Source organism: Lemur catta, chromosome 7 (assembly GCF_020740605.2).
Source record: "Lemur catta isolate mLemCat1 chromosome 7, mLemCat1.pri, whole genome shotgun sequence".
NCBI lineage: Eukaryota > Metazoa > Chordata > Mammalia > Primates > Lemuridae > Lemur > Lemur catta.
The window spans coordinates 104647633-104714352 of record NC_059134.1 but is presented as its reverse complement, the minus strand read 5'-3'; the positions used below and the strand labels follow the sequence as shown (position 1 = coordinate 104714352).

The following is a 66720-nucleotide window of genomic DNA, read 5'->3' as shown; positions in this document are numbered from 1 at the left end:
AGGCCCAATTCCCTAGCCCTTTGTCTACCAAACCACCTCTAAACACCCTAGCCCCCAAATTCTTGGGGAGATGGATTCGAGAAATTACTTCTCACTCAGCTCCCTGTGGTCTTAAACTCTTTCTTGGCTGGGAGCAGTGGCTCACTCCTGTAATCCTAGCACTCTGGGAGGCTTGGGCTCAGGAGTTTGAAACCAGCCTGAGCAAGAGCAAGACCCTGTCTCTACTAAAACTAGAAAAAGTAGCCAGGCGTCATGCACGCACCTGTAGCCCCAGCTACTTGGGAGGCTGAGGCAGGAGGCTCACTTGAGCCCAAGAGTTTGAGGTTGCAGTGAGCTGTGATGATGCCACTGCACTCTACTCAGGGGCAACAGAGTGAGACTGTCTCAAAAACAAACAAACGAACAAAAAACTCTTTCTTCATTGCAAACCCTGCTATCTCGGTGTATTGGCGAGATGCTTCCTTCACTGCCTTTTTCTCTTCTAACATCCACCTTGTCTTATGTAAAATGCAGATTTCATGGGCCCCACCAGGATGTAGCCATTTACCTTCCCCCCTCACTTTTTTTCTGTAAGGCTTCCCTTAAATACTGAAGTTCCCAAATTCCTCTTCAGAAAAACAGTCGCAGATCTGTGGTTTGTGCTTTTCCTGGGTGTGTCCTCAAACTCTGGCTTTGAGATCTTTGCCTCAGTCACTTATTTTGGGTTGTCAACATTGTCTGTCATTGTCCACTTCATCACCAGGAGAGCAGGAGGGGACAGCAACCTGGGCCCATTCCCTCCACCCCAGGCCTTGGTCCCCACCCTGACCCAGCTCCTTGGCCCCATGGCCCTGGGCCCCGCCAAGCTGGGCCTGTGTGCACGGTGAGGGGCAGGGCTTTGGGCAGCCTTCTGCGGGGAGGGGGCTCCAGAGTCCCTCCCGCAGTGCTTCCTCAGCTCCTGCTGTTCGGCTTATGGCGTCCTTGCAGGCTTCCAGGAAAGCGGGCCAGGTGCTGGCCAGTGGCCTTGTGGGGTTGGTGTAGAGGTGAGGGTCGTTCTACGTGGACCACGCTGTTACTTTAGGCTGCAGTCTGAAGGACTGTGAGGGTCAGTAGTGTCTGAAGCTGTTCCCACCCTCCCCAGAGCACAGACCATAGCCTGGAAAAGGCGGGCTGCCACCCACTGGCCCTGCTCCAGCGCTGACGCTGACGGAGGATGAAAGCCTTCTGGGGCTTGGAGCTCCTCCGGGAGCTTTGGAGAGGATTACTCTGAGCACTAAACCACTAAATGAGCTCACACAGGCTATCAAGTTTGGCTGCGATGCCACAAATGGCGTGGACAAGTCCCCAAAGCCCAGAAATCCAGCCTCCACGCACCCAGCTGCCCTCTGGCGCCCCGGAAAGTGCTGGGCTGAAGCCGGAGCTGCTCCCTGTGCCTGTGAGCCGGACGGTCAGGGCCCGGCTTAGCCTTGCTGCCCGGAGCCCAAGGCCTTGGTCAGGCTGCACCTGGCAGACTGGCGGGCACAGAGCAGCACTGGATCACCCCCGAGAAGGGGACAGAGGCCAGGGGCTTTAACCAGCACCGGTCTACCCGCTCGTGGGAAATAGCACTCCATGCACAGAGTGGAGCTCCCAGCCCTGAAATGGGCTGTCACCTCCAATTTTCAGGGAAGCATGAACCCACACCCGTGGTCTATCAGATGCCCAAGGCAGCCACATGTGGTTGCGCCTCTTCCTTACCTGTCCTGGCCTCGTAACAGGCCAGTCCTCACTAGGCCACTGGGGCTCCCTTCCCCTTGCTCCACTGTAGGCTGCTGAGCCCTTCCCCAGGAGCGGGCAGAACAATGTGGTGCCCTCAAGGGCTTGAACAACATTGGAAGGAGTGATGCTGATTTGGGGTTGCCACCCACCCCCTGAGTCTCCCCCTGAAGCTCTGCCCATGGGAGGTGCCAGCTGCCCAGTGCTGGGCTGATGTTGGGTGAGGCAGAGGAAGGACATGCTGGGAACAGCCTGGCGCTGGGGGCAGTGATCACAGGGCACTGGCCAGAGTTCTGTCCATGGCACTGACATCTGGCCACTGACAACTGAAGTGGATGAATGGGACACTGGGTGGCCAGGACAATGACCTGGTCACAACTGATGTGGCTGCAGGGTACAGCACCCCAGCCTGGAGAGCCTGGAGGATGACTGGACATCTAGGGCAGCGGGCAGCAGAGGACATGAGAACCAGGCTGGGCCCACCATGTGGCCTAAAGATGTAAATCGTGATGGGGACACAGCCTGCTGCATCTAGGAGGAGCCACCTGCATCCACACTCAGCCTCCAGGGGCCTCGGGAGGGAAGCAAACCCTGGGAACTTGAGGGCCAGAGCCCAGGGAAGAACCCTGGGGACTGTCCTTTCATTCATTACAGGCTGCGGAGTCCAGCCAGTGCCTCTGAGACAGCTCAGCTGTGTAAATAATACAGCAGAAGCTCTTAGAACATTAGAAACATTTTTACCAAAATAATATTAGAGCATAATTTTTAAAAATTAAATCATACAGAAGAGCTAATGAGTAGAAATGCTCCCTGCGCTACTCCATCCTCCCATCCCACGCCCAGAGGCAAACACTTTAACTTTTTTTTTAATTTTAGAGACGGTCTCACTCTGTCACCCGGGCTGGAATGCAGTGGCCCAATCTTAACTCACTGCAACCTTGAACTCCTTGGCTCAAGGGATCCTCCTGCCTCATCCTCCCAAGTAACTGAGACTATCAGCTCGAGCCACCATGCCTGGCTAATTTTTAAATTTTTTGTACACAGGGTCTAGGTATGTTGCCCAGACTGGTCTCAAACTCCTGGGCTCAAGCGATCCTCCTGCCTCAGCCTCCCGAGTAGCTGGAACTACAGGCATGCGCCACCATGCCCGGCTAATTTTTTCTATATATATTTTTAGTTGGCCAGATAATTTCTTTCTATTTTTAGTAGAGACAGGGTCTCGCTCTTGCTCAGGCTGGTCGTGAACTCCTGACCTCAAGCAATCCACCCGCCTCGGCCTCCCAGAGTGCTAGGATTACAGGCGTGAGCCACCGCGCCCAGCCTAAACCTTTACCTTAGAGGTGGTGAGTGGACGGGTGCTAGAGGATGGTGGAAAACACCACCCACCTCCAATCCAGGCTTCCAAGCCAGCGTCTAACCCAAGCAGGGGGAGGGAGAAGCTCCATGTGGGGTGAGAGTTCAAAACTTTGAAGGTTGTGCTGGCCTAGACCTTCAGAGCTATCCAGGTGCCTGGAAGACCTTTCATGACTTCATAGTGATTGCTAAGCAATAGGATCTGCCCTTGATTTCTTCCAGGGGAGAGAAGGATTCCTTCAAAGAAACATGTTTGATGATGAGGGTGGGAAGAAAAAAAACTCCACCTGCTTGCAGTTACTGAACCGGCTCCATCTTCTCCAAGGTGGTAATTGAGCTTCACTGGATGCCCCGCTTGCCCTCGCAGCACATTTCTGGAGCTTCTCAGGGGCTCCCACCCTGGCCTGGAATCCTCATGTGGTGCTGGAGGTCAGAGAGGTGTTGTTGGGCATTGCAAGGGGGAGATGGTGTTGCTATGGAGGCGTTGCTGTGGAAGGTGTTGCTATGGAGCACGCCATAGCAGCTCTCTCGGGGAAGGTAGAATAGGTGGCATTGGAAGTCTAGTGTCTCCCAGAGTTGGGGTTCAGGACCTTGGTCTAGGTCAGAGGTCAGCAATTTTTTTCTGTAAAAGGCAGAGAGCAAATATTTTAAGCTTTGAGGACCACATAGCCTCTGTTGCGATCACTCATTTTTGCCATTGTAGCACAACAGCAAACAGAGATAACATGTAATAAATGAGTATGACTGGGTTCCAATGAAACTTTATTGGCAAAAGCAGGTGATGGGCTGTGGTTCATAGTGTCCCGACCTTTGGATTAGATGGTGAAGTGGCACAAACTGTCAGCTCCCTCTCTGGTAGGAATACAGGAGAAACTGCAGAGAGAAACAGAGATTTCAGGAAAAAACAAAATTAAACAAAAAAGTAAGATGTACCTCTTCCTGGAGACTGATGGCTGTTTTGAACCTATGTGTGTGAGTGTACAGGGATGTGTGCAGGCACGTGCGTATCTGTACATGCAGATGTGTGTGTGGCCGGAGGGTGAGCGTGGCTGGAGGTGGCAATAAAAGGATGCGAGAGGGAAGTAGTTCGTATTTGGTTCTTAGCCCTCTGGAGTGTTCGAGGGGCTGTCATTGCTCAACACCAGCCCTAGTGCAGGCTTCACTCGAGCGTATCAGGGTTGCAAAGACTCTGCTGGGGTGAGGCACTGGGGAGAAGAGGGGCACTGGTGAGCTGTGGGCTTCCTCTCGTCCACACTTGCCCTGCAAGCCCCCAGGACGAGCAGCTTAGAACCTGGGAGCCACCTCCCACAGTGCTGCTCCCCAAGGGTCTGAAGGGGAAGCTCTGAATGCAGATGCTGCTTGCAGAGTGACAGCAAAGGGGAGAGAGATTGGCAGTGGCCTGGTGGTGCCCAGGAGTAACTCCTTCCCTCTCCTTGAGGCTGACGTATTACCAAACAGAATGACCAATTACACCAGGGGCACAGGTCCCAAGGGTGATATCTCAGGGGACAAGTGATATCATATGATGCAGAACTAGTGGACCACACAGACACAGAATACACATAATAGAAACACACAAGGGTATAAGAAAAGTTACATGAAATTCATAAAACCCAAAGCTGGTTCTTCATGCGACAGTAGAATTTTGGACAAAACTCATCAAGGAAAAGGAGCAGATGTGAGTAACTTCTAACTTTCTTTGCAAGTTATTTCAGATAATAGAATCAAGGAAAAGTTTCCCAGACATTTTCATGAAGGTAGTAAATTTGGATTTCTAAGCCAGATAAGGACAAAACAAGAAAATTACATGCTCTTTTTCAATCGTAAGCACAGATGGGAAAGTCCTACACAAAATGCAGGAGACCGTATTAAAAATAATACATCATAATCAAGCTGGGTTTATTCCATGAATTCATCAGAAAATGTATCAATATAATTCTCCACACTAGTACAAATAAAGGAGAGACAGCATGCCATTAACATCAAGTAACGCAGAAAAAGCATTTGGTAAGATTTGTTACCTATTTATGATACTAAGTCTTAGGAAACTAGGAGAAGGGAGCTTCTTGAACTTGACACAGTTTCCATGCCAAAAGTCTCAGCCACCAGCCAGAGCCGGGAGAGGGTGGGCGAGACTACAGGAATCCCTGTTCTTCCCTCATGCCCTCGAGGCCCCTTTGAGATCAGAAACAAGACACTACCATTTCATGTAGTACTGGAGGTCCTCGTCTGTGTGATAAAGAAAGAAAAACCAAAGAAAAGCTATAAGGATTAGAAGGGAGGAGATGAAATTCTCATTATTTGCAGATGATGTGATCATTTATCTAGAAGGGCCACTGAAATCAACAGAATAACCACTTGTTAGAAGCAAAATCAGCAACATTACTGGACACAAACCTAGGAAACCAACAGTATCGCTAGCACTTCTCTACATCTCCAACATCCAACTCAAAGACATTAATGTTATTCACAGCAGCAAGATACGGAGTCCCTAGAACATATAAGAATAAGCTGGGGATGGTGGCGCACCTGTAACCCCAGCTACGCAGGAAGCTGAGGCAGGAGGATCGCTTGAGCCCAGGAGTTCAAGGCTACAGTGAGCTGTGATGATGCCACTGCACTCCAGCCTGGGTGACAGAGCGAGACCCTGTCTCTAAAAAATTAAATGAATAAAAGAGGTTATGTAAGACCTCTTGGTAGAAGACTTAAATAAAGACTAGAGAAGAGGATCTGAATAAAGAGAGAAATATACCGTCACGTAGGGTAGGGAATGTTATAAAGGTGTGCATCCCCTCCAAGTAAATCTCTCAATGTAATACAATCCTAATCAAAATCCCAGTTAGATTTTCTCAAGAAGTGAATAAAGATCCACAAATAAGAAAATGTCAGAGAAAAAAAATGCTGGAGGGTGTGCTTTTTCCCTACCAAATTTATAAAGCCATAGTAATAAAAAGCTGTGGCGCTGGCACAAGAACAAACAAACAGACACTGAATGGCAGAGGACAGAGAACCAGCAGAACCGGTTATCTATGGGAACTTAGCATGGGGTAAATCAGATGCTCTGTAGATGGTGCTGGAGAAGACAGCTCTTTGCTTGGAGGAAAATAAAACTGGATTCCTACCTAACAGCACATGCAAGAGTGGCCTCTACAGGGATTAATGTAAATGTGAAGATAAAAAGACAAAGTTAACAGAAGACATCACAGGAGAATGTTGTTGTGACCCAGCACAGTAACAAAAAGCTTTTAAATGAAGTTTCAAAAGCACAAAACAGAAGCACCAACCCTCCCCTACAGAAAAAACAAAAAACAAACAAACAAAACCCTTCATGGATTTGACTACACTAAAATTAAGGAGTTTTATTTAATGAAAGACACTGTAGTTAGAGAAAAACAACCACGAATAGCTTACTGATAAGGGGGCCAAGGCCTGAGCAATACGTGAATAAGCTTATGAGGGGCGTATGTCCCCTTATCAGAGGTAACTGGCTGTAACAAATTCCAGCAAAGAATATAAAAGACATGTACTCCCGCTGCGCGGGGTCCCTGCCCATGAAAGAGACCACTGCGTTGATGCTCGGGGCTTGGACCCTAGCTCGAGCTAGTAAATAAAACTCCTTTGCCTTTTGCAGCCTCAGTGACTCTGTCTTTCTGTTCCCGGGGCAGAGGGGAACCAGCTCTAATATTTTGGGGGCTCGTCCGGGATCCCAACCCCCCCCGGAACAGAATCCGGATCAGAGGAGGAGTTGGAACTCTGAAAATCCGTACGGTGTAGGTAACTGGGCCCTGGGAAGAGACCGGCAGAAGACTTAGGCGGATGCGCTGGTGGGTCGCCGGTCGGGAGTGACAGGAGACGTCCGTCACCCCCACGGTTGGTTTCGCTTCTTTTTGTTTCCGGTCAGTGGGAGGCACTCCCGAGAGGGGAGATAAGTCCGGGGCCACTTGGTGGAAACGGTGTTTGGAAAGGCGAAACCAGGTGGATCCATTTGACAAGGAATCCAAACGGTAGCCGGCTAAGTTGTGTGTTGCGGGAGGCCCCCCGAGCGGGGATAAGTCCGGGGCCGCTGTCTGTCATTCTGTCTTTTGTTTGTTCCCCGTTGTCGTTACTTTGTCGTCTGGTCTGTGTTTTTCGCTTCTATGACGCGCCTGGTCTTGGAAGGTGCAGTATTCTGGGTGCAGCTTTTCCTCCTCTGTTCACTAGCCCTGGTGTTTGGTGTCGGTCTATACACTGTAGCACCCCAGTCTTGGAGTACTCCACAGAAGTGTGCATTTACATTCTTCTACTGGGTCGTAGTGGGAGTCCTAGCGTGGCTCCGGATCGACCCCCCTTTTTAAGAGGTAAGGTCTGTTTGTCTGATGGAATGAATGGAGAGTGACTGTATGAGGTTCCACGGCTACGGCTACGGATTCTGAGTGGGTCCTAACCTGCGTTTCTGTGGCGACGTCGTACGGCATAACGGTGATTCACTCCCCTAAAAAGGAGTGACCGGGCCCGGGCTTTATACGGGTACACCTTAGCCAAGACACGCCTAAGTTCCCGCGAGGGACGCAGCCAGGCGGACACCTGAAAGAACTCCCTCCCCTGATACCCTTGTGAGCATGGGTCAGACTCAGACAACGCCTCTGTCTATCCTCATTGATCATTTCAAAGGTGTTAAGGAAAGGGCACACAGCCTTTCCTTGGATATAAAGAAAAATAAATTTATCACTTTTTGTGAGACAGAGTGGCCGGCCTTCGGGGTAGGATGGCCACAGGAAGGAACATTTGATGCTGAGCTTATTGAAAAAATAAAAGGGATAGTCTTTGGTCATCACGGTCATCTGGACCAAGCCCCCTATATTATAGTCTGGCAAGACTTGGTCCAGGATCCGCCACCTTGGCTAAAGACTCTCCTGCCAGCGTCAAGGAAGAAGACACAAGTCCTAGTTACCAAAGAGATAAAGAAGAGTAGGGTACAGGATCCTCAGCCCACAGGATCACCTGTGCTGCCAGACTCTAATCTATATCCTGATTTAATAGACCTAGAGTGGCATACACCCCCACCTTATGATCCCAGGGTGGCCCAGGGGGCCCAGGCGGCTCCTGCGGCTCCCGCGGCCCAGGGGAAGATGGGGCCTCCGACAGGGGGGCCGGCGTACGGCACTAGACAACGGACTGGACAAACTCCAGATCTTGAACCAGTGAGAGCGCTTCCCTTGAGGGCCATGGGACCCCCGGGAGTGGACGGGGAGCAGGCGCATCAGTACTGGCCCTTCTCCACCAGTGATCTTTATAATTGGAAATCTCAAAATGCGAATTTCTCTGATAATCCAAGAGATCTAATTAACCTTTTAGATTCTGTCCTTTTCACTCATCAGCCCACATGGGACGACTGCCAACAGTTACTTAAGGTTCTCTTTACCACGGAGGAGAGGGAGCGAATCCAGGGGGAGGCTCGAAAGTTAGTTCCTGGAGAGGACGGCAGGCCTACCGTCAACCCTCGAGTCGTCGATCAGACCTTTCCCCTTGAACGGCCGCCCTGGGACTACGATGAGGCTGAAGGTAGGGAGCGTCTCCAGGTCTACCGCCAGACTCTGATGGCCGGTCTCCGAGCGGCGGCACGGAAGCTGACCAATTTGGCTAAGGTATGGGATATTCGGCAGGGGCCCGAGGAGAGTCCAGCGGCTTATCTAGAAAGGATTATGAAGGCTTTCAGACAGTACACACCCATAGATCCTACTGCAGAAGAGAGCAAGGTGGCAGTAATGATGGTTTTTGTTAACCAGGCAGCCCCTGACATTAGGCATAAAGTGCAGAAAATAGAAAGGCTGAGTGAGAAAACTTTGAAAGATCTGCTGGAAGTGGCGGAAAAAGTCTATAACAATAAGGAGACGCCGGAAGAAAAGTTAGAAAGAATGAGACAGGAAGATAGGAAGTTCCAGGCGGGTGAGGCACGTAAGGCAAATAAGGAGATGGCTAAGATCCTACTTGCAGCCATGGGAAGGGGACAGTCAGGGGCAGATGGCAAAGAACGACCCCGGAGGGAAAGACTAGGCAAGGATCAGTGCGCCCGCTGCAAGGAGCACGGACATTGGGCTAGAGAATGTCCCAAGAAAAAGGGGGGCCCAGGGAGGAGAGCATCGCCTAAGAGAGTCTTACTAGCGGGGCAAGGAGAAGATAGTGAATAGGGAAAACGGGGTTCGGTGCCCCTCCCAGAGCCCAGGGTAACTTTGCAAGTGGAGGGGAACCCAGTTAGCTTCCTGGTGGACACAGGGGCAGAATACTCGTTGATTACCAAAACTACTGGAAAACTATCCAATAAGACTAGCTGGGTACAGGGGGTGACTGGAACTAAGCCCTACCAATGGACCACTCAACGAAAGTTAGATTTGAGCTTGGGGCAAGTGAGTCATGCTTTTATGGTCATTCCAGAATGCCCCACCCCATTATTAGGAAGGGACATACTCACAAAATTAAAGGCCCATATCTACTTTGAAGAAGAAGGAATAATAATAACTGATAATAAAGGCAATCTTATCAGTAGCCCCCGGGTTACTCAAATCCTGACCTTGGCTCAGGCAGACAAGTACAGACTGTATCAGCCCATGAAGATCAATCAGGAAGGGGAAATGAGCTACTGGCTTCACGAGTTTCCTGAAGCCTGGGCTGAGATAGGGGGAGCAGGATGGGCAAAGCATCGGCCGCCTCTCTATATTGAACTGAAACCAGGAGCTGAACCAGCCCGGGTCAGGCAATATCCTATGCCCCAGGAGGCCAAGACGGGCATAACGCCCCACATTCGAAGGCTTCTAGATGCTGGAATCCTCCGAAAGTGCCAGTCAGCTTGGAACACTCCGTTGTTGCCAGTGAGGAAACCGGGTGGGAAAGATTATCGGCCTGTGCAGGACCTCAGGGAGGTCAACGCGCGGGTCCTAGACATCCACCCTACGGTTCCCAACCCTCATACCCTGCTAAGCTCCCTTCCCCCGACACAAACCTGGTACACTGTCCTGTATTTAAAGGACACTTTCTTCAGTTTGGCAGTAGCCCTGCGCAGCCAGGAAATATTTGCCTTTGAATGGCAAGATGAGGAAAGGGGAATTCAGGGGCAACTGACCTGGACAAGGCTGCCTCAAGGGTTTAAAAACTCACCCACCTTGTTCAATGAGGCCCTTCATGATGACTTGGGTGAATACCGTGCCAACCACCCAAAAGTGACTTTGCTGCAGTATGTAGATGATCTGCTACTAGCTGCCCCAACCCCACAGACCTGCTTAGAGGGCACTAAGGACCTGCTTAGGGTGCTAGGTGAACGGGGATATCGGGCCAGTGCTAAAAAGGCCCAGATCTGCAAAGAAGAAATCACTTATCTAGGATATAAAATAAAAGGAGGCCAGCGATGGCTGACTGAGGCAATGAAACAGACTGTGTTAGGGATTCCCACCCCAACTTCATGTCAAGAAGTGTGAGAATTCCTGGGGTCAGTAGGGTACTGCCATCTCTGGATTCCGGGTTTTGCAGAAAAAGCTCAGCCCTTATATGAAGGCTGTAAAGTGGGCCAGACATGGGAATGGACTATGCAAATGGAAGACGCCTTCCAGGCCCTAAAAAAAGCTATGTTAGAGGCCCCGGCCTTGGCACTCCCTGACCTCACAAAGGAGTTCCACCTGTTTATAGATGAGAGAAAGGGAATAGCCAAGGGGGTGCTTACGCAGACACTAGGACCTTGGAGGCGGCCAGTAGCGTACCTGTCCAAAAAGCTAGACCCGGTAGCAGCAGGATGGCCTGCGTGCCTGCGCATCATTGCAGCTACCGCTTTGCTGGTCAAAGACGCCGACAAGCTCACCCTGGGCCAGCGTCTGCACATCACCACCCCTCACGCCATAGAGGGGATCTTGAAGCAGCCGCCGGGACGATGGATCACAAACGCGAGGCTGACTCACTACCAGGGGCTTCTGTTAGACGCCCCTCGCATCGGATTCCGGACTCCTGCCATCCTGAACCCAGCCACGCTTCTGCCAGATCCGGTGCCAGCAATGCCTGAACATAGCTGCCTTGAGATCCTGGCCGAGACCCAGATGGCCCGGAGTGACCTGCGAGACCGCCCCCTTGCAAACAGCGACCTGACCTGGTTCACGGATGGGAGCAGCTTCGTCCGGGACGGACACAGGTACGCAGGGGCGGCCATAGTAGATGAGCAAGGCAGGCTTATCTGGGCCACGCGCCTTCCACAGGGGACCTCGGCCCAGAAGGCTGAACTGGTCGCATTGACAGAAGCCCTTCGCCGGGCCCAGGGGAAGAGGCTGACGGTGTATACTGACAGCTGCTATGCCTTCGGGACAGTGCATATACATGGAGCCCTCTATAGAGAAAGGGGCTTCGTTACAGCTGAAGGCAAGGAGATTAAGCACAAATCGGAGATACTCCAACTACTGGAAGCCATCCTGCTACCCAAGGCAGTGGCTGTAGTCCGTACCCTGGGACACCAGAGGGGGGACTCCCTTGAGGCCAGGGGCAACCGGGCCGCGGACATTGAGGCAAAAAGGGCTGCGGAAGGGCCGGTACTAACCCATGTTTTGCATCTGAGCTTGCCGCCCCCTGGGATGGGAAAGATGCCCCCCCAACCAGACTATTCCAACACAGACATAAGGTGGGCCACAGAGAAGCTGCAGGCAACACTGAACAAGGATGGCTGGTTCCAAGACGGAGAACATCGCCTGATAGTCCCTGAGGCCTTAGGGAATCACCTACTAGGGCACTTGCACCAGACAACGCATCTTGGCAAGAAGAAGATGTTACAGCTGCTGGCCACGGCACGACTCAGATTCAAATCACAAGAGAAGACGGCAGAGGACATTGTCAAAAACTGCCGTGTCTGCCAGGTTATGCAGCCAGGGAAGGTCAGAGGGACCCATACAGGTACCAGGGAACGGGGGAGGCAACCTGGGTTGTTTTGGGAAATAGATTTTACAGAGGTAAGACCAGGAAAATATGGGTACAAATACTTACTGGTCATGGTAGATACCTTCTCAGGGTGGGTAGAAGCCTTTCCTACTAAAGGAGAAACTGCTTTAATAGTGGCAAAGAAAATATTAGAGGAAATAGTTCCCAGGTATGGGCTGCCAGAGAGCATAGGGTCTGACAATGGACCAGCCTTCACAAGTCAAGTTAGTCAGGGACTAGCCTGGGCAATGGGGACAGATTGGAAATTACATTGTGCATATAATCCCCAGAGCTCGGGGCAGGTAGAAAGAATGAACAGAACCCTAAAGGAGACTTTGACTAAATTGGTCCTGGAGACTGGCGGAGACTGGGTGACCCTCCTTCCCTTCGCCCTGTTCCGAGCACGGAACACCCCCTATCATTTAGGCCTAACCCCCTTTGAGATTGTATATGGTGCTCCTCCACCAGTAGTGCCAAGAATAACTTCTGGGGCTGCGCCTGAAGCCCCAAGAGAGGTGCTACAGGCTGTACAGGCGCTACAGCGAGTTCAGGGCCAGATGTGGCCTGCGCTCCGAGCTTTTTACCAGACAGCCCAACAGGGGGAGAGAAAAGATACTGGGCACCCCTACCAGCCAGGAGATTGGGTGTGGGTAAAAAGGCATAATAACAAAACCCTAGAGCCCAGGTGGAAGGGACCTTTTCAGATTATTCTTGTCACCCCCACTGCCCTGAAGGTTGATGGTGTGGCGGCCTGGATACACCATTCTCACGTGAAACCTGCCAGCGAGAGTGACCAGGAACAACAGCCCGACCAGTGGAAGGCCTCGGTGGATCCAACAAATCCTCTGAAGACCAGATTGACTCGTGTGGCCCAGTGATGAAAGTACCCGGAACAAAGATGTTTGTGATGACTGTTATAATTGTGACCGTTATGGGAACGCTAGTGACTGATCTAAATCCCCACGTGCCCTATAACCTCACCTGGGAAATCACTAACTTGGAAACCCATGAAGTTTATAATAAGACTTCAGGGACGGCCCCACTAAACACTTGGTGGCCAGACCTGTATTTCAACTTAGAACAATTACCGGGCATTGACGTAGACTATAACCCCACAAAGCACAACAGGTGGATAGGAGGAACCGCAGGACGGGGGATGTTGTTTCGCCAAGATGGCGAATTTACTCAACGCCAGGCCCAGATAGAGTTAAGTAGAAATGGTTTTTTTGCATGTCCAGGATTTAGAACAGGGGAAATGAGACGCACATGCGGGGGAATTGAGTCCCTCTACTGTGCAGCCTGGAGTTGTGCGACCACCAATGATGGAGAGTGGAAATGGCAGGTCCAACCTCTTCTCATCGAAATGTCTTTTGTCCGGCAGTGCTCACGAACCAGGTATGCCTCTGACTATAACTTGATACGTGTGAGGTTTATGGATGAAGGAAAAAAGGACAGACGGTGGGTCACGGGATTATATTGGGGATTCATCCTCTATGATCACAGCAAGGGGGGGCGAGGCACTGTAATACAATTTAAGCTGCGGGTTTCTCCCATCCAGGGCGCTGTAGGGCCCAATAGGGTGCTGACAGAAAAACAATACACCTCGCACCCGACAACCCCGAAACCCACAAGCACCCCACTTATACCTTCAGAGGCTCCGGAGGTGGAGATAAAAACTCAGGTGGCCCCCAGAACACAGGCCCCGGTAACAGAAGTAAAAATGCAAGCAGCCCCCGAAGCAGAGGAGCCGAAAGATCCCCTATGGAAAATGCTGACAGCAGCATATGAGGCTTTAAACTGCTCCAACCCGAACGCTACGGCAGCTTGCTGGTTATGCTATGATATTAGACCCCCTTTCTATGAAGCAGTGGGAGTGGCTGCTCCCTTCCATTACTCGGGAGAGGAGGCCCCTGGATCCTGCATGTGGGACCGCAAGGGCCCAGGGCTAACACTTCAGGTAATCGCCAAGAGCGGAATCTGCATAGGAAAGGTGCCCCCTAGTCATGCACAGTTCTGTGCCAAAATCCACCCATCTGTAAACCGGACTAAAAGAACAAAGTGGATCGTACCGGCGCTCAGTGGGTGGTGGATTTGTTCTAAGGTAGGCCTGACTCCATGTCTCAGCCTGTCTATGTTTAATGAGTCTGAAGAATTCTGTATTCAGGTGCTAATATTCCCTAAGGTTATTTACCATCAAGAAGATATAGTATACGATGCATGGGCAAAGGGCACAGACAGAGCTGGGTTGGCTAGAAAAAAGAGAGAGCCCTTTACAGCAATAACCTTGGCTACCCTTTTTGGCCTGGGTATAATAGGAGCAGGGACAGGCATCTCATCCTTAGCCATGCAACATAGAGGATTCGATCATCTAAGGGCCGCCGTGGATGAAGACATAGCCAGGATTGAAAAATCCATCTCCCTTTTAGAAAAATCCCTAAGCTCACTGTCTGAGGTGGTGCTACAGAACTGGAGGGGACTAGACCTCATACTCCTCCAACAGGGAGGGTTATGTGCAGCCCTTGGGGAAGAGTGCTGTTTTTACGCTGACCATACTGGGATAGTTAGAGATACCATGGCTAAAGTCAGGGAAGGACTGGCGAAGCGAAAACGGGAGCGTGAACAAAGAGAACGATGGTTTGAGTCATGGTTCAATAGCTCCCCTTGGCTGACTGCTTTCCACTATACTAGGACCCCTAATTATAATCCTACTCATTCTCACTTTCGGACCATGTATCCTAAATAGGCTGGTTGCCTTTATAAAAGAACGGGTTAACACCGTACAATTAATGGTTTTGCGACAGCAGTACCAGAGCTTAGAGATGAAAGACATAGAAGGCTCATAAAATACAAGACCCCACGCACGAGCAAGAGTGCTGGTAGGAACAAAGAAAAGAGGGGAAAATGTAGAACAGGACTGAAACAATATTTTAGTTAATTCTGTGATGACTTGCTTAACTTATAGCTAACAGCCAAAGTCCGCTTTTGTATACAAGGCTTGCTTGCTTAACGCTTGGTTGCGACAGAGAGCTAAAAAAAAAAAAAATGCTCCAATGTAGTTAGAGAAAAACAACCACGAATAGCTTACTGATAAGGGGGCCAAGGCCTGAGCAATACGTGAATAAGCTTATGAGGGGCGTATGTCCCCTTATCAGAGGTAACTGGCTGTAACAAATTCCAGCAAAGAATATAAAAGACATGTACTCCCGCTGCGCGGGGTCCCTGCCCATGAAAGAGACCACTGCGTTGATGCTCGGGGCTTGGACCCTAGCTCGAGCTAGTAAATAAAACTCCTTTGCCTTTTGCGGCCTCAGTGACTCTGTCTTTCTGTTCCCAGGGCAGAGGGGAACCGGCTCTAACAACACTGGCCCTCTGCCTGCGCCCCCGGAGCCTGTTCATGTCGACTGACCCAAGTCCGAGAATTCTCCGCTCTGATCCTGTCCAGACTGGCCCCACCCCAGCTTTCTGTTCTTTGAAAACACTAAGAATAATGTCCCTGCATCAGTTTTTACTAGAGTCAGTCACCTGACATGCCTGGAACAGGGATCGCACTCAAATTGCCCTTAGCCCCAATAATCATGACGTGCACATCTGTAAGCAAAGGGGAGCCGGTGGGCGAAAGCTCATGAACTCAAGGAGCACAACGGACACATCATAGGTATTGACTGGGCTCCCAAGAGCGACCACATCGTCCCTTGCGGGGCGGACCGCAATGCCTATGTCTTCAAGCCAACCCTGGTGATCCTGAGAATTAATTGCACAGCCACTTTTGTGAAGTGGTGCCCCGTGGCGGACAAATTTGCTGTGGGAAGTGGAGCACGGCTCACTTCTGTCTGAAATGACTGGTGGGTAAGCAAGCACGTTAAAAAGCCCATTGGCTCCACAGTCCTCAGCTTGGACTGGCATCCCAACAATGTTTTGCTGGCAGTAGGATCATGTGACTTCAAATGCAGAGTGTTTTCTGCCTATATTAAAGAAGGGATGAAAAGCCAGCCAGTACGCCCTGGGGCAGCAAGAGGCCTTTTGGTCAGCTGATGTCAGAGTTTGGGGGCAGTGGCACAGGCAGCTGGGTCCATGGGGTCAGCTTCTCCGCCAGTGGGAGCCGCCTGGCCTGGGCCAGTCACCACAGCACCATATCTGTTGCTGATGCCCCAAAAGGCGTGCCAGTCTCAACTCTAGAACAGAGTTCCTGCCACTCCTGAGCGTATCGTTTGTCTCGGAGAATAGCGTGTGGCTGCTGGCCATGACTGCTGCCCAGTGCTCTTTAACTGCGATGACCGCAGCTGCTTGACATTTGTCTCCAAGGTAGATGTCCCAAAACAGAGCATCCAGTGCAACATGGACAAGAGGGCCATGACCGAGGACCACAATACAGCCTTGGAGACGCTGCCCCAGAATAGCATCACTCAAGTGTCTACTTATGAGGTGGACAGACAGGACTGTGGAAAATTTTGCACTACTGGCATCGGTGGAGCCATGACAATTTGGGATTTCAAGACCTTAATGTCTTGTATCCAGGGCCTCCAGATAACGTGAAGCTGAGTGAGCCTCTGCCATCCAGCAGGACAAACGGCGGAGGATCTGCCATTGGATGGTGCGGAAAGCCAGCCCCAAGGAAACACTGCAAACACATGTCTTGCAAATATTGCGTGGTTTTGCTCGAGTATAAAACTGGTGAAAGTGTTGGTGTTTAAAAGCAGCAGTGACTTTTTTTTTTTGGCTATTTCATTCCATTTTTGACCAAAGTTCTCTTTAAGTAGTTTATTATGGAAAACTGTCACACTAATCTAAAGGAAAGGATGAGGGAGATATGTAAATTGTCCCCTAGAAAATTAAATTAAAATACTGAAAACAATACACTTTGGACAAAGTTAAGAGAGAGTTGACAGAATAGGAAAAGGTGATTGTAACGTTAAAGCCAATAAGAAATTAGCGCCTAGAATAAATGAAAATCTCCTGCAGATCAACAGAAAGGAGACAGCAAAGCCAAAGAAAATGGTCCAAAGATAACAGACAGTTTCCAGAAGCAGAAAACAAAATCCAATGAGCACCGGCAGAGACTATCTAAATCCTTAGCAAATTCTAGGTGGAGGGGATGTGGGGCCAGAGAGTCCACGGCAGCGGGAGCGTGGCACGGCCTGGTGAAGCCCTTGGGGAGGGCCAGCTGGCTCTGTTTTTGCAAGCCCAGCGTTCCATACCTGGGACACAGCAGTTGCACTGAGGGCGCACAGCCCAGCAAACTCACCACCTGCAGGAAGTGCCAGCGGAGTGTAAAGATAAAGGGAACACGTAAGCACACACATACAGGTAAGAGGGGGACCCTACCCAAACCAGAGATAATAACGGGCCAGGAACCAGGAGCGCACTAATATGTCCCCTCCCCCCAGGCATAAGCACCTGCAGGCCAGTACACCAGGAAGAATGGCCCAGGACCACCCCGGGACCGCGCTGTGGAAGGAGAGAGGGACCGGACAAGTTTCCACGACCACGGAAAAACATCCATGGCCCGCAGGGCGCAGGAATGGAGCCCGGGGGCGGGGAAATGCTCCGCACACCCCAGCGCTCACCGGAGGCTGAGTCTGGCTGGCCTGACCGGGTCAGAGTGACAGAGGTGAGAAGGGCAGTGGCAGGCAGGTGTGGGTGGGGGGAGTGGGGGGACAGCGGCCGTGGAAAGCCCCTCACCTTTTCTAGCCCAGACCCAGGCCCCAGCCTGCATAGCAAAGGCCCTGAGGAGAGAAAGGCCTGAGCCGGAGGAGCCGCAGCCGGAGGCAGGTCTGGCTACACCCGGCAGGCCCTGGAGGGCCCGGAAGAGGCCACTGTGCTGCTTGGTGAGACCACGGGTCCGGTGTGTGTGTGTGTGTGTGTGTGTGTGTGTGTGTGTGTGTGTGTGTGACAGAGAGAGAGTGTGAACTGGTGAGAATTGCAGTAAGTTGTGCGCACGTGACAGCACGTATGTGTGTGTATTTGAGCGCGGGCGACAGTGAGGGTGTGAAAGGGCTGTGCGACGGTGTGTGGGGGATGGGCGGTATCTTGGAGTTTCGCTGTGTAGACGTTAGAAGCACCTAAAAACAGCAAACGCAGCGAGCAGCCTCCTCCAACTCCGCGCATCTGTGTAAAGACTGCCCATCGCCTCCCGGGGGGTGGCAGGAGGAGACAAGTGCGCCCCAGCACAGCGGACTGTCCCGACCGCCACCGCCCTGTCTTCCACCGACTCTCCCAAGGGCTCATTTGCTCTCCTCTGAGCGGCTGCACACGTGCCTTCCCCTGCCAAGGTGTACCAGCCCCTGCACGGTGCGCTCCGGGGTACTGTCTTTGCCCGCGATGTCCCTGCACGTGGTAACTTTGGACGCCTGGGCTCGCGTCCCTCCTACCGTGACCGTGCATTCCCAGGCCCGGCCGGCACCGGGGGCGGGGGCGACCTCCCGCCTGCCGTCGCTGCAGGTGCTCCTGCGCCGCCGGGGCGCGGCGGGATCCGGGCGGCGGCGGGCGCGTGACTCAGCACCAGGGGCGGAGCAGGGCGGGACCACCCATATAAGGCGCGAGCCGCGGGGCCTGCGCCAGAACTCCGCCGCCTGCGCAGCACCAGTGAGTTCGAGCGGCCCGGCCCGCGTCCCCACACCACACCCCCCGCCCCGCAGCCCGGACGGGGATACCGGGGGGCCCTGGACGTCCCCGGCGCCGAGTTAGAGGCGGTCGGGGGGCCGGGAGCGCCCGGGGCGGGCAGGGGCCCCGGGGAGGGCGGGCGGTGGACCCTTGGCCAGGATTCGCTCCGCTAACAGACCGTTCTTTGTCCGCCGCAGTGCCGCCCTACACCGTCGTCTACTTCCCCGTTCGAGGTCGGAGCCTGAGCCTGGGAGGGAGGGGAGGCAGGGGTGGGGGCTGCAGCCCACGGTCCCTCACCCACCCCGGGGAGACCCCACCCCTCAACCCTCTATCCTGTGGCTACAAGCCCGGGCCTCCTTCCGTGTTCAGCTCTTCCACCGTGTCCGATCCCTTCCCAGTATTTTGTTAAATTTTCGGTGGAGTCTCTGTTCCCATGTCCCCTCCCCACCCTCCTGACCCTTCCTCAGGTCGCTGTGAGGCTGGGTCTCTCCCAGAGTCCCCATGCCCCTGTCCTGTCCCCTCACATCAGGGCGCTGCGAGGCCCTGCGCATGCTACTGGCGGACCAGGGCCAGAGCTGGAAGGAGGAGGTGGTGACTGCAGAGACCTGGCAGCAGGGCTCACTCAAGGCCTCCTGTGTGAGTGACCATGTCCGGGCAGGGGGTGGGGGCTGGGCCTTGGGGGGCAGGACTAGGGTGGGGGCAGCCAGGCTCAGTGCCCCTCATGGAGCCATGCCTCCCCCCAGCTGTATGGGCAGCTCCCCAAGTTCCAGGATGGAGACCTCACCCTGTACCAGTCCAATGCCATGCTGCGTCACCTGGGGCGCTCCCTCGGTGAGTCCTGAGGCCTGGCGGCCAGGGCAGGGGTGGGTTGGCATCTGCCTCTGAGCCCCTTCTGTTTAGGTCGAGCTTCCGTGTGGTCCTCTGCAGTTGGGGAAGCAGAAACACAGCCCAGATCTGCCTGCAGCCCTGCTCTGTGCCAGGCTCCTCTCACCAAGCTCTGAGCACCTACTGTGTGTCAGGCTCAGCCCTCCTCCCAGGCTGTGGCCCACAGACAGCCACGTGGCCTGGGGGGGATCAGCCCGTGGTCCTGTGTTGATCAGGTACCCAGTCACGCTGTCTGCTCCCCCTGACCCCAGGGCTATATGGGAAGGACCAGCGGGAGGCAGCCCTGGTGGACATGGTGAACGACGGCGTGGAGGACCTGCGCTGCAAATACATCAGCCTCATCTACACCAACTACGTGAGCACGGCCAGCGGTGTGGGTGTGGGCACTGGGGTGAAGGAAGAAAGGGGCCTCTCGTGCTCACCCCACCCGCACATGGCTCTGGCTGACCCCTCCCTCCTCAGGGTGCTGGGGCTGGAGTTGGCTCTGTGCTGGGGGCCAGGGGCTGCTGTGGACAAGACACTACCCTCACCCTCACTGCCTGGGGGCAATGGCAGGAGAGTGCAAGGACAGAGACACCAGGGGGAGGTGGTTTCTTATCTCCTGGGGTGGGGGGCCTTCCAGGAGCAGCCGTAGGAGCAGGAGGATCTATAGCCAGTTTCTGGAAGGAGGTGCTGGCACTTTCAGAAGAGCAAAGTATATGCAGACACAGAGCACATTCGAGGACCTGGGACCAGTTTAGCAGAGGCAGAGTGTGCCCGTGTGCATGCCTGTGTTCGGAGTGTGTGTGTGTGTGTGTGTGTTCGTGTGTGTTCGTGTGCGCGCTTGAGTGCATGCCTGTGTGTGCGTGTGTGTAGATGGAGATGGGGGAACAGCGGCCCAGGTCCTGAAGGCCTTGAACTCACCGGTTTGGATTCTCCTGAGGGCAGTGGGGCATGGAGGAGTCTATGCAGGACTCTGTCTGAATGTGAGGTCTAGGAGGATCCTCGGGAGGAGCCAGCTCTGAGGGTTTTGCAATAATCCAGTAAGAGATCCTGGCAGGGACAGAAAGTCGGAATGGACTGGGAAAGAATTAGCAGCTGAAATGAAAGGATTTGGGACTAGCCTGGCGCGGGGGGGTGAGCAGAGGGGTGTCTGGGGCTCCAGTCTCTGGCCCAGTGAGTTGTGCCATTCACCAGTGGCCAACAGAAGGGAGGGTGCCTCGGGTGGGGCAGGGGCAGGGGCAGAGGCTGGGGGCTGGGAGTAGGGGATAGATGCACGGTGGTATCTCTCCGGCAGGAGGCGGGCAAGGATGACTACGTGAAGGCACTGCCGGGGCAGCTGAAGCCTTTTGAGACGCTGCTGTCCCAGAACCAGGGAGGCCAGGCCTTCATTGTGGGCAACCAGGTGAGCATCTGGCCCTGTCCTGTCCTGTCCTCACCACCCTCTTACAGATGGACACAGGTGTGGGGCAGGCCTGGGGATGGCCTCAAGCCCCCTGCCTGCCACTCCCCCAGCCCCACCTCCAGCCTGCTCCCACTGTCTAAGTCCCCAGTCCCCTGCCTTGCAGATCTCCTTCGCTGACTACAACCTGCTGGATCTGTTGCTGATCCATGAGGTCCTGGCTCCCGGCTGCCTGAATGCATTTCCCCTGCTCTCAGCCTATGTGGCACGCCTCAGTGCCCGGCCCAAGCTCAAGGCCTTCCTGGCCTCCCCTGATCACGTGAACCGCCCCATCAACAGCAACGGGAAACAGTGAGGGCCTGTGGGACCCTCAGGGGAGGCAGAGCCTGCTTGCCTGCCTTTCCCCAGGACCAATAAAATTTCTAAGACAGCAGCTGTGCTGTGAGCACTGTGTTTCCTGGGAAGGGGCTCTGGGACCCTCCACTGTCAGGCTTGGCAGGAAGGCAGGGCAGAAGGCTGGGAACCTTAGGTCCCGAAGCACAATCAGACTGTCTTCCTGGAACCCTCAACCCCATCTGTGTTTACCGAACCTCAGAAACAGAAAGGGGAAAAAAGAAAAAAACAGAAAGAGAATTAACTTTGGTCACTGTCCTCTGGAGGACCCCCGAGGGAGAAAAGTGTCACATACCAACATGTTTTCTAGTCCCAGCAGGTGCCTACCCCAGTGACTCACTCCAGGACAGCAGGAGCTGAGGGGTTCTGGGCTGAGGAGGGGCGTAAGAGGAGTTCCCTGTCATGGGGCGTTGTTGGATTAGCTGGGGAGCTCTGAGCAGCCCTGGCTGGGCCGGTGGGAGGGTGTGGCTGTCCTGGCTTCCTGCTGACTGGTGAAGGTCAGTGCATCCTAGGCATACAAGCAACACCAGTTTATTAGGTCCGGAGAAGCAAAACCAGTAAGATATTGTAGGGGAAGCAAAATTTTCCCTGTGTCCCTTTAAGGTTTTTTGGCAGGAACTGAGAATTAAGACAGATTAGCAGGAGAAAGCATTCAAATGCATTTAATACAGGTTTCACAAGGCATGGAGCCTGCATAAGGACTGAGACCCAAAGATGCAGTTAGAGTTGAGCACTCATATACTGAATTGGACAAAGTAGTAAACTGAAAACATGACAAGGTTAACGGGCTTGGACTAGGGTAGTTAGCTGGGTAGAGAAGTGAGTGACTAGGTTAGTTTAATAAGGTTTGTTTGTACACATTTCCCATCCTTGATAAGAATGATACTTTCCTTCAGGTACAGGGAGGGCGTCTCTCACATGGGAATTTCATCTCTTGCTCTTAAGAAGAAGGAAGGTCAAACAGTACCTGCTGTTTTCCAAGTGTCTTTCTCTCACCATAGTCACTATGTCAGGGTGGCTTATCTTGGGGTGGCCTGTCCAGAACCCCTTCATGTGCCCCCATCTGAAACTTCCTTAGAAGTTTCACATATTAAAAGCTGAGTTGGTGGCTGTGGAGACAATTGGTTTAGTAACTGAGTGGTAAGAGATCCGCAAAGGGAGAGAAGAAAATAGATTAGAATGGGAAGAATAAACAAAACAAAATTCAGCACATTTCCCCATGTTTCCATAAGCCAATCTCCTATTCCTGGGAGTAGGTGCAGTAAAAAGGCTGAGCCTCATTTATCTGATGGAGAGTGTTTACCTTGTTTTTAAAAGGTATAGATTAGACGCTTTTTGCCCCAAGCGATTTGCACGGAAGCATGTTCTTCACTGCTGCTTTCACTGGGCTCTCAGTGTATCCAGGGCATGGTGATTTTGGAGTACAACAAACACTGAATTACTAACTCATTATTGGAGTGCTTCCAATGTTTGCATAATAACGTTGAACCCTTGTCCTCTTCCTATGGAAAGATTTAAGATTGCCTTTTTATAAATTCCAAATGCTGGTGAGAGGGTTCTCCATGCTGAAAAGAACTTAGGATGGTGAGATTTTCAGTGGTGCGCTGGGGAATGCGTTTTGTGGGCGTCATGGCAGAACCAATTACGTTTTAGTTCCTTAACCATCCCCTGGCTGCACATGTCCCATCTGATGGGAGATAAGTGTAAGCTAAAAGGTCAAAAGAAAGGGGCCACAGGAAGTCCATTAGGGGCCCAGTATTTAAGCTATCAGAATTGTTTAGCACCCTTTTGTATCCATTTGTCTTTTTCAGATTATGGGGCATCTGCCTGACAATTTTATCAGTCACAGCTAAAGACAGGTTTATAAATCGTGTAGGAAAAAAAGCTTCGAAATATGCAGCTGTATCAGCACTGTCATTCCCTAGAGCTATATTATCAGACTTTTTAATACAGGCTGCTCAGGGAACGACAGTAATTTTTCCAAGGAGGTGAATAGCCTGTGTCTCAGTCCGTTTTGTGTGGCTATAACAGAATACCTGAAATTGGGTAATTTATAAAGACCGGAAATTTATTTGTCACTGTTTTGGAAGCTGAAAAGTCCAAGATCAAGGCACCAGCAGGTTCTGTCTCTGGATTCAAGATAGCATCTTGCTGTGTCCTCCAGAGAGGAACGTGGTGTCCTCACATGGCAGAAGAGCAAAAGCCAGTGAACACACCCTGGCAATCCGTTTTTATAGTGCCATTAATCCATTCATGAGCGTGGAGCCCTCATGACCTGAACATCTCCCATTAGGCCACACTTCCCGACACTGTTGCAGCGGGGAATAAGTTTCCAAGGCATGAACTTTGGGGGACACATTCAGACCATAGCAACACGTAATAGGGCAGCAATTATATGCCCATTGGCAATAGGAGTAACCACAGAAGTTAAGAATTCATGGGATTTCCGGATGATGCCAACAGCATGGCAGACTCCAAAAGCATATCTGGTCAGTGTAAATAGTGACAGTTTTTCCTTTTGCCAGTGTGCAAGCTCTAGTAAGAGTTATGAGATCAGCAGCTAGGGCTGACTATATGCTGGGCAGAGATTATGCCTCAAGTGTTTCATGTTGGGAAAATATGGCATAGCCAGTTATGTTTCCCTGGAAATTTAGTCTACAGGAGCTGTCAGGAAATATAAGTAGGTCTGGGTTGTTTAAGGGGTTGCCAAAAGGTCCCCTCGTGGCTTTGGGACCATTTCTATAGCTGCAAGCAGTCATGTGGAATGCAGTGCAGCTCTGCGTCATCAGGGAGAGCAGGAGAGTGGTGGGATTTTAGGCGTTACACTGACGTAAGATGATGGAGGTAATGTTTAATAAGGCCTGTTCATAGGTGGTCTGTCATGTAGAGAGGTGCTGTGTCTTATGATCTTGTAAGACAGCAATGCAGCATGAGGAATTATTTCAAAATTCTAATTGGGAGGCCATTAGACTGGGGTGGCTTTGGCACTTTAAATCCCTATGTAAACAGTAAAATGAAACTAGAAACTGTACTAGTCAGAAACTGCCAACTAACCTCTAACTTAAGACATTCCACTCCAACCAATCAAAATTGTTCTCTTTGGCCAGGCGCGGTGGCTCAGGCCTGTAATCCTAGCACTCTGGGAGGCCGAGGCGGGAGGATCGCTCGAGGTCAGGAGTTCGAGACCAGCCTGAACAAGAGCGAGATCCCCGTCTCTACTAAATATAGAAAGAAATTATCTGGCCAACTAAAAATATATATAGAAAAAATTAGCTGGGCATGGTGGCGCATGCCTGTAGTCCCAGCTACTCAGGAGGCTGATGCAGTAGGATCGCTTGAGCCCTGGAGTTTGAGGTTGCTGTGAGCTAGGCTGACGCCACGGCACTCACTCTAGCCGGGGCAACAGAGTGACACTCTGTCTCAAAAAAAAAAAAAAAAAGTTACCATTGCCCCATTAGGTGTCCCTGCTTGGGAAAGGACCGCTACTCTGTCTGTGGAGTAGGATCTGTTGTCTGTCTCTCTCTTGATAAACTTTCTGTCTCCAGTTGGCTGCTCTCGAATTCTTTCCAGCATGAAACCAAGATCCCATTTGTCGAGTTCAGCGGGCCCTTTCTTCCCTTCCCCGGGGCACCCTGCATCAGAAGCAGCCCGAAGCCCTCACCAGAAGCAGATGCTGCCACCATGCTTCTTACACAGGCTGCAGAACTGTGAGCCAAATAAATCTTTTTTCTTTATCAATCACTCAACCTCCTGTCTTCCTTTATAGCAACAAAACAGACTAAGACAGCCAGTGAGCCAAACAGCACCGCCTCTAGGGCAGTCAGTTACAGCAGGCCTTGAGGCTGTGGGAAACTGCATGACTCAGACTGCCTATGTGCTCACATCTGCCCGAACCCGGACCAGGGCCCTGGGGACTAAAACCCAAAGGCTTAGGCTCCTTGAGGCTCTGCACAGTACTGCAGGCTGGCTCCAGCCAAGGTGGGCAGCCCTCAAGAGCCCTGGAGAAGGATGCTCCCCAGGGGCCAAATTTCAAGGGGCATCCCTCTCTGTCTACCGTGCCAGGAAAGACTGAAGTCTAGGGTCAGCATCCACAGTCCTGGGCGGGGGCCAGTGCTCAGGAACTTGCCATTGGCTCTGGGATATTGGTGAAAAGGTTTAAGGAAGGGGCTTGGAGGTGGTCCACGCAGGCAAATGCGCATGTCCTGTGGAAACACTGGCCCAGAGGACCCCGCTTCAGAAAAAGGTTCCCAACAATCACGGGTGTGGGGACGGCGCCGAAGACTCACCAGGAGACTGTCTTGTCCTGTCCTCTGTCCTCCTTCCCCAGCCCACCCAGTGCCTACTCAGTGGGATTTCGGGCACCTCTTAGTAACTAACTTGGTGGCTCCTTTCACCATTTATTTGCTCACTCTCTGCGGGTCACGAACGCAAGCAACGTGCAGACCGCACAGCCACCCGTGGCGCGGGCGGAGCCCTGAACCGCATCCCGCAAAAGACAAGCAGAGGGCCCGCCCCGCCGCGCCCAGCCGGCCCGGCCTCCCGAGCATGCGCAGTCAGCCTCACGCGCTGGGGGGAGCGTGGAAGAGTCCTCTCGCGAGAAGTGAAACTGACACGGGGCGCCCAGTGAACAGGTGTAAGCCCCACGAACCTGTCTAAAGTTTACAGGCCCCTCTCGCTCACGGAACTTTCCGTTGCCTTTCCTGCGCATTCCTAAGGCGACAAATATCAACGCACAACAAATAACTGCCATATATTTGAGAGGAATCTCTAACATGAGAGACAATAATAAACAGAAAAAAGGCATTGGGAGAGGAGAGAGGCCATGCAGGCTGTACATGCAAAAACTTCAAATGAATTTTAATCATTATTTTCGGGGAAATAGAAGATATTACATCCAGAATATAAGAAAGGGGGGCTATTGAAAAGAACATGCGGAGGAAAAGGAGCTCTTAGAAATTAAAAATATGATAGCAGAATGAAAAATCTCAGGAGATAGTTGAAAAGTACATATAAAAATAGAATAAAAAGATAAAATCATGGAAAGATAAGAAAAATAGAGTATTATTTGAGGAGATCCAGAGAGAAGGAGAGGGGGAAGGGCAGGAAAAAAATAGGGAGGAAATGATCAAATGAATAATACAATACAATTTCCCAGGGCTGAAGAACATGAGCCTTCAGACTGAAAGGCACACCGAGTGCCTAGCACGAAGAATGAAAAAGGACCAAAGACTGAAACAAACGCACATCATGAAACTCTAGAGCCTCCAGAAATAAAATGGAGACCCTACAACCTTCCAGAGAGAGAAAAACAAACAGGTCCCACACCACAAGGAATAAGGAATTCAGAATTGCATCAGATTTTGGGGGGCAATTTTAAAATACTTTGACACTTCAGCGTCTCTGTCCCCTGCCATGGAAGCTGGGCTGGCCTTTGCGGCTGACTCATGAAGAGAGTGCAGCAGAAGTGACCTTGTGGGGTCTCCCAGGTTAAGTTAGAAAAGGTCACACAGCTTTGCAGTTGCTCTGTGATAGTCATTTCGGTCATTATGCAAAAGGTCCAGCTATCCTGAGGGTGCCATAGGGAGAGATCAGAGAGAGACAGAGACAGAGACAGAGAGAGATGCCTGAGGAGCCTTAGCTGTTCCAGCTTCCAGCTGTTCTCCCAGCCAGGCGCCAGCCTGGTGAAGAAGAAGAAGCCCTCAAGGTGACCTCACCATGGCTATCATCTTGAATGTTACCATGTGAGACCCTGAGTGAGAACGGCCTAGTTGAGCCCATTCAACCCCCAGATTCACAGCTTTGCAAGGTGTCCTCAGAAAGGGGAGAAGAGAGAGAGAACAAGGCAAACACATCTGCTCCCAGCTGCCCAGACCTGGCAGTGACACACTCTTGCCTCACTTGGATGCAAGAGGGCTAGGAAATGTAGTTTAGCCCCGTGCCTGGGGAGAGGAAATGAGTTTGTGATATCTAACCAGGCTCTACCACATACTACAACAAACCTGTGCATATATGGGAACTTGGTGTGTAATAGCCATAAATAAGTTTGCAAAGAGACTTATTTAGTAGATAGCATTAGTAAAACTGATTCAGCATATTAATAAAAATTAATAAAAATTACTCCTTTTACCTCACAGCATATATTTAATAAAGTCCAAACAGATCCATGATTCTCCACTGGGGGCAATTTTGTCCCCCAGAAGACATTTGGCAATGTCTGGAGACATTTTTTTGTCCCAACTTGTGGGGTACGGGCACCTAGGCATGCTGTTCAACATCCTGCAATGCACAGGACAGCTGGTCACAGCAAAGAAATCTCCAGCCCCAAGTGTCCATAGCGTCAAGGTTGAGAAACCCTTCTAAAGGGTTTACCCGCATGTGAAAGAGGAAAATAAAATACTAACAAAAAAAATTAAAGAAAATTCCTTATGACCTTGGGCTGGGTAGGCATGAATTTGTTAAACAAGGCCTCCAAATGAATGAACTTGACTATATCAGAGCTTAGGATTTCTCTTGTTAAAAAATTTTTTAAATTGACACATTGTACTTGCACATATTTATAGGGTACAATTTGATGTTTCCGTGTATATATATATATGTTGTATCGAATCAGGGTGTTTAGTGTGATCATCAACTCATGCATTTATCTTAGGATTTCTCTTGTACAATGATCATTATTGTTTATCAGTTCATCATATAGATGATAAAATCACAGGAAATATTTGCAACATTTGACAGGAAGAGGGAAGATTTGTGGTTTATAACAGTGAAGTTGGTGTTCCCACTAATCTCTCAGAATCCCCCAAATCCACAAAGATCATGAAAAACCAAAACATACACTTCATGTCTTATTAAAGTAGGAGATATCACAAGTGATTGTAGTTAGGAGCTTCTGTGCACCAAATGATACACCTGGACATTTGTAAAGCAAAAGCTAACAGGTAGACAAGGACTTTGGCAGCTGTAAACCACAGATTTCAAACTTTGTGATAGAAAAACAGAGAAGGCAGCATCCTTTCAATTGCTCTCGGAACATTTACTATAATAACCATACATCATGCCTCAAATAAAGTTTTAGAACATTCCAGAGAGACAGGGAGAGAGAAGTAGTACAGACAACAGTCTCTCATTATGAGGCAATAAAACTAAGAATAACAAAACCAGGAAATAAAAACATCCTAACAGCTGTACATTATAAATCTCTCTTAAAATGACTCTCATCAAAGAAGAAATCAAAACCAAAATTGCAGAACATCTAGCAAATTATGATGAAGATGCAACATATATCAGAATCATCAGCCTACTTTTGTCTGGATCACCACACTTTATGACCAGGCTTGCTATCTGGCAGGGCAGGCCCCCCAGCACCCCACCTTGCTCTTCTTCAAAATGGCTTGGCCATTCTTGGCCCTTTGTTGTTCTATACATTTTAGTATCAGTTTTCCCGGTTCCATGAAAAGCCCTGCTGGGATTTTGATGAGCATTTGCAGTGAATTTATAGACTGACTTGGAGCGATGTGACACCTTTATAATATAAAGTCACCCCACCTGGTGAAGCCCCGAGCAGCTGAGGTGCTGGCTGGAGGGGCACGTGGGTGATGAGGGAGGAAGGAAGCCATAAATACTGGCCGAGGCCTCCCAACCTGCTGCAGCGACCAGGCCCCTCCAATGTCCTTTTGGCTTTGAGTTTTGCATAATGTAAGGAAACTATCTTTGCAAGGAGCAAAGTGGTCACAGGAGGAAGAAAATGTAACAGAAGACAAACAGCTCAACTTGACTTTAAGAATAAAAACTCAACAGGTTTTTTTCTTTTTCTTTTTGTTGATTGACAAGATGGGGCCTGACATTTCTAAAAACTGAACCCTTGAGGAACGAGGAAGATGAGTTTCACATTTCTAACAGCTTAGGAGGGGTGTGGAAGAAGTGTGTAAGCTTTCTTGATTCCTGTCATCCCAAGTAGCCATCAGGGCTATGTTGGGTGAAAAAGAAGAGATTAGAACTTTTGTGTTAGGGGACAAAGGAAGTGTAGGCAGGACTCCAGAGGACAAGTGGGAGATGGGCCGAGGACCAATGTGGGAACACTCCAGATACGGAAACCTGACCTGCTGGGTATCTGAACACCCACCTGCTACAGGGGGGTACCAGGAGGAGTGGACCCAGGGACTGTGCTGGTATCTGGGACCAGTGCGCGACAGAGTCTCATTGAACTCCCTGACGGAAACTGCAAACCATGCCCACTGCTTCAGGACCAGCACAGGCCAGAGAGCGCCCTGAGATGCCGGCAGGATGGTGGGGAGTGGTCTCACGCCAGGGGCCCCGGAGTTGGGCCAGCGGGGAGGCCTGGGCTAGGCGTCATTAACTGTGCCACTTGCCTCAATGTACTCACCTTGTGCTACGTGTACCCTGCCAGCCGTGACTGACTGATATTACTCTTTCGAGTTTAAATTTATGGGGGGAGGGGGACAAAAAACAAAAAACAGGCAGATTTCCTATTCAAGATAGCAGAGTACAACCTGAAATCCACTCTGTCCCTCAAACACATCAAAACCAGAGAAGAAAACCACTTTAAAAATGAAATTTCGGCCACACAGAAATGAAAGGGGAATTCTGTGTAGACTTGAAATAAGCCTTTCTGCGAAGGAAAGAACAGGAAGAAACCCATGGCTAGGGGTGTTCTAGCCAGGAAGCAGGAGCCCAGGCAGGCTGAGCACAGGGGCCCTGGGATCAGGCCCTCCGTCTGTGCCCAGGGCTGTGGGGCAAAGGTGAGGATCCCCAACAGCCTGGAGGGGGGAGCCAGAAATGCCCTGCCAGGGCATGGGCACAGGGGTGCAGAACTGGGGAGAGAGGGAAGTGCAGAGGAAAGCAGTAAACTTTGTTTCAGTTCCATATTGGGCAGGAGGAGAGAGATAATTAATTAGCTTTTGCTGGGAAATGAAATTTAGGTACCAATTAAAAATTTAAGGTTAACCACTACAATGGAAATAAAATGTATCACTTCCAAACCAGTAGTAGAGGAGAAGAAACTAGCACAAAGAAAACTCAATTAATTCAACAGAAGACAGGAAAATGGGGGGGGGGGGGGGGGGGGCGGAGAAATAAAGAGAAAGAATGCCAAATAGAGAACACACTATGGTACGGCAGATGTAAGTCCCAAGACAGTAACAATAAATGCAAATAGGTCAAACTCTCTCCTTAAAAGATAGATACTTATTGGGTTAAAATAAAACAAAATCAAATTTAATTACATGTTCTTTTTAAGAGATACTCTTAAAACAAAATTGAAATAGAAAAAAATTTACCTAATTCTAATAAAAAGAAAGCAATATTAGCAATATTACTATTAGAAACATAGACCTCAAGGCAAAATCATTAAAGAGACATAGAGAAATATCCCATATTAGAAAAAGAAAAAAATCCATCAAGAAAACTTTCTTTAAAATATAGGTGATCAAAATGGCTCAAGGGCCCGGGCGCAGTGGCTCACGCCTGTAATCCTAGCACTCTGGGAAGCCAAGGCGGGAGGATCACTCCAGGTCAGGAGTTTGAGACCAGCCTGAGCAAGAGCGAGACCCCATCTCTACTAAAAATAGAAAGAAATGATTTGGACAGCTAAAAAAAAAAATATATATATATATATATATATATATATATATATATAGGAAAAATTAGCTGGGCATGGTGGCGCATGCCTGTTGTTCCAGCTACTTGGGAGGCTGAGGCAGTAGGATTGCTTGAGCCCAGGAGTTTGAGGTTGCTGTGACCTAGGGTGACTCCACAGCACTCTAGCCTGGGCAACAGAGTGAGACTCTGTCAAAAAAAAAAAATGGCTCAAGGAAATAGATAAGTAACCATAAAAGGAATGGAAATAGTGTTCAGTTCATTGCTAAGAAGAGGTCCCAGCTCCAGATGGGTAAGTTCCAGTCATGCTTCAGGAAATGGATCATTTTTTTTTTTCTTTTTTGGGGACAGAGTCTTGCTCTGTTGCCCAGGCTAGAGTGCCGTGGCATCAGCCTAGCTCACAGCAACCTCAAACTCCTGGGCTCAAGTGATCCTCCTGCCTCGGCCTCCCAAGTAGCTCAGACTACAGGCTCATGCCACCAAGCCCAGCTAATTTTTTTTATTTTTAGTAGAGATGGGGTATCACTCTTGCTCAGGCTGGTCTCGAACTCCTGAGCTCAAGGGATCTATCTCCTGCCTTGTCCTCCCAGAGTGCTAGGATTATAGGTGTGAGCCACCAAGCCCGGCCTAAGGAAATGGATAATTTTCAACCTCAGGAAACTCTTCCAATATATAGAAAAAGGTGGAAAGTGGCACACTTCATTTTAAGGGGCTAGCATAATCTTGTAACAAAACTGGACAAGATCCCGTGGAGAAAACAAAACTATAGGTGTCCCTGTCTTATAAGTATTGCTGTAAAAATTAAAATGTTAACAAAGCAAATTCAGCAGTACAAGGAAAGAATATTACATCATGACCAATAGGTGTTTATACCCAGAATAACAAAAAATAAGAATAGCAAACATTTACATAGCACTTACTATGTGCCAGGCCCTGTTCTAAGGGCTTTACGGAGATTAAAACATTTAATCATCATGACATCTTGAGGCACAGAGAGGGCAAGGAACTTGCTCAATGACACACAGCCTGTGAAATGGTAGAGCCCAGAATTTAGTCTGGACAGGCTTCCACTTCTGCTCTCAGCCACCTGACTCTGCCACCACTTTAGTTCAACAGATTAGAAAAATGGCTGATGTAATTAACCACAGATTAAAGAAGAAAATATAATCATCTCAGATGCAGAAAAAGCATTCAGTGAAAGTGAGCACCCCTTCGAAGACAAAACTGCTCTTGGAAAGGAGTTTCCTTAACAGAATCCAGGTCTCTACTAAAAGTCTCAGCAAACCTCATGCTTACTGGTTGCCATGACAACTGTCACATATACTAATTGTTTTAAGATAAATAGACTAGAGTTCTCAGTGGGGTTTACCTTCATGCCTGATGGAAGGGAGGCCCATTTCCAAGGAGCCTCTGGGCAACAGAGCAAGCCATGCCCAGATCAGATTGGGCAATGGGAATTTTATAGGCCTGAATTACCACTACCTCTACACCCAGCTTGCGAGCAAGCCAGTTGGAAGCTAAGGATACATTGCCCAGGATGCAGCAGGTGTCATGAAAGATGGTCTGAGTGCCTGGGGAAGAAGACATATGGCAGAAGGCAATAAAGGATGTCGGAGAACACAGTGTCTTTATTTTCATGAGCAGCTGCTCCTAATTAGGGGAAACAGAGTTATAAACTCACATGCATGAGTTCCGTTTCTAAGCATTCAGTGGGGAACTACTGGCCTAAGGAAATCCGAAGACACAGGGGAAGAAAAGGCAAAACAAAAAACCCTAACAATGGAACTGGGGACCTTAATGTTAAACTTTTACACACTCCCATTAAAATCACACCCCAGATAAGGAACCATGTGGTCTCCACTGTTCAGCCTTACTCTGAAGTTCTTAGTTGGTGCAATATAAGAAAAACCCCATAATACTCTGAAACTTAAAAAAAAAACAAAGAACAGTGTTGCTCTATCAGTTAGGCAGAGGATGGAATAAACAGGGATATAGGCTTAGGTTTTAGCTATAACTTTAGTTGGTCAACAAAGGATTTTTAATTTTTTAATCTTGGTACTTTATTATTTTAAAAATGTCATCATTCAATGCAATCAAATGTCAATCTCTGTATAGGACATGCAGTGGATATAGGCACTAGATACAATGTGTTATGAATTTAATTAAAAATGTTACATTTACTTTATTAAAAAAAAAAACAAGAAATGAGACCCCTGACATTAGAAAGGAAAAGACTAGGCTCTCCTTATTTCTCAACAGTATGATCACTGGCACAGAAAATAGAAAAGCTTCATTGGGCAAACTTTTATAATACACATTAAGGCTGCAGTCCCCAACCCCTGGGTCTTGGACCACTACCCGTCTGTGGCCTCTGAGGAACCGGCCCACACAGGAGGTGAATGGCAGGTAAGTGAGCAAAACTTCATCTGTATTTACAGCCGCTCCCCATGGCTCGCATCACCGCCTGAGGTCCACCTTCTGTCGGATCAGTGGAGGCATTAGATTCTCACAAGAAGCATGCAACCTAGATCCCTCGCACGTACAGTTTACAGTAGGCTTTGTGCTACTTCTCATAGGAGATTCTCATAGGAGCATAAACCCTACTGTAAACTGCGCACGTGAAGGATCTAGGTTGTGTGCTCCATATGAGAATCAAATGCCTGATGATCTGAAGTGGAGCTGAGGTGGTGATGCTAGCGCTGGGGAGCAGCTGCAAATACAAGATTATCATTAGCAGAGAGGTTTGACCGCATAATAAATGTAGTGCGTTTGGATCATCCCACAATCATCCCGCCCCCACTACGGTCTGTGGAAAAACTGTCTTCCATGAAACCAGTCCCCAGTGCCAAAAAGGTTGGGGACCGCTGCATTAAGGGATCTGGATGCAATATCCATAAAGGCAAATCGATAATGTTCTATTCACAAACAATAACCAATTAGAAATGTAATCAGAAAATATAATAAAAACACAAAAACACAAAACATCACATAAAATACCTGCATTAAAATATGTGCAGAATTTTTTTTAAGCAAAAATTCAAAACGTTGAGTGAAGGACCTAAGAGATCTGAGAATCTTCCTGGGTGGGAGGATGCACTATTGTAAAGATGTGGGTCTTTTCTGGCTTGATTTATAACCAGGTGCGCTTAGGGAAACACTCTTGGGGGCATTTGCTGTGCGTCAGGCACTGCCCTGAGCACCTACAAGCCCTTCGTTTACTGCCCAGTGGCCACCACCTGCACTCCTTTCGGGTGTATGTTATCCTCACTTTCCACATGAGAAAACTGCGGCCCGGGCCATAAACTCTCACAGCTAATAAGTAGTGGAAGCCAGATTTGGAATCCAGGCTGCTAACCTTGAAGCTCTGGTGTCACCAGCAGATAATCACGATTCTAAATCTACTTGTATCAACATGGACTAATCAATGAAAGAAAGCAAGATAAAGTTTCATTTTATGGAAAAATACCATTACTGCAAATAAAAAGCACCAAGCACTCGCTTTCCTTTTGTACATGTAAAAGCATTTTTTTTTTTAAAGATTGGGAGAGAGTATCAGATTCAACAGTATTTGGCTCTGGGACAGTGGGGAGGGACTTTATAGTTTTTTCTGTAAGAGTCCAAATTATTACAGTATATTCATATTCCACGGTGAAGTGTTTTAAAATCACCTAGAAAACACAGTGTGAATAGCACAATGACAATGGGGATTGTCAGATGGGAAAAGTATGTTACTATTTCTTGCTTTTTCGTATTTCTTCAATTTCCAACAAAGGAAAAAAATTAATATTTTGCATTTTCCAAATAAAAAGCTCCATTACAATATTGCATAAGCAACTTCCTTGAGAAGCTCTGTGCTGGGGCTCAGAGAAGAGAGATCTGATCATGTCTTACTCACACTGGGCCTGTGACAACAGTTGCTCAAGGTAGTTGCACAAGTGGTCAAAGAAAGCTTCCTGGGGGAGATGACATCCAAAGGGTTCCTCAGGAGGAGGAGGAGGAGGAAGGCCACCAATCAGGGAGGAAGACAGATCCTCTGGTGCAAACCCAGCTTGCTGTGGGCAAAGACATCAGAGCTGGAACTGGGGAGGTCGGCAGGCACAGAGGAACAGCACCTTAAATGCCAGGCCATGGGGCCCTGGGCTTGGTCCTGAGGGCAATGGGGAACCATGGAGGGTCTTAGGCAGGGGAGGGGTAAAATGAGTATGAGATTTACAATAATCCTGCTGGTTCTGTTTGCAGAGAAAGGACTGGAGGGGCCAAGATGCCAATGGGGGAGACCCCAGGGAGGTTTTGTTAATTGCAGGTGAAAGACGACAGGGCCACAGCCATGGGGCAGGGCCTGGGAACGCAGGAATAGGGAGTGTTTGGAAGGCAGACTTGCCAGATGCAGTGGATCCGGGGTGTGCGGGACAAGGAGGTGCCCTTGATGCCACCCAGTCTGGCCTGGAGATGGTTGGGGAGGCAGATACATGGACAGTGGCACAGGATGAGACAGGTGCCGAGAAAAAGTGAGAGCCAGGGCCTGGATGCCACACAGGAGACTTCCTAGGAGGTGACACTAGAGTGGACCTCCTTCTTTACTTGGGGAGCCTGGCAAGCAGGTGCTTTAGTGGGCGGAAAGTGAGGGGAGATTTATCATCAGGGGACCTCAGGCTGAGTTCTGGCAGCTGGGCCATCCTGGGCAGGCCACTCAGCATTACTGATACACTCTGTGTACTTCTGAAAACAGGGCTCATCATTCCCTCACTGGGTTGTGAGAAGATTAAGGAGGTAACACATAGCAAGTGCTTGGCGTAGAGCCTGGCACTGGATGAACAGGGGATACTTCCCCTCATCCTCCATTTCCCGTCACACCATGCCCGGCCATCTCCTGTCCCCAGCATCCCTCAGCCTGTGTTCCTTGACCCAGTTAAAAAGAGATGAGGAAAGAATCCCGCCTCTGCCTCCATCCTTCCCCCCATCTCCCGCCCTAAAGGGAGGGATCCGTGGACTCAGGTCTGAGCCCTGGATTAGCTGTGTAATCCCCGGCTCTGCCTAGGCAATCTCTTTCCCTGCCCAGGAGAGGGGACCTGGGGCAGGGAGCCAGGACTCCCGGGCCCTGGGCCTGGCACTACCCTACACTTCTGGGAAACCTCAGACAGGGTGGAAATGCTCTTGGCACCTCTCTTGGGAACACCACTGACATCCATGGGACAGGCATGTCAGTTGCTCTGTGGGTGTGCCATGTGCAGGAAGAAACACCTGGACTCGAGTCCAGCTCCACCACTCGGTGGCTTCATGCCCATGGGCAAGGGACAAAATGTCCCTGGGCCTCATTTTTTTCAGGTACAAAATAGAGTGAACACCATCCAGGGCTGCTGTGAGAGTATGAGAAAGTAGGTCCAAATGAGTTTGTAAATAGCACATCTGAGAGAGACAGGAAAGGATGCTTACAGCCGAGAGAATAGAAATGGCTCCTTCCCATAAGGACTGGAAAACTGAGCTGGGGACAGAAGGCCAAAAAGAGCGTTCTGGGGAACTGAAAAAGACAAGAGGTCATCAGGCTTCCAAGATTTCCTGAGAAGGCAAAGGACAGAGGACCTCCTCCGGTCAGGGGAAAACCAAGTGACTGGGACAGCCACACAAACACCCTAAAGCCTAATGAGGCCAGAAGGTGGTCTGGGGTGATGGTGTCCCAGCAGTGGCCTGGGCGTGATGACCCTGGTGGAGGAGGGAGTCGTGGAGCCCTTACATGCCAGACTAGTGCCTGATTCCTTAGGCAGTAGGGGCCACTCCAGGATTTTGAACAGCAACGCAAAGTGCTGGAACTCTCCTGACAAGAGTTGAGAGGACTCAGAAGCGCCCAGCAAGAAGATGCGCATCCACCGACCCTCTCCCTCCCCTCTGCCTCACCCAGCCTAGGATTCGAGACGCACCTCCTCTAGCTAGACCTTCCCGAATAACCCCCTGCCTGCCTTGGAGTCGCCCGGCTCTCTGTGGCTAGTGAGCAACCCTTCCCTGAGCACGTGGATGTCCGGGGGAAGCTCACGGTTTGGCCGGGCTTGGTGTGGGACAGAACAATCACAACGCAGTTGAGGACTGGGCTGTAACCTGCCTGATTTCTCCCTCCTCCCCTCAAACACGGTGCGTACAGCAGGTGCACACTGAACGTTGAACCTGTAGAAAGTGGAACACACCAGGACCCAGCAGAAAGCAACATGCGACGTTTGTTAACATGGGGCTTCAAAGGCTGGGAGCCCCCAGGCAAAGGCCAAGAAGCGGAGCGGGCGAATAATGGAGCAAAGGGGCAAACGGACGTCCAGTTAGCAAACGCCAGCCGGGCGCCGGGAAGAAGGCGGGCCGAGGCCCGCGGGACTACGTCTCCCAGAAGCCTCAGCGCCAGGCAGGGCGCTTTCGGCCTATCCGCCCTCTCCGAGGAGGCGGGGCCGGGGGGGCGGGGCGAGAGGGCGCAGGGATGCCTGGTCGCGCTGCGGGCGCTGAGCGCGTGACGTTATTCCTGTGCGCCGCTTAGCGTCTGTGTCGCGCCGGTTTCTTAGCCTCAGACTTGTGAAGGTGACAGCGTGAAGTGACCCGGCTGGCCCCCGCGATGCTGGCGGCACGGCGGCTGCTCGGCGGGTCGCTCCCCGCGCGGGTATCTGTGCGTTTCAGTGGCGACACGGTGAGGCCCCGCCTGGCTCTGGCCAGGGGCGTCCGCGGGCCGGGTCTCGCTGCCGCGCCTTTGTGCTTGCGGGCTCTTGGGTCTGCAGTGCCTTCTGGAGAAGCCTCCTCTTCTCCCCAGGCCGGGCAGGAAGGTTGCCGCTCCAGCCTGGTTGTAGAAGGGAAACAGGTTCCAACGGGAGACTGACTCCTCCGGGCCCGCCACCTTCTTAGCTTCCCTTATCTAGTAGTCCTCCGGCCCAGCGGGAAGTTTTGCGGGTTATAAAGCGTCCTAGTCTTTTATTCCTTCCTTGCCACAGCCTTGTAGGGCGTGAAGTGTTCATAGCTCCATTTTGCACATGTAGAAAATAGCCTTGGAGAGGGCTGCGCACCTCTTGATTCCCCATCCAGTGCTCTGCCCCCTGTAGTGGTTGAAAAGTGCTTTTAAAGTGGAAGTCTGGAAGTCAAGGCCTCTTTAGCCCTCATCTGGGTTGCTCTCCACTGGGTGGTGTGGAATTCCAGCCTCCACTTCTGCTCAGTTTTATCCCAAGTGGGCCCCCTGCATCACCTTTGTGTCCCAGCCCCAGGGAGGCATTTCTTTTCCATCAGTAAACACATTACTAACTCCTCAGCAGAGTTAGTAAGATAAGGCCCCTGGCCTAACCAAGTTTTGGTGCACTGGGAGAGCCACACAAGTAAAGGGACATGCCACCACACTGGGCTTGGGGAGGCAGTATGGTGCCATGATTCAGGTGTGGGCTTTGGCTATGGACAGACCTAGGCTCAAATTCTGTTTGCTTTTGGCAGTGTGGCTTTCCATGAGTTCCTTTGGCTGTGAGCTTCAGTATCCTCCACTGTAAAGTGGAAGGAATCATTCCTATCTCAGAGTTGTTATGAGGATGAAATAGAATTTTAGATATAAAATGCTTAGTTCAGTACTTGCATTCAGTGGTGATGGTATCTATGATGCTACAGAGTTTGAAGCTTTGGCTTCTCCCCTGTCAGCCCAGCCCTTCCTAATAGGGGGACCCAAGAGTCTATAGCAGCTGACCCAATCCCTCCTGGCCTCAGCTGGGCCTCCTGACTCTCTCCCCAGACAGCACCCAAGAAAACCTCATTTGGCTCACTGAAGGATGAAGACCGGATCTTCACCAACCTATATGGTCGCCATGATTGGAGGTGAGACAGTGTTCTTAGTCTGGTGGGTTCTGGAGTAAGGCCCTCCCTTCACTGCCTTGCCCACGCTGTCCAGGCTGAAAGGTGCCCTGAGTCGAGGTGACTGGTACAAGACAAAGGAGATCCTGCTGAAGGGTCCCGACTGGATCCTGGGTGAGATCAAGACCTCAGGCTTGCGGGGCCGTGGAGGCGCTGGCTTCCCCACTGGCCTCAAATGGAGCTTCATGAATAAGCCCTCGGATGGAAGGTATGTACAGGGAGACAGAGATGTGGTTGCAGGAGAGACCTTGGGGGTGGCTGGCCTTGCCTGGACTTTTGGGCTGTTTCCTTAGAAACCGAGCATGAGTGAGGTAGCAGAATGTTTCCAGGCTTTATGTGGATGGGACTTGTATTTTTCTCTGGAATTCCTCAGGGGAGACTGCATAGCAGAATCAACACAAGACTTTGAGTCAGGCAGACTTAGTTTAAAAACTAGCTCTGCCTTCTAATAGAGCTTTGGGTAATCTCTGGCCTTTTTGAACCTTAGGCTTCTTTTTTGTAAATGGATATAGTGATATGAAGGGATTAAAGAGATAATGTTTGTACAATTTTTGGCTGGTACATTGGTTGGCACACAGAAAGCAAATAATTAAACCTCAGCTACTTTACCTCCTTTTGGCCCCAGAGATGTGATGGGGGTTGAGGAAGGTTCTTTGTGACCAAGAGTAGGATCTGGCTCTCAAGGGAAAGCACAGGGAGAGATGTTTGGACTGAGCAGAACAAAGACCTTTCTTGTGGTCATAGCCACCTAAAGATGGAATAGGCAGTGAGTGCCCTGTCATTGGTGGTGAGCAAGCAGAGCCCCAGCGGACTCTGTTGGGAGGGCAAACAGGGATTGGCTGTTGGAGGAGACATCTCTGAGGCCTCCCTGGGTGGAGTGGAGGTGGCATGTAGTTGAGGACCCAGTCCTGATGGCCCAGTATCCTGTCTGAACCTCGGGCCCCCACAGACCTAAGTATCTGGTGGTGAATGCGGACGAGGGGGAACCTGGCACCTGCAAGGACCGGGAGATCATGCGCCACGATCCTCACAAGCTGGTGGAAGGCTGCCTGGTCGGGGGCCGGGCCATGGGCGCCCGTGCCGCCTACATTTATATCCGAGGGGAATTCTACAATGAGGCCTCCAATCTGCAGGTGGGCAGGGAGGGGCATCAACAGACGAGAAGGTACTCGGCGTGTACTCACACAGCCCCCATACCCAACATAGTGCTTAGGTGTTGGCACCTGCTCTGTCGGGTTGATCTGGGAGGGTGGTGACCACTCCTGCATGTGTCCCTCGACAGGACTTGGCACCCAAAGCCCCAGAGCCTTAACCTGGGAGGCCTTCAAGGGCTTCATGACTCCTGAAATCATAGGCTGGGGACTCACACCCTTGTCCCGCAGGTGGCCATCCGAGAGGCCTACGAGGCAGGCCTGATTGGCAAGAACGCCTGTGGCTCTGGCTATGATTTTGATGTGTTTGTGGTGCGCGGGGCTGGGGCCTACATCTGTGGAGAGGAGACGGCGCTCATCGAGTCCATTGAGGGCAAGCAGGGCAAGCCCCGCCTGAAGCCTCCCTTCCCTGCGGACGTGGGTACGCCCTGGCCTGACCCTGGGCCTTGTCTTGGCTGTGTCCTGTGTAATCTGGGCTCTGGCTAAGTCCTCCCAGGATTGTTCTTATGGCATTTCTGAGTGCCCTCTGGGCCGGGCCAGAAACAGAGAGTAGGGTGGTAACAACATACAACAACTGCCTCCTGCAGTCCCTCACCCCGCCTTAGCCGCATGTCAGACACCCAAGCCCCCTCCGAGCTAGTCTATGGCTCTGCCTACACAGTACCTGCCCTGGGAGCTAGGGGATTGGTGGTGAACAAGGCGACACAGCTCCTCTTGAGTTTGGGGTCCAGCAGGGGACAGGAATGACAAAGGGCTGGAAGAGCAGGGGCTCTCTGCCATGGGAGCAGGACCCTGGGACAGACCCTGCTGCCAAGAAACCTGCCCCCAACCCCTGGAAGCCACTGGTTTCTCTTCCCATTTCCCTGAAGGAGTGTTCGGCTGCCCCACAACTGTGGCCAATGTAGAGACAGTAGCCGTTTCCCCCACTATTTGCCGCCGTGGGGGTACCTGGTTTGCTGGCTTCGGCCGAGAGCGCAACTCAGGCACCAAACTATTCAATATCTCTGGCCACGTCAACCACCCTTGCACTGTGGAGGAGGAGATGTCTGTGCCACTGAAGGAACTAATTGAGAAGCACGCTGGTGAGGCCTGGGGCCAGCCGGTGGGGGCAGGCAGGGCGTCCATGAAGAGGGACGAGGTGGGAGGTCAGGAGCTGGGGCTGGGTTCTGGGGCTGACACAGATCCTGGGCTCAGGACTAGGCAGGTGTGCTGGCCCCAGCCCTGACCATCCATCTCTTTGGGGATCCCAGGGGGTGTCACAGGTGGCTGGGACAACCTCCTTGCTGTGATCCCTGGCGGCTCGTCCACCCCACTGATCCCTAAGTCCGTGTGTGAGACGGTACTGATGGACTTCGACGCACTGGTGCAGGCACAGACGGGCCTGGGCACGGCCGCAGTGATCGTCATGGACCGCTCGGTAAGGGCTCGCCCACATGCCCCCACCCCGTCCCTGCCTCCTGCCAGCCTGGGTGCCGACTCCTTCCTTGGGCCTCTCGGAAAACCCTCTTGCCAGCTCTCTGGTCTCAGTCCTGCAGCCTGAGATCCAAGTGATGTGGGAGGGGAGGGAGCGAGGCTGCTCTGGGGGAGAACACGCCTGGAGCCTGGGCAGCGCTGGGTGCTCGGGGAGGGCTGAAGGAGCCAGAGTGCTGGATGGCCTGGGAGGATCTGCTGGGACTGCGGGAGGGGGTGCTTTAGAGGGGCTGAGGCCCCAGTTTCTGTCTGGCCTTGGATGCCTGCTCACTGCCCCTTGTCACCCAGACGGACATTGTGAAAGCCATCGCCCGCCTCATTGAGTTCTACAAGCACGAGAGCTGCGGCCAGTGCACCCCGTGCCGCGAGGGTGAGCATCCGGGCAGGTTAGGGGTTTGCTTGCTGTGGCTTCACTCAACCCCTACCCTCCCGTGTGGCCTGCACCCGTCGAGTGCTGTCCCACAGCCTGGCTGGGGAGACGATCAGGCCCCTCTCTTGTGGCTGTGGCTGCAGGTGTGGACTGGATGAACAAGGTGATGGCCCGCTTCGTGAAGGGGGACGCCCGGCCCACTGAGATTGACTCGCTGTGGGAGATTAGCAAGCAGATAGAGGGCCACACCATTTGTGCTCTGGGCGATGGGGCTGCCTGGCCCGTGCAGGTACTCACTGCCCAGCTGCGTGGCACTAAGGAGGCGGGTGCTGAGAGCCCAGGGTGTTGGGGATTTTGGACTCTGCTTCATGCAGCCTCCTGCTTCCCCCACACAGGGTCTGATCCGCCACTTCCGGCCGGAGCTCGAGGAGCGGATGCAGCGGTTTGCCCAGCAGCACCAGGCCCGGCAAGCTGCCTTGTGAGCCCACCACCCTGGCCCCATGGCTCGGGCCATCTGTCTGGAATGCCGAACAATAAAGCAAGCGCTGCCCACATGCCTGTTGCAGCTCCTCTGTGACTTTGCTCTTTACCCCGTCACCTCTGGCCCTACTCATGGAAACCTGTTCCTAGACATGGCCGTGCCTTTTGAAGGTCCACATCTTGCCTTTTGGGAGTCAGTGAGTCAGTCCTAGACCATCCTGAGCAGCGGTCCCTGAGTGGAGGATTCAGGGTGGGGTGGGGGACTGGGAGGGCTGGGCCTGGTCCCTTTGGCCTGAGGTCACATTTGGGCCCAGTGCAGCATGGACCCCTGGAGGGTGGGAGGGAGAGAACGGGGCGCAGTCTGGCGGTGGCCAGAGAGGAGACAGGCTCTCGTCTGGCTTGAAGAACATGTTTATTTAAGCTTCGTGATTTGGGGTGGGGTGAATGTGAAAGAGGGGAGACAGGAAACACCCGTTTGTCTGGGGGCTGGGCACAGTGGGTGAAGCAGCCCCAGGCTGTACCAGCTCTGTAGGGACAGTGTGGGCAGCTGTGGGGGAGGGGCAGCAAGCAGGGCCCAGCCAGGCTAGTCACTAAACTGGAGGGGCTTGCCGTCCAGTGGGTGCCACAGCTCCAGCCGGCAGTCGCTGTGGCCCAGGCACTCGCGCCAATGTCGCAGGCACTCCCCACTGGCACGGCTGCCCAGCTGCACCCCACCTGCCATGGGGGGTAGGTCAGGAGCTACCAGAAGCCCACTGGGCTCCCACCCTAGCTCCCTGTGTTCCACTCACCAATGAAGTCGTTGGCTGTGCCCAGGTCATAGTCCCACACAGACACCAGCAGCGTCTTCTGGGCCAGCTCCTCCCGTGGGCCTGCGTAGAAGAATTCCTGCAGGGAAAGGGGCAGAGGGGCAGGAAGGAGGAGGCTTGGGGTCCCCCACAGCTTAGGAAACAGATGCAGGCAGGAGGAGGCTCAGCAAGTCAAGGCCCTGGCTCACCTCGTTGAACTCAGGGTTCAGGGTCTTCTTCCGAACGCTGGTCTTATATTTGGATTTCTTCCCCACGTTTGGATGCAGGAAACTGATTGGGACGGATGGGCGCATTAGGTGTGGCCCCAGAGAGGCGAGGAACTGCCACCTTGGCCTACTGCCTGCCCGGCCACCCCTGCTCACACTCACAGGCGGACGAAGGGATCCGAGTAGCCGTTGGCATCCATGGGGGCCAGGTGGGCGCAGCGCAGCACACCCACCAGCAGGCCACCCCGCTGAGAGCTGTAGCACAGTGACAGCAGGATGCGCCCGCGTTCCTCACCAGCCACCTCTACCTCCTGCAGATGTAGGCTGTGGTCAGCCAACAGCCAGCCCGAGCCCACCCCCACCAGCGTCCAGGCTCCGGATGGCAAAGCTCAGCTTGGCTGCAGTGATATCAGAGGCCAATGATTTAACTTGCCGATATAGCCCCTGGCCTGGCACCCTGGAAGGGACCTTCCCTCGTGGGTCAGCTGGACCCTCCAGGACCTGAGAAGGGGAGGGGCTTGCTCAGGCCATGTGACTGGTCAGTTCAGCATGTCTTTGTCATGAAGGGGAAGGAAACTGAGGGTCTTCAACAGGCCAGGAGCTTCCTAAGTGGCCTCCCACCAGGTGCCATAACCACCCCTGCAGGGCCAGCCTTACCGCGGAAGCAGCTCCGGGAGGCCGTTCTCCACCCAGGGATAAACAGGTCTCTTCAACCTCAGAGCCCAAATCAGTCTGGGGACCAGACTTGGAATGTCCTTTGCCACACTCTGGGCCCCAGGTGCCCCCAAACAATTCAGGGAGGAGGCCAGGAAAGAATGTGCTTCCTCCCACCTTTAGTGTAGAATCCAACTTGCAGAGAGCCCAGGCACCCTGCCCACAGTCAGTTCTCAGGAACACAGGTGCGCGCTGAGCCCCTGCCACATGCTGTGGTGCCGTTGTGCATGGGGTCTAGGACAGGAGGTGGGCATTGCAGGGTGCTCAGGGGTGTCTGCTGGGCAAAGTGGCCTGCCTATGCCACCTCAGCGGGGCCTCCCCTACCTGGGCTTAGCTGATGGGCAGCTGCAGCAACTTGTGGCTCCACTAGGGGGCAGGGTGCCTGGCCATTCAGAGAGGAGCACGTGGGGGACCCTGCCCTCAGCCCGCAGGTGCCCCTCTCCTACTGGGCCACAGGGGGTCTGGCGAGGTCTTTGGTCTCCAGTGGTGCCACCCACACTGATCCCGGGACAGATCTCGCAGCCAAGGAGCCCCATCCCATCTGTCCTCTCTTTGACCTTGCCCAGCCTTCCCACCTCGGGCCTCGGACAAACCACCAGTTTCAGCCTCTGCCTCAAGGTTGCTCGAGTCTCAGCCCTGGCAAGGGAGTTACCCTCACTCTGCCCAGCCATCGGGGGCCTGGCTGTTCCCCCGGCCTAGGAGAGAGGTGGCCTCAAGTTCCTCCAAGCCCTCCTGGACCTGGACCCTGCCCAGCCACCTATGCCCCGGCCTGATCCACTTCAGCCTGGGACGCCCCAGGCCTGCCCCCATCCCTGCTCAGCCCAGCTGTCCTACCCACCTCCTCATACAGGGACATGCCACGGGCTGTGTCCAGGCTCTTGGGTCTCTTGGTCTGAAAGAGCAGAGGGCCCGGTCACCTTGGCCAGGCGCTGCCCAGACCCCTCTCCTGCTCCTCCCCTCCCCAGCACCCCCCTCAGGGTTCCTGGCCCCTGCAGCCCCACTCTGTGCCCCAGCCCCACTCACCAGCCTCCGCTTCTCCAGACAGATGTCAAAGCTCCTGGCTCGGTTGGGCACCAGCTTCCTCAGGGGCACCCGCAGCTCCCCCAGGGGAGGCGCCCGCCGCCGTCGCCGCAGCCGTGGGTCCTCGCACACACACAGCCTGGTGGCCACCCAGGTCAGACCTGGCTGGGCAAGCCCCATCCCCCGCCCCACCCCTTGGTGGCCCAGGCCCCATCCTCACCGCAGGGTCTTGCGTGCAGCATCCTGGGGGGTGAAGCCGTGATAGGTGAGTGTCTCCTCCCAGACAGGTCCCCTCGTGCCCCGAACGGTGCGTGTCCGAAGCTGGCTGGCCTGGGGGCCAGGCAGGGGGGTCAGGGGCTCCTAGGGCTCAGACACCCACCCTGCTCCCCCTGCCCTGCCTCCCTAATAGGGCCTCCGTTTGCACATCCTGGCCACTGGGACCCAGGCCTTGGGGGAGGGGACAAGCAGGGCCAGGAGGCTGCTCCAGGCTGGGCACGTGGCCGAAGGGCAGCAATGGGGGCCTAGGGCTTGCCCTCACCTTGCTGGCCCCTGGCAGCAGATTGGCTTTGACATAGGTGTCCATGGAGCCCGAGGCCGGTGGCTTGAGGCCCTGGAGACAGACACTGGATGTGGGATGGCCTTTGGCCCAGCCCTCTGTCCCAGGGACCCCCAACCCCATCCTCACCTTGGCACGATGAGCCGTGCAGTGCAGGGCGCTGTTGTCCGCATCAAAAAGAAGCGTGAACTCCAGGGTGCCCAGGGCAGCTAAGGGCAGGTGGCAGGCAGGGTCACCTCCTGCCTCAGTTCAACCTGCCCCCTCCTGCCTTGCCCCACCACAGCTGGATGCCAGGGATGCCCTCGTCCAGTCCTGGCTGGGCTGAGCTCGGGTCACCCCTGTCCTGGCCCCCACTCACTGCTGTTGTCTGAGTCCCCCTCTGGCTCCGGGTCAGGCTGCAGCTGGAGTGTGGAGCTGATGGCGGCAGCTGCTGTGGCTCGAAGGTTCGGGGTGCGCAGGGCATGCTCGGCAAAGGGGTAGAAGTGCGGGAAGTAGTCGGAAATCAGGTGGATGGGCCGGATGGGGCCTGGGCTCACATCGATGGCCATGTGCTCCTGCATGCTGACCCGGGGGGGCCGCCGCCTGCCCGCTGCCACTGTGCCCGCCATGGGGGCCTGGGCATGGGGCAGGGGCTCAGAGGCATGCATCGGGACTCTCGATGGGGGCGGCACGCCCGGTCTCTGAGCCAGGACCAAGAGGCATCACTGATTGCACCCAGGGGACCTGAGGACAGAGGGCAAGGTCAAGGGGCAGGGTTGGGGGTCTGGCCCTGAGCACTGGAGCAGGGCTTGGGGGGTCGAGGCAGGTTTGGGGGGGGACCCGGTGTGTCCAGGGTCAGCCCAGTTGGGCTCCTTACCCTCTGAGAGCTACTGTGCAGGCTTGGGTGGCTGCAGAGGCTGCAGTGGTGCCGGAGTGCGCCTGGGCAGCAGAGCCGGTGACTGAGGTAACGTGTGAGGAGTGAACCCTCCCGGGGCCCTTGCCCAGTGCTGGGCTTGGCCTCCCTCCTTCCCCTGCCCCTTCACACATTGTCACAGGGAGTTATTTTTACCACCCTCATGTGGCCCTGCTTCCAGGTGAGGCTGCATGGCCAAAGGTGACAAAGGGTGGAGGGGAAGCGATACAGAGGAGGAGGGGGAAGGTGAGCAGGGCGAGGCCATGGGGAGGGGGCTGTAATCTAGTCCCCGGGCAGAGGCCAGCTGCAGCTTTGAAACCACAAATCAGATCACTTTCATCCCCCCACCGCCCCCTCCTCCCACCCATAAATAGGAATAAAATCCTAATCCATTGGTGAGGCACGTGCCTTTGTCTCCTCACCAAGGAGTGTCCCCTTGGCACTTCAGGGTGCCCTTGTGTGGTGCCCCCCACCATCACATTGCTCCTCCTGGCTTCCTTGATGCCCCAGCCCCGCCTGGCCGCTCCTGCACACCTGTGGTTTCTAGGTCACCAGGCGACTTGGCTGGTTCCAACTGCCCAACATTCCTGCTCTCTTCCCCGAGCTTCCTTCCTGTTCTTTTTTTATTTTTAATTGACAAGTAATAACTGTAGATATTTATAAGTCACAACGTGATGCTTTGACATGTGGACACACTGCAGAAAGATTAGACCAAGCTAATTAGCATATCCATCACCTCACCCACTTACCCACTTTTTTATGGTAAGAATGTTTAAAACCTACTCTTTAAGAGACTTTGCAATATACACTATTACTAGCTACGGTGGCCATGCTGTGTGATAGGTCACTAAAGCTTATTCCTCCTGTCTAACTGGAAGTTTGTGCCCATGAGCCACCCCTCCCCTTTCCCCACTCCCAACCCGCCCCCCAGCCTCTGGCAACCACCATTCTACTGTTTCTCTAAGTTGAACATTTTAAGATTCCATGTAAAAGTAACAACATGTGGTATTTGTCTTTCTGTGCCCAGTTTATTTCACTGAGCATAATGTCCATGTTTATCCATGTTGTCAAAAATGACAGAATTTCCTTCTTTTGAAGGCTGTATAGTACTCCATTGTGTGTGTCCACCACATTTTCTTTATCCTTTCATCCGGGACAGGCACTTAGGCTGCCTCCATCTCTCGGCTACTGTGAGTAATGCTGCAGTGAGCACGAGAGCGCAGGCCTTTATTCAATCTTAGAGTGGAGCTGGCCCAGCAGGGTGGAGGCAGAGACTGGGCTGCTTAGGGGCAGCCCTCAGCTCCTGCGCAGTTCGGGGATGGCCGTGCGGGGCTGGTAGGTGCCAGGTGCCAGCAGCTGCAGGGCGAGCTCGGTGATGACAGCCGTGAGCCCCCAGACCCGGTGTGGTCCATGCAGGAAGACAGGGAGAGTGTAGCTGAACTGGCCGCCCCGGCAGAAGTGAGTGTAGCCCTGATTCTGCGTCTGCAGCAGGTGGGCCACCGGCAGCACAAACACCTCATCCACCTGTGGGCAGGAGGCAGAGAGAAGGTGGCCAAAGGATGGCCGCTGCTGCCTCCCACCACGGGACAGTCTGGCGCCCCTATTGTCCCCCCACTCACCTCCTCAGGGTTGGGCCTGAGGCTCCGGAGATCCAGTGGGCCCACACCAGCAATCACTGGCACCACGGTGGCCTTTTGCTGGGGAGGGGGACAGGCAGTCAGGGAGGCATAGAATCTAAAATCTCCCACTTGTCATTCTAGCCCCAGCTCAATCCCTGCGTACCTCATGAAGCCTTCCCCAACCCTCATCCAGCAAGCTGAGCAGAGCTGGCTCACCTCTTCACCCTGGGCCATGTCCATCTCAAGACCACAGCCTCCTCTGTCCCCTCCCCCAGGGGGTATGGGGATAGTACAAGTGACTGCCAGGCACGTACCTGGCACTCCTCCACACTTTTTGCCTGTGGGAGTCCATGACCCCTCTCCTTGACCCTGGGGTCTGGGATCAGCCCAGGCGAGCACAGACTGAGTGAATGGGGTGGGGTGGCCTCAGGGCCAGGTGGCTCACCGTGTCATACACAGGCCTCAGCGTGCCCCACACCTGCTCCTCAGGCACGGCCAGGCCCAGCTCCTCCCGGGTCTCCCGCAGGGCTGTGTGCACCACATCCGGGTCAGCCGCCTCACACTTGCCGCCTGGGAAACTGAACAGGCACAGGGAGTCTGGTCCTTGGGCTTGTGAGGCCACTGCTTGGTGGGGTGTGGATGTCAGTAGTGGCAGGGGCCAGTGACCCACGTAGGCATCCTCTGCCTCTGCCCCTAGTTTGCTGTGAGGCCTGGGCAAGCTACATGATCCCTGGAGGCCAGTTTACCCCACTGAGCGATGGGGCAAGGGACAGAGGCCCTGGGCACCCCAGGATAGGATATGAGGGTCAGGCAGCAGGGACAGGAAGATCCTGGAGCTCAGACACCCAAATTTTGCCTATGGTGGCCCCAGCGACGCTGATATTGACCCTAGGGTGTCCTTGATTCCCGCAGGGGCAAGGCCAGGGCCGGAGGTCAGCTGGCCCGCCCCGCGTGCGTCCTCGGCTCCGGCCCAACTCTGTCCACACTCGCAGGCAGGGGCCGAGTCCTGCCTTCTTAGAGAGGGGACACCTTTCCGAGGAGTCCCGGCCAGAAGTGGTGCGCACCAGGACGCGCCTTGAGGGGCGTGGAGGGAAACGGGTCCGGCGCCTCCCCGCAGCCCGAGAGCCACAGGGTCTCCCCAGGCCTATTTTGCAGAGGCGGAAACTGAGGCTCGGAGAGGCTGGGCGCCTCGCCCAGGGTCCCTGCCGTCTCCGGGGTTCGGCGTCCTCCGGCTGAAGGACGGAGTTCACGGCCGCTGTACCTTACGTCCCCCTTGTGTCTCCCGGCCAGGCGGCTGGACCGCAGCGTGTAGAGCAGCGCTGGGACCCCGCGCACGGAACAGAGCGGCACGAGCACCGCGGCTGACGCGGGCCGCGCGCGGAGCCGGGCCGTGGCCCCCGCCAGCAGCTGCCGGCAGCGCCGCTCGCCCTCCGCCGACAGGTAGTCGGGCGACATGTCCGGGACACCGCGGGCGCCCAGCGGCCAGGAAGGGGAGGGGCAGCGCGCTCGCCCCCGGGCCGAGGGCGGAGCCTGCCCGGCAGGACACGCGCCGTGGGCGGGGTCCGCTTGAAGCGGGGTTCCGGTGGGACGGAAAGCGGCCCTCGGGAGAGAGGGCGGGGCCCTCGGGAGAGGGGGCGGGGCCCCACGTGAGGGGGCGGGGGGGGCTGCGCGGGAGCCAGAGCCAGCGTTACTGTGAGATGGCAGTGGGGTGGGGGCCACCTTGGAAGCAATCGAGAACTCTGGGGCTTGTTCTCGGGGACCCGGACCACAGCTTCAGCTCCTCGGGACGCCCGAGAGGCGCCGCCCGGGGGCGTGGCCGGAAGGGGCGTGCGAGAAAGGGGCGTGCCCAGCGGGCTGGGTTTCCGGCGGGGCGGGGCCTGCTGGGAAGGTGGTTGGAGCCGAGCGGGCGAATGTGTCCCCGGGCTCGGGCGGCGAAGCGCCCGGTGACCCGACTCTGCCGTTCTGACCACCGGGCTCGGGCATTGGGGTGTCTGGCGGTTGACGCCCCGCCAGGCGCCCATCCTCCTCCCGCCCGTGTCAGTCCCTTCCCTGAGGGGCTCACAGGAATTGCTTCAGGACGTGCAGAGTCGGGGTCCCACCGGCGCGCCCCCTCCTGAAGGCCGAGGTCGGCCTTCCCTCCCGGCCCTCCCTCCGCGCCCTCTCTCCTGGTTCCGCTGGGTGGCGCGCGTCGCCCCCGTCTTGTCCTCCCGCAGGCTCCATCGGACCGACTCCAGCCCCAGGCCTTTGGCCTCCTTTTCCGCGGTCCAGAGCTCTCCCCTCCCTCAAATCATGATCAGATTCCAAAGTCCCTCCCCTCCCCGTCCCTACGTTGGCCCCTGTGGTCACTACTTATCGTGGTTCTGCACCCCTCTGTGGACCCTGGCCATTCAGGACCAGATGACTCAGCCTTGCACACAACACTCAAATATGGCAGCTACGCTGTGTGACTTTGAACAGGTCCTGTGCCTCTCTGTGCAGCAGTTTTGGTCCTCATCTGGACACACAAAGCAGGGAGCAGGACCCCAGTCCCCTTCACAGGTTAAATGCAGCCCTGCCACTTGGCTGATGTCACTACCTTTTACCATCACGTGCGCTCACAGGGATGTGGACAGCACCAGACAGAACTTTGAGACGCCTACAGGGCTGATGGGACTGTCTCTGGTCTGGAGTTCCTGAGGCCGCCCCCTGACCCCTGAGGACAGAAGTGCTCTGACCACTCATGCCAAATGGTTTAATGTGTAGGGAAGTAAAGCAGAGTTTGGGGGAATCACCCCCAAGGCAGAGGGCACAGCATTAATGGTTTCTGGGGTTGGGGTGTAGGAGGCCTGGTTCCAAGCCTGGCATGGTCCCAGCCTTGCTGTGACTCTGGGCAGGTGCCTCCCTCTCTGGGTTTCCACCTACCCTGTTTTCCTTGGGAGAGGAGGGTCCACTGGGGAGTGGTGGGGGGGTGTCTCTGCAGAGGTGGGGCTGGAGTGGGTGGGGCAGAGGCCAATTCACACACGGGTCCCTGCAGGGTAGGATGGCTTCCACCATCACTGAGAGTCTTGGCCAGGCCCCAGGCACACAGTGGTGGGGGCCGGGAGCCCCAGCCCAGCTGGGAAGGACAGGCCTCCTTCTTCCCTGTTAGCCTGGATGCTGGGGAGGGGGTATGGTGCTGGTCGGGCCCTTGGGGTGCCCAGGTGTCTTGGGGCTCCAGGGTACAGGTCCTGGTAGTTAAGGGGCCTGTAGGTAGCCGGGGCCAGCAGGGCCTCAGGTGGGGGCAGCAGCTGATGGTGGAGCTGGGCAGGGGTCCTGGAGGTAGAGGCTGAAGCCCTGTTGGGGCCTGACAGGGGAAGTGGTCTGAGTGGACCCCAGGCCGCCCCTCACATCCTGAGCCCTCATCCCAGACCTGCCCTGTCCCCTTCCCTGCTCCTCCTATCCCAAGCTGCCTACTTCCCAGCCTTTGCCCTTGTCTCCCTCTGCCTTACCCACTTTCTCCCTCTGTCCAAACCCTTCCTAGTCACCCAAGGCCCAGCTAAGGAGTCATCTCCTCTAGGAAGCCCTCCTGGCACTGCCTACCTCTGCTCTCAGCACCTTGTCCCTACCCTGTTCTCTCTGCTCTGGGCCCCACGTTGTCTTAGGAATCTCTGTCACCCCCTCTGTGTCCACACAGGTAGCCAGTGGGTTTGCTGAGCTCGCCGAAGGCCCTTCCTGGATGCCCTGTGGCCCTATCCCCTTGCTTCCTGCCCACAGTGTGGGCCTTAGTCCCACTATGTCTGCAGACCTGGGGCCTTACCTTTCTCCCTCTCTGGGGCGCCCTTCAGGAGACAGGGACTGAGGCTGCTGTGACTCCGGGCTGGGACACCAAGCAGGGGCCGCGGGGCTACAGGCCTGCAAATGGGCCGATCAGGAATGGGATGGGGGCCAGGGGAAGAACCCAGGCCAGGGATCATGGGCAGAGCCAGATGGTGGGCCATACAGGTTGACACAAGGGTCAGGAGCTGGGGCCTTAGGAGATGCCTGGGGGTGGGGGCGGGGGCGGGCAGCTGGGCAGAGCGTCAGGGGCCAGACAGTACCAGGAGTCCAGGTCATTCTCTCGAAAGCCCTTGGCAAAAGGGTTGCTGGCGATTTTCAGCTGGGTGATCTACAGAGGAGAAAGTGCCGTTATGGGTTGGCTCTGAGCCAGGCTCAGCCACCATGTCCTCCTGGGACCCCCCAGTCGGGAGGCCTTAGAGCCCAGGCCCTTGGCCCAGGAACTGTGGAGCCGCTGGGTGGGCAGGCAGGGGAGTGACCGTGGGCAGATGCCGGGGCAGAGAGGAGAGGCCCCACTGCTCAGTCTCCACCCCGTGACGTGGGCTGGCAGCTGGTGCATCACGAGCTGGGGCCGACCCACCCGGTGGTTCTGATACGCGGTCACGGCTGTGAACTGTGTCTCGGTGAAGATGAAGGACTTGAAGTTCTCCTGGGCATAGCGCTCACTGTCCTTGCGTGGGTCCACGAAGACCACATGGAAACGGGGCTGGTAGCGGTGCATGGAGTTGAGAATGATCTGTGGGGGGCACAGGGTGGGTGTGCAGGGTGCGGCGGCGGCAGCAGGCTCTCTGGGGCCGCAGCCCTTCTCTCCCGGCAGAGGCTGCCCTGGGCCTGCCACCCTCTTCCTTTCATGGCAGTGTGGACCTGGACTTGGGAGGCTACAGTTCTGTGTCCAGGGCCCCTCTGTGTTTGAGCATCCTTGCCGCTTCGCCTTCTCTCGCACCCCCACCCCAACTGTCAGCTTTCCCTTTGGAACTATCCAGAATCAAACTACCTCTGCCACCCTGCTGTCTCCATGCCGGCCAGCCACTGTCCTGTCACCTGATTTCCTCAGTCGCCTCCTGGCTGGCCTCCCTGCCTCCACCGTGCCCCTCTGTGCCTGCTCCACACAGCTGCCCAGCAGGCCGCACCAGGTAGCCCCTGCTCCGGACCCTCCCGTGGCTCCCGGCTGCACGGTTAAAGCCAGAGTCCCGGCCACCGCCACTGGCCCTGCACAATCAGCCCGGCCACCTCCAGGTGCTCTGCCCCCACCCCACTTCCCCTCCTCGCTCCACACCAGCCACACGGGAAGGCTCCTAGCAGCTCCCCTAACTGGCCCAACATTCTCTGGCCTTGGGGACTTTGCACTTGCTGTCCCCTCTGGCTGGAACAGCTCCCCCTCTGACATACATAGGCTCCCACACACACAGGTCTGTTCAGATGTCACCTCATCAGCTTCCTGAGCTCCCTGAAAGGAACAGCCACCCTCTGTCTCGCCCCTTCCCTACTTCCGTTTTCTCTTTGGCATCTGTCACTGTCTGAGACCCAGTATACAGCGTCTTCTGGGTTCTGGTTCTGGGCTTACCATCTGCCCCTACCCGGGATGTGAACCCTAGGAGGGCAGGGATCTTTGACCAATGTCAACAGCGCTGTGTTCCGGCACCCACAACGGGCCTGGCCCATGCTGGGCATTCCATACATTGTCTTCCCTCTCCTCGGGGAGGACAATATCTGCTGAAACATCCCCCCCCCCCCCCCCACCGGCTGGACAGCCCTCTCTGTGTCCAGCCCCAGCCAGGTGAGCTTGGCCCCAGCCTTGGCCATCAGCAGAGGGCAGAGGTGCCGAGCACCGAGGCCACTGGGCACCGCGGCCCAGCCTGCCCTGGCTCCAGGCTTCCTCACAATCAGGCCCCAGTGCCCCTGGCCTGGCCCAGCCCCTCCCCAATGCAGCCCGGGCCTCACGTGGCCGTTGTCATCCAGCAGGTTGTTGGTCAGTTTGAGCTTGTCGAAGGACACTATCTGGCGCATCCACTGGGCACCCTTGGCTGGTGAGTCGGGGTGGAAGTGCACACGGCCGGGCGTGGCCGGGTCCGCCTTGCCTGCCACCAGCCAGGCCGAGCTGTGGAAGGCGTACCTGGGGAGCAGAATGAGGTGGCGAGGGGTACCCACCCTGGAGCCAAGCCTGAGCAAGATGGGGAGTGAAGGGGCCGTCGCTGACTCCACCACTGTCCCCCTGGCCTAGTGGATGTCGTGCAGATGAGGAACTCGAGGCTCAGAGAATACTGTCGGGCCCTGTGATCCCAGTGGCTGCATCTGGCTGGTGGGCGTCAGGATGATCCCTGCTTCCCCGGGCTGGACCACCCCACCTGCCCAGGCAGCCCATGTAAGGCTGTGGGCTGCCCTGAGCTGGGCTCCCTCCTCTCGTCAGGCTATGGCCCCGGGCCGGCCCTCCCTGGCATTCCTCAGCCGGGTACTGCCTGGAGCACAGTAGGGTCTGATTCCTGGGCTCAGCACCTTGAGTCTGAGCCTGCTGCCCCGCCAGTGCCTGACCTGTATCTCTTGTCGTCGAGCGGGATGAAGTCCATGAGCAGGGCATAGTCGGCCAGCGTGTCCATGCCTAGGATCTTCACCTGGAAGGTGGGGAACATCCTCCTGCGGGAGGGGGGCGCTCAGCCACCGGGACACAGCCCCAGCCCTGGCCCCGCCCTGTTCCCACTGCTCACACCTGCCCGCCTTGGTGACGATCATTTCTGTGCCCAGCTGGTTGAACTCCTCCCACAGAGGCCTCATCTCCAGCTGAACCGTCACATTGGACACACGTGGGTTCTTGGGGCCCTGCCCAGCGGGCTCGGTCACGGCATGGGCCCCAGTGGAGCTGGCACAAGGGCCTGATGGGAACGGCGTCCCCAGTGAGGGCTCCCAGCTGGGGCTGGTCATGGGTAGGGTGCAGGCGTCTGAGGGTGCAAGCACGCCAAGGCCGGCAGACAGGAAGGCTGGGGAGAGATGACAAAAGTGTGGGCCCCTGACCACCTCACCCACCCCTACTCATCATCCAGCCAGTTCTTGTCCTTCAGGCTGCCCCCCCCCCGTGCCTCCTCCTCCAGGAAGCCCTCCCTGACTGCCAGCCCTGTGTTCCGGTAGTACCCCAGCCCTCAGCATTACTCCATGAGGCAAATACTTGCTTAAAGTCTTTTTCCCAGCAAGTTCCTTGAGGGTGGAGACAGGGCCTGTCTTGCTCCCCAGAGAATTTTTGAGCCATCCTGTGGCTGTGTGGCCTGGAGCAAATTGTTTCACCTCCCAGAGCCTCAGTTTCCATATCTGTCACAGGGGTTCTTAATCCCTGCCTCACAGGACCGACGTGAGGATTAGTGACAACACACACGGGGTCAGGTACACAGTGGGCCCTTCCTAAACAACACTTGCTCTAGATGACACACATGAGATGGAGTGGGCTGGGGGTCCGTGGAGACCCTGCTGCCGGTGCGGTTAAGGAGAGCTGAGCTGAGAGGAGCCCCTGTCAACCACAAATCATGCCCCCCGACCTTGAGAACCTGCCCAGACCCTGCCTGCCATTCTCACACCTTGTTCTCTGGTCTCTACTCTTTTCTACAGACCTGTCTTTTGATCCTGGTACAAGCCTTGGCCAAAACCTTTGCCATCCTCTACCCTCTGGTTAAAAAAAAAAAATCCTAACCACAGTGAGATACCATTTTTCACGGATTAGGACGGCGATTAGAAAGGAAAAGATGCTGGAATCACAGCGTTGGTGAGGACGTGGGAACCGGAGCCCTGTGCATTGCAGGTGGGGTGTAGACGGAGCAGCACCGTGGCAGATAGCACGGTGGTTCCTCAAAGCACGAGAAATAGAAACACTGTGTGATCCTGCAACTCCACAGCTGAGTCTACACCCAAAAGAATGGAAAGCAGGAACCTAACAGATATTTGTACACCGTGTTCGCAGCGGCATATTCGCAATAGCACAAGGTGGACTCGATAGAGGACATTATGCTAAGTGAAACGAGCCAGACACAAGGACAACACTGTGATTCCGCCAGGTACCCAGAGAGGTCAGATTCAGAGAGACGATGCTGAATGGTGGCTGCCAGGCGCGGGGGAGGAGGACAGGGAGAGTTGTTTAATGGGGACAGAGTGTCAGTTTCGAGAGATGCCAAAAGTTCTAGAGATGGATGGTGTTGATGGTTGCACAACCGTGTGAAAGTACTTAATTCACTTAAAAATGGTTAGGATGGTGTATTCTATGCTGTGTATTAATATATTTTACCACAATTAGAAATTTTAAAATGGAAAAAAATTCTGAAAAACAGAACTATTATTTTATAGCAGCCGCATCAGGGGTGGAGGATGTGGAACTTGCAAGCCACGGGGCCAGGAGTCGGGGGACAAGGTTTCATTTCCAGCAGTGCCACCAGCCAGTAGCTGTGGGCGTTTCCATGACTGCAGAAGTGTGGGATCCCCTGGCCGGTGCTGGGAGACGGACGAATGGACACCCAGGAGGCGGGAGGAGACCCCTGGGGGGCTAGAGCACCTAACGTGCTGCCAGATGGACATGCCTGGCCGGAGCTGGCACTCAGTAGGCGCCTGGTGAGAGGGTGGAGCCCAGGGCCTGTGGCCGTGTCCTCAGCAGTGCTGGGACCCACGTGTGAGAAGTGGCACCTCACTACAGCCCCTGGGACGCTGTAGTCTGGAGTGGGAGGGTCTCTCTGAGAGGGATGAGCCACATCAGGTCTGAGGACCCTAGGGCAGGATGGACAGAAGGGCCGATGTCCCCCACCACCTGGGGCCAGGCCATCAGAGGGACAACTGCTCGTCACTCAGCCGCCCCACTGGGGCAGGTACAACGGCAGCCAATGCCAGCCCCCAGCCAATGCCAGCCCTGGCTGTCCTGACAGCCAATGCCAGCCCCCAGGGTCCATGGTGATGGGTCCCAAGCGCAGGGGCTCGTGGCTTCACTGGGCCTGGGGGCTTTGTAGGTGGCCGCTGGCTCTGAAGTCTTTTCTGGCCCACCCCTCAGCATTTTCAGGAACTCTGGGTAGGGGACTGTCCTCTGCTCAGTCCCTCGGGGTGCGGAGATGACAATTCCCCAGAGGCACGGAGTGTCAGGTCTGGAAGGGAGTCAGGGCTTCCAGTCGAGCCCCCCACTCTGATGTTGCAGGGGCTGAGGCCCAGAGAGTGTGCCACAGGCACACGGCCACGCATGGCTGAGGCCCTCCTCTCCCAGGAACGGCTTGTCCCCCCCTCTCGGCAGCCCCACAATTGCACCTGGGTGGCTGTGAGTCCCTCAGCCCTGCCCTCACGGGATCTGCCGCCTCAGCCTGGGGCGCCCCCGCCCTACCCTCTGCCCAGGGCCTGGGTCAGTGGGGCTTCCTTGGTTCCTGCCCCGCCCTGCCCACCCAGAGACCTGAGCCCACCTGTAAGGCCACCCGGGCTGCTCGTACCTGCCATGGGAACAGACAGGATGTCTGGCTCCCGGAGAAACGGGGCTCAGCTGGGGCTGGGCTGTGGCTGCCGCCCCAGGGCCCCCACTTGCTGGGAGGGTGGCTGCCTCTCCTGGCGTCCTGGTCCACTCAGCACAGCAGGTCAGCCCTGAGGCCTCACGCGGTCCCCAGGCTCTTGGCAGGATTGTCCTTGCCTCCTTGATCACCCTCCATCCACGTCCCCACGTTGTGGTTTTCCCACTTGAGCGGGACACTTGGTCTCCGCAGGTGAGATGATGGCTCTGGCGCGTGCAGGGCCCCTTCTCCAAGCCACTGTCAGACTGTGCTGTCCGAGGTCACCAGCTGGGCTTGCCCAGCTCTGGGGCGGGCGCTGCGCGGGAGGAGGGCAGGTGGGAAGGTTCTGACGTTGCAAAGCAACTTCCCCTCCCTCCTCATCCTCCCTCCGCAGGTCCCCCTCTCCCTAGCCAAGAGCCCCCAGCCGTTCCTGATCAATGGGCCCAGGCGTGGGGGTGGGGCCCATCTTGGAGACAGAGACGGCTGGGGGTCCGCGGGGGCTGGGCCCACGGTGCCTTTGGGACTTTGGGAGGCAGCAGTGGTGGCATCAGATCCAGGGCTAAATGGCGGAGGCCGTGCCCTCCCACCAGGACTCAGACCCCTGACCTGGGGCGGCCGCCGGCGGCAGCTAGTGTGAAGCTGTCCAGGGCGTCGGAGCAGGAAACACGGGCGGGCGGCAGTGAATGGTGTCGGAGCGGCCGGAAGCCCGGGTGTTCCTGACAGCTGGACCCGATGAGCCTTGCAACGACACTGGCAGGTGTCTACAGTCTCTGTGCCTCAGTTTCCTCAGCTGGCTTAAGTGCATAATCTCTTCTGCCTGGGATGGCCTAGTCCAGCCCCGCCTGGAGCTGCGGGCGGAAGCTCCGAGGCTGGCCCAGGTCGGAGGTGGGTGTCGGCTCTGCTGGGGGCCTGTCCATTCTCACCAGCCCCACGGGCACGGGGCCGGGCATGCAGAGGACGTGGCGATCGCTGGTCAGGAAGGCACAGGGGGTGGGCTCCCCCTCAGCTGCTGCCACTCCTTCGCTGAGAATGCCCTTGGCCGTCTGACCCTTCCCAAATGGCCCTGAGTGGGTCATCTGGCTGGAATACCGCAGGTCAGCCCCGTCTGGGAGGGAGCACCCCAGGCCAGAGCACCCAGGCATACTTTATAATTTAATACTTTATTTAAATAAATTTTAAAATTATAGGAGAAACCACAAGGCCAGCTGGGCCACTCCACACCTCCTCCAGAGTCCTGTGCTGGGGACACTGGGTTGGAAGGGGCTCTGATCCCTAAAAGGGGGTGTGGGGGCTGACGGTGGGAGGGGCTGCTTGTCTCTGAGTGTGATGGTCCAGGCCCTCCTGGCGCCTCCTGCTGGGGGCCGACCTTCTCCTCCCTGCAGCTCTGGGATGCCCGTGGCTCAGTCCCCTACGTCCCAGACTGCAGCCTGCAGAGCTGGCTGGGAGCCCACAGGGAGAGGGTGGGCTGGCCCCAGGGCCTTGCAAAGGGAAGAGGGCCGACCCCTGGCACAGACGCACACCCAGCTGTGTGGGGAAAGGCTGCCATCAGCTCTGAGTCCGAGATGGAGGGTCCCAGCGGCTCCGAGGGGCCACCCGGTGAGATACAGCCGGGCCCCCCGTCCCGGGACTCACAGTGTGGTGGGTGGGAAAGGAAGAGGTGCTGGAGGGGCTTGGGGGATCCGTACCAGCCTTGGTGGCTCCCCCTCAGCCGAGACACCCAGGGGCGGGCCAGCCTGGAGTTCTGTTGGGTCCGGACACGTGTGTGTGTGTGTGTGTGTGTGTGTGTGTGTGTGTGTGTGTGTGTGTGATGGGAAACACACACATGCACACGAGCACACGGACACAACAATCCACACACACCCACATGCACTCGGAAGCCTGCAGACCTGTCACCACAGAGGTGTACACACACACAAGCCCCTGTGCACAGGGACTCGCCACACGGACACAGCAGGGATAGACACACACACCCCTGCCCCACGCACAGGCCCGCCCCCTGCACCCCTCCCTGTTGGTCTGCCCTTCCTGCCCCTCATCCATCTTGCCTGCCAGCCTGTCCCTGGTGCCCCATATCCTTCACACCTTCTCATCTCACTGCTCAATACCAGGAGGCCGTGTGGCAGCCATGGCCGCGGGGAGATGGATGGGCCAGGCGGGGGTGTCAGGGTCCAGGGAGTGATGTCTCGAGAGGAGGGGGCTCTGGGCCCCGGCTGTCCGGCCAAAGCCTGCCAGGTTCAGGCAGGTGTGGGCAGTGTGAGGCTGCGGCCCGGCCCTGCCTAGTTTGTCGTGCTGTGAACACCGGGCAGGTACCTGAGTCAGGACTGAGGGGACCCCAGCAGGTTCCTCCCCTAATGCCAATGTGGGGCGTCCTGGGGGTGGTGGAGGCGGTGGACAGGACCTGCAGCTCCCCAGTGAGACCTTCCTCTGTCCCAACCCAAGGCAGCTCCTCCCTGCATCTCTGAGCCGGGCAGTTGTCCTGGCTGGGGAGAGCCTTGGCCAGCGGCAGCCCCGAGCCCTGACTCCCCTGAGCCACCAGGGCAGCAGGCACAACTGCAGACGCCTGCGTGGGCTGTGCACCCGCCACACACGGACCCCCTCAGCACACCGAGGTCCTGAGGCTCTCAGAAACACATGAGTGTGGGAAAATGCACGCGTACACACACACACACACACACCCCAAAGAACACACGGACAGGCACATGGGTTGGGGGCCTCCTCTGGGTTGTGCCCTCCTCTGAAAGCCCCCCTGCCAGCTCCAGGACAGTCCTCGTCCACACCGCCAGCCCCAGGACACGCAGCATGTCTAAGCCGCACTGGCCAGACCTGCCCAGACCCTGCGGTAACACCTCTCTTCCTCCATTCGCTCCCCCACAGAGAGGGGCCACGCAGGGAAGGGAACACCAACCACGGACTGTATTATCCACTTTACAGGATGGGAAACTGACGCCTGCGGTTAGGGGGCCTGGCAGGGGCACAGCATGTGGCAAAAGGGGCCCCTGGGCTTGGAGCCTTGCCTGGGGACCCACTGTTCAGATGGGAAGGCTGAGGCTGGGCAGGTGTGGCTTGGGTTAGGGAACTGGGGTGGGGGTGGGGGTCAGCGAGGGCAGGGCGGGCACAGAGAACGTGAGCTTCTCCGCCTGGATGAAGGCAATGCCCTTTTCATAGTAGGCGGCCTCATTAATGAACACGGGGGACATGGTGGACTCCCCTTCATAGAGCACATCCTCGCCACTGAACATCTGGAAGATGGGAGCACCGGGCTGCAGCGGCTCAAAGTCTCGGTCCTGGGAAGACAGCCAAAGGCCAAGGTTGCTGGGGCCGACCTCTACCCTGACCCCAGCTCAGCACCCACGAGATGCCCCTCACTCAGGGCCTCTCCCCGTCACCCGTCACCTCCTTGATCCACGTGTTGGGGGCTGGTGAGATACCAGCCTGCTCTGTGTTTAGAAATGGAAACACCAGTCACCTTGGAAAGATGTTTGTCATTGTGGGAGTGGAGCCTACAGTTATGGGCGCAGGTATTAAAGCCTCGGTTCAAATCTTTGCTAACATGTGACCTTGAGCAAGTCACTTAACCTCTCTGTTCCTCAGCTTTCTCATCTGTAAAATGGGGATTATAATATTTCCTCCTATCATGCTGAGGCTTCAATTAAATGGGTTAATTGTAATTAAAACAGTATCTGGCATACAGTAAGTACAATAAAATACTTTATTTAAATAATTTTTTTTTTTTTTTGAGACAGAGTCTCACTTTGTTGCCCAGGCTAGAGTGAGTGCCGTGGCGTCAGCCTAGCTCACAGCAACCTCAAACTCCTGGGCTTAAGCAATCCTTCTGCCTCAGCCTCCCGAGTAGCTGGGACTACAGGCATGCGCCACCATGCCCAGCTAATTTTTTCTATATATATTTTTAGTTGGCCAGATAATTTCTTTCTATTTTTTTAGTAGAGATGGGGTCTCGCTCAGGCTGGTCTCGAACTCCTGACCTCGAGCGATCCACCCGCCTCGGCCTCCCAGAGTGCTAGGATTACAGGCGTGAGCCACCGCGCCCAGCCTATTTAAATAAATTTTAAAATTATAGGAGAAACGATCCAAAATTACTTATTACTTCAGATCAGCAAGGTAGATGGGCAGGGCTGGCTTAAGACCCTCTAGCCCTTAATACTGAAAGGATGGTGGTGCTCCCTCCACCATAATGTCAAGTAAGATAACGCCCCAAAATAAAACTGCAGGGAACAAAGGCCACGGGACTGCACGAGACTGTACCCAACAGCGACCTCATGTGGCAACAAACAGAGCAGCTGCCAGTGGGCCGCCAGTTCTCCCCAGCCACTCATCCCCAGGTAGGAAAGCAGGATTGCCCCATCCTGGAGCATTCAGGAAGGGAAGGCCTGGAGAGAGAGACACCCGCCAACCTGCTGACAGGCGTGAGGAGGCTCGTGGAATCAATTGGAAAACAGGGAGAGAGCCCTGTATTTGCACCTGCAAGCGGGTAAACTGGGTCATGACTGGTCCACATCCCTCCCTCCCTCTGCCTTCTGCAGCCAGGGGGAGGCTGCCCTCCACAGGAGCCGCCAGGGGCTGAGTGTGGGGGCTTCAGGGAGAGCAGTGGGGGCAGGGCAGGGGTGGCGGACGGAGCCCAGTCTCCTGTCCCGCTCCTGAACCTGAGATGCTGGTGACCCTGTGGGAGGCTTAGTTCCTCTGGGACTCAGTTTTCCCTGGCACCCCCCCAGGGCTGTGGCCCCGGAAATCTGCAGCCGCCCCCCTCCCCCGACACACACACACACCTGCAGCTGAGGATGCACCGTGCCTGCCAGGTCCCCGTCCTTGGTGCGCGGGAAGTCCACGGTGCCCGCAATCCTGTAGGCTTCCACCTCAAAGGCAGGAAAGGCCATGCCTGCGCGGGAGGCTGGGTGTGTGAGCCCGTCCCTCCCGCCAGGCTGGCGGGCAGAGTGGGCTGTGGGGCCACGTGGGCCTGGCGCCCTGGCCCCTGAGCCAGGTGGGCTGTTCTCTGGACCTCAGTTTCCCGCAGATCCCCCGGCTCTCACCCTGATTGAAGAGCTCGATGAAGTCCAGAGCTACGGCCACCAGGGTCCTCATCCGGGAGAAAATGTCGGCCCGCAGCACGCCCTGAGGCTGGGGGCCCAGCTCCAGGCCTGGGGACCCGGAGGGTAGGGGTGAGGCAGGCGCCCAGGACAGTTGCCAGGCCGCAGACCTTAGGGCCCTCCGCAGAGAGCACCCAGCCCCGGACCCTGGCCCCGCCCCCAGACCCTGGGCCCACCCCTTCCGTCCCCTGGCTCCGCCCACTCCCCGGCCGCCCACCTATTCCGTTCTTAGCCACCGAGTGCACGGCGTAGCTCTCCTCCCCCGCCTGTTGGTACAGGAAGACCCGGCAGGACAGCTCCGGGTTCTGCAGCTGAGGGTGGGAGGGGCGTTAGGACCCTAGGCCTACTTGGGAGGGGAAACTGAGGCATTGTCGGGGAGCATGGAGGAAGCACAGGGCACCACCCGCCTGGCCTGGTCTGTCCTCTGACTGGGGGCGGGGGTTCTAGGGGCCTGGAGGACTGGAGCCCAGGGGAAGCTAGGCCCAGGGAAAAGGGGCCAAGCAGAGGGGCACCATCCCCTCTGACCCCTTCCCCGCCTCCCTCTCTCTGCCCTCTGGGGGCTGTGTGCTGGGGGGCTGGGGCCACCTGCAGGTGGTGGCACAGGTGCATGGCAAAGACGTTGTGGGCGTTATCGGCGATGAGGCAGGTGCCCATGTTGGCCGTGGTGTTGTGCAGATCAAGGATGAAGTCGAAGGCCTGGCCCGAGGCTTTGGGCCCCAATAACTGGTTTAGCTCTCGGGCTCTTGTCACCTCGTATGGGTCATCTGGAGTGGCCCTCGTACTGCAGGGACAGGAATGGGGGATACGGGTCCCCCACAGTCCCAGTCAGCCCAGTGGTTTAACGGCAGGAGGCCCTGCAGGAAACACTCAGAGCAGCGCAAGGGAAAGCCTGGCTGTGCTCACTGCTGTTTGTGGCCCTCACTGGCTCCCCACTTCCCCATGAAGTCCAAGCCTCTCCCACTCTCACTCCAGCCGCTCTCACTCCACCCACACTGCCCGAGCACCATGCTGGTCTCACCCCTAGGCCTTTGCTCTTCCTGGGCCTTGCACTGGAAACTCCTCACCTCTCTTCACCTGGCTAGCTTTTACTCACCCTTTGGGGATTGGCTGAGACACCACCTCCTCCAGGAAGCCTTCCCTGACTGCTCTTGGCCAGGTTCCATGCTTTGTTTATCCCCCACCCCTGCATTGAACCTCCTGGGTTGTGGTTGCTGGGCTCTTCGTCTGTCTCCCCAGTAAGCTGAGGCCAACACCTTGGTCTTGCTCCCCATTCTGTCACCGAACTGACCAGAGCCTGGCCTGGAGGTGGGGCTCAGTGAATATCCCTTGGAGGAAGGCGTGAACAGCAGCTGGGGCACAGGACAGATGAGCAGCCTCCGGGGCTGATCTGAGGGAAGCTCTGGGTCTGGGGAACCCAGAGAAGGGCCTGCCCCAGCCTATGGTCAGGAAGGGCTTTCTGGAGGAGGTGACATGGATCTGGGTTTCTCTGAACTGTCAGTGCCTGGGCATCACGAGCAGAGGGGCAGCAGAAGCGAAGGTGGGGGAGTGCCCTGTGAGTGGCTGGAGGGGCAGTTTCTGGTAGGGACCCTGCTGAACTGCCTGGGCCAGCCGGGTGGCGAGGGCTCTCACGTGAGGAAGGTACTGGTGAAGGTGCGGTTGAGGTCGCGGTCCATGTAGCGGCGGCAGGCGGCTGCGGCTGCGGGGTTGGCCAGCACGGGCGTGGCAGAGAAGCTGGGTCTCTGCAGGTCCCCCGGGGCCTGCAGCCAGTGCCTGGCCAGGTAGACGCCGGACATCTCATTGCCATGGGTGCCCCCAGTCACAGCCACGCGGCGCAGGGGCTCCCGGGGCACAGGCAGCGAGCACATCCTGGTGCAGGCTGGAGCACCTGGTGGGTGGGCACACCTAGAAGACCCTGGCACAGACACAGGGACCAGTGCTCAGAGCCGGGATGGTGGTGGTGAGCTCCCTGGGATCTAAGGAGTCCAAGCCACGCAGGGCAGCTGCCTGTCACAAGGTGCAGCCAGACAGTGGTGTCAGCTGTGTCCCACCCGCACCTGCAGCGGCCCAGCTCAAGGGCACCCTCGGGAGGTTTCTCCCACCTAGCACCTGAAGTCCCTCCATTAGCACCTTCCTCTGAGGGTGAGCGCTGCCCTCCCGGCCTTCCTCTGCGGAGTCGGTGTTCCTGCTCCTTTTGAGAGAAGTTTCTTTCTCCTAAGCTGAGAAGAGGGGCCCAGACACTGGGGAGATGGATGCACCGGGGCGCATCCCTGCAGGAAGGGGAACACGCTCCTGCTTCAGGGACAGGGACACTGAGGCCCCACATGGGAGTGGAGAGTGTCATAGGAATTAGCTGTGGAGAGTCTGGTTCCAGGCGACCCCTGCGCCCTCCTGTCCCTCCCACTGGCCCCACTGAGCTGGCACAGGGGCCTTATGGAGAGGTGCTTACCTGCCGATCCGGGCCGCCGGGGCTGGAGTGCCCAGCTCCTAGACGGGCGGGTATTTATGGGCCTGGAGCTCCCTGGGCAGGAAGCGTTTGTGTCGAGTCGGCAGACAGCAGGGACGGGCTGAGGTCCGTCCAGCCAAAGGTCGGAGTGCTGGTGTCCCGCCCCTGCCTGGCAGCGCCCTACTCTCCACCTGCCGCCGCTGCACCTGTTGAGTCCAGGCCCAGCAGGCAGCCTGCTGTCCTTGCCTTTGGTCCCTCCTCTGGGAATAGGGACAGCCCCGCCTCCAGGGGCCAGGTAGGGCTCCCGCTGCGGAGCTGCACATGACCTTGGAAAATTATTTGCAGGGATTCTTTAAGGCCTGGCATGAAGACAGCCTCCCCCAGAGAGGATTTTCTGGACTGCTGGGTACAGGGGGGTTAGGCACAGGCGTCCAGCCCATGGTGGCCCGGGGCCTGGAGTCCAGCCTGGAGACCCTGGCAGAGCCTCAGGCTGAATCTGCCCAGAGGGGGCACATTCCTTAACGTTACTAGGTAGACCAGCAGTGGGGTGGTGACTTGGTTTTGGCCACCACCGGACCAAGCCACTGAAAGTTCCTATTGAGGCATGCACCTCCCAGATGACAAGTCCCCTCCCTCCACCACCTCAGCAATGTCCTGTCCTTGCAGCTCCTGGAGGGACATGGTCACTCCTGGGTCACCCTTGCCTAAGGGTGTGTCCTATGGGGTCCAGTTTTACAGCTTTTTGATACTTTAAGCAAAATTTCAAAATGTTTCATTAAGTATTTTTGGCCATTTTTAGGGACAGTATAACTCAAATGACTCAGTTTGCTGTTCTGGAAGTGACCCTCAGACCCATTTTATAGATGTGGAAACTGAGGCTCTGATGGAATGACTAAGGGCACACAGAGCTCTGGAGGCAGGACTGGGGCTGGAACCCAGGGTGTCCCCTCCACGCACCCTCTCCCTGTTGCTCTCGAGGGGCAAGCCGGGAAGGACAAAGGCAAGGTCCCCGCACCCAGCCCTGGGGCCCAGCCCTCCCACCAGGCTCAGCTGTCTGCTGGGAGGAGCTGAGGACAGTGCAGAGGTCACTGAGGAGAGAGGCAAGGCCAGGCCAGGGGCCGGCCAGCCCGGCCAGCAGTGCCCACTGTCTGCCAGGCCCTGGGGCCCTGAGCTTGGGCCTTCAGCTGGCTCTGGTCCCAGCCCTTCTTCACCACCAAACTTGGGGCTCCCCAGGCCGGCCCAGGCCTGCTCCAGATGCCAGGCCACCAGCCCCGGGGCCTCCGGCTGGCCAGGTCCCTCTAGGCTGAGCCTCTCTGAAGCTGCCCAGGTCCCACGCAGCTCTTTGTGTGGCGGGGCTCTCCCGCCCCCGACCCCGCAGGGCTCTGTGCACTCAGCACGGGGCTCATGGGGACTGTGCCTCGACTCCTCGGGGCAGTGGGACCTGAACAGGTTGCTAGAGGGGTGGGTGAAGCGTGAGGCTGGGGCACCAAGAGGGCCGGGGCTCCCTGGGAGCTCGCTGCGGGGCCGTCCCCTCCTGGGCTCTGGAACCTCAGCAAAAGGAGGGCAGAGACCACCATGGGGCCGTGCTGACGGCCATTGAGTCCTTCTGGCCCCAAGGGAGCTGTCATCGGCTCAGCTTCGCAGGTGTGGACCGAGGCCCAGGAGGCCGAACGGCTTGGCCCAGGCCTGGGCAGGAGGGGGAGGCAGTTGACAGAGCAGTCTGTGAGCCCCCCAGTCCCGCTCTGCTCAGGGCAGGGGTCTCAGGCCACCCCTGCTTTATCAGTCCCAAGCCTGGGTCTTTGTTCTAAAGGCCACCCAGGCTGTGGGGCACTGCTGACTCGGGGGGGGCCTCTCAGGAGGGCAGGGCCTGCTCAGC

General features: G+C 55.2%; 6 protein-coding genes and 2 pseudogenes across 9 annotated transcripts; 3 read left to right on the top strand and 5 right to left on the bottom strand.

The window, feature by feature from the left end:
- Positions 1 to 15536: 15536 nt before the first annotated feature.
- On the top strand, positions 15537 to 16610 carry LOC123642834 (annotated as a pseudogene).
- A 1932-nt stretch (positions 16611 to 18542) lies between these two features.
- LOC123642835 (glutathione S-transferase P) lies at positions 18543 to 21308 on the top strand. The gene is made up of 7 exons (XM_045558312.1): positions 18543 to 18591; positions 18807 to 18842; positions 19139 to 19245; positions 19353 to 19440; positions 19746 to 19849; positions 20771 to 20878; positions 21042 to 21308. Coding segments are annotated over exons 1-7 (633 nt in total). The 5' UTR covers positions 18543 to 18590; the 3' UTR covers positions 21231 to 21308.
- A 13511-nt stretch (positions 21309 to 34819) lies between these two features.
- Positions 34820 to 35767, bottom strand: LOC123642833 (annotated as a pseudogene).
- A 1560-nt stretch (positions 35768 to 37327) lies between these two features.
- On the top strand, positions 37328 to 42279 carry NDUFV1 (NADH:ubiquinone oxidoreductase core subunit V1). The gene is made up of 10 exons (XM_045558311.1): positions 37328 to 37541; positions 38616 to 38698; positions 38772 to 38942; positions 39684 to 39867; positions 40117 to 40306; positions 40755 to 40967; positions 41136 to 41302; positions 41644 to 41725; positions 41869 to 42014; positions 42121 to 42279. Exons 1-10 carry the CDS (start codon positions 37470 to 37472, stop codon positions 42205 to 42207), a joined length of 1395 nt encoding a protein of 464 aa, XP_045414267.1. The 5' UTR covers positions 37328 to 37469; the 3' UTR covers positions 42208 to 42279.
- A 321-nt stretch (positions 42280 to 42600) lies between these two features.
- On the bottom strand, positions 42601 to 46722 carry LOC123642831 (double C2-like domain-containing protein gamma). The gene is made up of 11 exons (XM_045558310.1): positions 46364 to 46722; positions 45866 to 46230; positions 45637 to 45716; positions 45490 to 45561; positions 45172 to 45281; positions 44955 to 45090; positions 44770 to 44823; positions 43380 to 43528; positions 43200 to 43281; positions 42994 to 43090; positions 42601 to 42919 (listed from the first exon to the last, which is right to left on the bottom strand). The coding sequence occupies exons 2-11, from the start codon at positions 46152 to 46154 to the stop codon at positions 42789 to 42791; spliced, it is 1200 nt and encodes a 399-aa protein (XP_045414266.1). The 5' UTR covers positions 46155 to 46230; positions 46364 to 46722; the 3' UTR covers positions 42601 to 42788.
- Positions 46723 to 47608: 886 nt separating this feature from the next.
- Positions 47609 to 49488, bottom strand: NUDT8 (nudix hydrolase 8). The gene is made up of 4 exons (XM_045558309.1): positions 49280 to 49488; positions 48464 to 48596; positions 48019 to 48096; positions 47609 to 47923 (listed from the first exon to the last, which is right to left on the bottom strand). Exons 1-4 carry the CDS (start codon positions 49471 to 49473, stop codon positions 47696 to 47698), a joined length of 633 nt encoding a protein of 210 aa, XP_045414265.1. The 5' UTR covers positions 49474 to 49488; the 3' UTR covers positions 47609 to 47695.
- Positions 49489 to 51039: 1551 nt separating this feature from the next.
- On the bottom strand, positions 51040 to 57306 carry TBX10 (T-box transcription factor 10). Its single transcript, XM_045558308.1, has 8 exons — positions 57246 to 57306; positions 54515 to 54782; positions 54340 to 54441; positions 53752 to 53923; positions 52391 to 52546; positions 52074 to 52141; positions 51794 to 51888; positions 51040 to 51340 (listed from the first exon to the last, which is right to left on the bottom strand). The coding sequence occupies exons 1-8, from the start codon at positions 57250 to 57252 to the stop codon at positions 51051 to 51053; spliced, it is 1158 nt and encodes a 385-aa protein (XP_045414264.1). The 5' UTR covers positions 57253 to 57306; the 3' UTR covers positions 51040 to 51050.
- Positions 57307 to 60194: 2888 nt separating this feature from the next.
- Positions 60195 to 64943, bottom strand: ACY3 (aminoacylase 3). 4 transcript variants are annotated; one of them, XM_045558305.1, is made up of 8 exons: positions 64848 to 64943; positions 64529 to 64617; positions 64031 to 64313; positions 62987 to 63182; positions 62619 to 62712; positions 62345 to 62452; positions 62084 to 62193; positions 60195 to 60583 (listed from the first exon to the last, which is right to left on the bottom strand). In XM_045558305.1, the coding sequence occupies exons 3-8, from the start codon at positions 64264 to 64266 to the stop codon at positions 60368 to 60370; spliced, it is 960 nt and encodes a 319-aa protein (XP_045414261.1). In that variant the 5' UTR covers positions 64267 to 64313; positions 64529 to 64617; positions 64848 to 64943; the 3' UTR covers positions 60195 to 60367. The 4 variants fall into 4 exon arrangements, with proteins under 4 accessions (XP_045414261.1, XP_045414262.1, XP_045414263.1 ...); XM_045558306.1 differs by having other exon boundaries at positions 64529 to 64612; XM_045558307.1 differs by lacking the exon at positions 64529 to 64617.
- Positions 64944 to 66720: the final 1777 nt, after the last annotated feature.

Bases quoted from the DNA above. Each gene is read 5' to 3' on its own strand.
- LOC123642831 (XM_045558310.1), bottom strand. From the start codon at position 46,154: ATGCATGCCTCTGAGCCCCTGCCCCATGCCCAGGCCCCCATGGCGGGC. The intron at 45,562-45,636 runs GTGAGGATGGGG...GTCTGTCTCCAG, and splicing joins GCACGGCTCATCGTGCCAAG to GGCCTCAAGCCACCGGCCTC. The intron at 43,091-43,199 runs GTGAGCCAGGGC...CTTTCCCTGCAG, and splicing joins TGAACCCTGAGTTCAACGAG to GAATTCTTCTACGCAGGCCC.
- TBX10 (XM_045558308.1), bottom strand. The intron at 54,442-54,514 runs GTGTGAGCAGTG...CCCCTCCCGCAG, and splicing joins ATCGTCACCAAGGCGGGCAG to GAGGATGTTCCCCACCTTCC. The intron at 52,547-53,751 runs GTGAGGCCCGGG...TGCCCCCCACAG, and splicing joins TGCTGGATGACAACGGCCAC to ATCATTCTCAACTCCATGCA.
- NDUFV1 (XM_045558311.1), top strand. From the start codon at position 37,470: ATGCTGGCGGCACGGCGGCTGCTCGGCGGGTCGCTCCCCGCGCGGGTA. The intron at 37,542-38,615 runs GTGAGGCCCCGC...CTCTCTCCCCAG, and splicing joins TGCGTTTCAGTGGCGACACG to ACAGCACCCAAGAAAACCTC. The intron at 42,015-42,120 runs GTACTCACTGCC...TCCCCCACACAG, and splicing joins GGGCTGCCTGGCCCGTGCAG to GGTCTGATCCGCCACTTCCG.
- NUDT8 (XM_045558309.1), bottom strand. From the start codon at position 49,473: ATGTCGCCCGACTACCTGTCGGCGGAGGGCGAGCGGCGCTGCCGGCAG. The intron at 48,597-49,279 runs GTACAGCGGCCG...GTGCCTGTTCAG, and splicing joins AGACACAAGGGGGACGTAAG to TTTCCCAGGCGGCAAGTGTG. The intron at 48,097-48,463 runs GTGAGCCACCTG...CCCCCTCCCCAG, and splicing joins TGAGGCCTGTGTATGACACG to CAAAAGGCCACCGTGGTGCC.
- ACY3 (XM_045558304.1), bottom strand. From the start codon at position 64,742: ATGACACTCTCCACTCCCATGTGGGGCCTCAGTGTCCCTGTCCCTGAA. The intron at 63,183-64,030 runs GTGAGAGCCCTC...CTGTCCCTGCAG, and splicing joins TTCACCAGTACCTTCCTCAC to TACGAGGGCCACTCCAGATG. The intron at 62,453-62,618 runs GTGGGCGGCCGG...CCGGGTCCCCAG, and splicing joins GGTGGCTAAGAACGGAATAG to GCCTGGAGCTGGGCCCCCAG.
- LOC123642835 (XM_045558312.1), top strand. The intron at 19,246-19,352 runs GTGAGTGACCAT...GCCTCCCCCCAG, and splicing joins GCTCACTCAAGGCCTCCTGT to CTGTATGGGCAGCTCCCCAA. The intron at 19,441-19,745 runs GTGAGTCCTGAG...CCCTGACCCCAG, and splicing joins TCACCTGGGGCGCTCCCTCG to GGCTATATGGGAAGGACCAG.